Here is a 72,089-nt window from a genome sequence, read left to right on the forward strand (position 1 = left end):
AGGCTGTGAAACCCCCAGAATTCAAAGGTGAAGTAGATCATATTGCTTCCGGGATCTGGTTGAAGGAAATGGAGAAGGCTTTTGCACTCACCAAGGTGAGTGAGGATTTAAAGACATACTATGTTCGTTTCTTTCTGAAAAATGATTTAAACTATTGGTGGGAGTCTACGCGAGCCTTGGAAGGAGAAGGTCTTATTCCTCGGGCCCGATTCACAGTATTGTTCTTGGAAAAATATTTTCCGGATTGTCTCCAGAACCGGATGGAGATGGAATATTTAGAGTTGAAGCAGGGAGATAGAAGTGTCACAGAGTATGAATCCAAGTTCATAGAATTGGCTCGTATAGCACCGGAGTATGTAAGTTTAGAGGCTCAGAGAGCGAAGCAGTTTCAATAAGGATTGAAGCCAGAGGTTAGGAGTGGAGTTGTAGCTTTACAACTCAAGACATATACTTTGGTAGTTCAGGTTTCCTTATTGATAGAAAGTGATCAGAGGTTGGCTGCTAAAGAAAGAAGTGAGAAGAAAAGGAAGTTTGAAGGTGGGCCTGCAAATTCAGAACAAGAAGGAGTAAGTAAGAAGTTTCAGCGATGGTTTGGAAGGAACAAAGACAGAAAATTCAGGAGGCAGAATTTCCCAAAAGGTAGGCCCATTACTACTTCAGTCATTTCTACTCCAACGAACTCCAGCAAGCTGGTGATCGACTGCAATACATGTGGGAAGAAGCACAGTGATCAGTGCAGAGAGAACGTCAATTGTTTTAAGTGTGGCCAGAAGGGTCATTATTCCACTGAATGTAAATCTGAGAACCAAAGAGTTACCTGTTTCAACTGTGGTAAAGTGGGACACATTGCTAGGAACTGTAAATCAGCTAGCCAGGGCAGGACAGGAGGAATTGCATCTCAAGGGCCAGCAACAAGTACAGCGAGAGCCAGAACTTTCAAAATGACTAAGAAATCCAAGACTCAGGATTTTGATGTAGTTGCAGGTACCCTTTCTCTTAATTCCGTGCATGTTAACGTTCTATTTGATTCAGGAGCGTCTAAATCTTTCATATCACTGCACTGTGTGAATAAAATGCAGTTAATGTTGGAAGACTTAGATGAACCCTTGACCAGAGAAGTGGTCAATCGAGATAAGATATCTGTAAGCCAATTATGCCCTAAGTGCTCCATAGAGATTTCAGGTCATTCTTTTCCCGCTGAACTAATACCTTTTGAGTTAGGAGAATTCAATGTTATTCTAGGCATGGATTGGTGGTCTCTATATAAGGCAATTATTGACTACAAGAAGAAGAGAATTGTTTTGTATACAACAAATAATGTAAGGATAATCTCTCAAGGACAGAAGCAGGACAAGAAGTTTCTCTCAGTATTGCAGGCAAAGAAATTGTTAAGGAAAGGATGCGAGGCGTATTTGGCTCATGTGATGGACACCAAGAAAGAGACACCTAATCTAGATGAGATTCCGATAGTAAGAGAATATCCTGACGTCTTACCGGAAGAATTGCCAGGATTACCACCTGATCGAGAAATAGAATTCTCTATTGATTTGATACCAGGAGCAGAGCCAGTTTCCAAAGCTCCATACCGAATGGCTCCAGTGAAAATGAAGGAATTGGCCAAGCAACTTCAAGAACTGTTAGACAAAGGAGTCATCTGACCAAGTGTTTCTCCGTGGGGTGCTCCGGTGTTATTTGTGAAGAAGAAGAAGGATGGAAGTATGAGGCAATGCATTCACTATAGGGAACTGAACAAGTTGACAATCAAGAATAAGTATCCATTACCAAGGATTGATGATTTATTCGACCAGCTCAAAGGAGCATGCTGTTTTCAAAGATCGACCTAAGATCTGGCTACCACCAACTAAAGATCGAGCCTAAAGATATACCCAAAACTGCATTTAGAACCAGGTATTACCATTATGAATTCTAAGTGATGTCATTCGGATTGACCAATGCACCGGCGGCTTTTATGGATTTAATGAACCGGATGTATAAGGAGTACTTGAATAAGTTTGTTACTGTATTTATTGATGACATCCTCATTTACTCAAAGCAAGAAGATCAAGCAACACACCTAAGGATTTCCCTCCAAAGGTTGAGAGAAAAACAACTGTACGCGAAGTTTTCCAAGTGTGAATTTTGGTCGACAGAAGTACAGTTCCTTGGACATGTGGTAAGCAAGGAAGGTATCAAGGTAGACCCTGTAAAGATTGAAGTCATATCCAAGTGGGAGCAACCAAAGACTCCGACAGAAGTGAGAAGTTTTCTGGGGCTAGAAGGATATTATCGAAGATTTGTAAAGGATTTTTCTAAGATCGCAGCTCCGTTAACCAAGCTAACTAGGAAGTGATAACTCCTGGTGGCGGGGCTGCTCCTTCGACGCCATCTTGGATCCTTCGTTGCTGTAGTGGTGTAGTTGTGGTTGGGTTCCTACAAAATAACACCGGAAGGGGGGTTGGAGTCCCGTGGCGCCTCTGGCGTGAAAGTAAGAACTAGCTTTTTGGGAAGATGAAGATGAATATGAATACAGGGTGGCTGTGTGTATATATGAGTGTGTAAGAATGATTCACCCCAAAGCCTTACCTTCTTTGGCTATTTATAGCCCAATGATAGGGTTTTGGGTTTGGTACCTTCGAATCGTAGCCATTGGTTCTGGGAGCGGAGGACACCTGACGGGAGTGGATGCTTTACACGTGTCAGGAGCTATATGAAGTTAGGAGCTTAGGAGTTGAAGGCCTAGGAGTAGTCCTCCCATGAGCTATATGGAGTTAGGAGCTTAAGCGTAGTCCTCCCAGGAGCTGTATGGAGTTGAAGGCCTAGGAGTAGTCCTCCCAGGAGCTATATGGAGTTAGGAGCTTAGGAGTAGTCCTCCCAGGAGCTGTGTAGAGTTGAAGGCCTAGGAGTGGCCCTCCCAGGAGCTATATGTACTATCATGTGCCCCCACTCCCTTATGCAGATTTTCTGGATGGGGGAGTGAATTTGGGTATGTTTGTGAAATATGAGCTTTTGATTGTTTTGTTGAAAGAACTTGAGCTTTTCTTGCCCCCCAGTCCGGATTGCGTTGAGTTCGGCGGATCAGGACTAAGGTGGTTGTCCTTAGCAGGAGTTGAGTTTTTCTTGCCCCCCCAGTCCGGATTGCGCTAAGTTCTGCGAGTCAGGACTAAGGTGGTTATCCTTAGCAGGAGTTTAGTTTTTCTTCCTCCCAGTCCGGATTGCGCTGAGTTCGGCGAGTCCGGACTAAGGTGGTTGTCCTTAGCAGGAGTTGAGCTTTTCTTGCCCCCCAGTCCGGATTGCGCTGAGTCCGGGGAATCAGGACTAGGGTGGTTGTCCTTAGCAGGAGTTGAGTTTCTCTTGCCCCCCAGTCCGGATTAGGCTGAGTTCGGTGAATCAGGACTAGGGTGGTTGTCCTTAGCAGGAGTTGAGTTTTTCTTGCCCCCCAGTCCGGATTGCGCTGAGTTCGGCGAATCAGGACTAAGGTGGTTGTCCTTAGCAGAAGTTGAGCTTTTCTTGCCCCCAGTCCGGATTGCGCTGAGTTCGGCGAGTCCGGACTAAGGTGCTTGTCCTTAGCAGGAGTTGAGCTTTTCTTGCCCCCGAGTCCGGATTGCGCTGAGTTCGGTGAATCAGGACTAAGGTGGTTGTCCTTAGCAGGAGTTGAGCTTTTCTTGCTCCCCAGTCCGGATTGTGCTGAGTGCGGGGAATTCGGACTAGGGTGGTTGTCATTGTCCGGAGTTGAGCTTTTCTTGCCCTCCAGTCCGGATTGCGCTGAGTACGGGGAATCCGGACTAGGGTGGTTGTCATTGTCCGGAGTTAAGCTTTTCTTGGCCCCAGTACGGATTAAATTGAGTTGTGTAGTCCGGACTTGGAAGTTGTAACGGTTTTGGGTAATTTCCCCCCAATTATTTGAATTGTTACAGTTGTCTTTTTTCAAAAGACGTGCTGTAATAATGACTCTCCAATAATGACCGCTCGTGATGGGCGGCTGGGATCGTGCCACGTGGCGTGGCTGTTTAGTTTTTAACCCCCCTATAAAAGGAGGTGTTGTCTTCTTTGTTTTTCTTTTTATTGCTTCTCCAATTCTTCTATTTTTCTCTCTTTCTCTGGAAGTTTCCTTTGCTGTTCTTGCCGTCGCCGCCTGTCGCTGTTGCTTGGGCAGTGGTTGCTTCTTGGTCGTCCCCAGTCACTCCGTTTTTCTCAATCTTGTAAGTGTTGCTCTTTTTTTTGTTTCTGTCTTTAATCTGATTCTTTCTTGATTTTCATTATTTTATTGTACTGTTTCTGTGTTATTATATTTTGTTTTGGTTGTTTTGCTGTATGTATGTGTATATATATGTGTTTTTGTCTATATTTTGGTGTTTGATTCTGTATTGATATTGTTTCTGGTATTATGGTTTTCTGCTAGGGTCCGGACTTGGATACGTAGTCCGGACTAATTGGCTAGGTTTTGGAACTTGCAATTGGTTTGCGTTTATGTGTTTCTGTGTTGTTTGAGTTCGGAGTCATAGGGTGGTTTTGGTTATTTGGATTCGGGGTTTTTGCAGTCCGGAGTGCCTGCTTAGTGAATTATTCTTTGTTGGGTCTCCGGACTGTCTCTTTTAACTTGTGATAAAAATGAATAATAGGGTAGTCCGGACCATGTAGCTTGAAAGATAAATAAATTGTAGGAGTTTTAGACTAACCTTTGTCACTTGTTTTAGGTTTATGGTCCGGACTAAAGCTCTTGCCAAGGCTTTCATAACTTGCTATCCGGGGCCATCTAGTTCGGATTCTGAGTATTCTGGTAATTCTGAGCGGATTGAAATGGGTAAGAAAGCTTCTACTTCGGACTCCGAGGCCATAACGAAGCTTTCGGTTGCTAAGATCTCCTCCAGGAAGGTACCGTGTAGTCCGAAGGGGCTCTGGGTTGAGAACCTCGGGTATTTCGTGACTAAGAGTAAGGAAATTGAGGATAGCTTTTACTATAGGAGCATTAGGTCCGGATACGCTAGGCAGCAGAATGCGGCTCTGGGGCCTTACAATCAGGAAGAGTTGGATAGGAAATTTGCTGGCAGCATAGTGGCTAAGGAGCCCTACGAGTTGAAGGAGGAATACGCTGCCTTGGACCATGGGGCGCAGGATTCGTCAGTCCGGGCTGCCTTTCAACTAGATCGATGGATTGAGTGGAGGTGGCCGACTCCGGATGAAAGGATTTATCATAGGCCGTCTGATGGGTTTGTTCCAGTATGGCTGGAGCATCTCCGGTCCGGATGGAATCCGTACTGGCACTTGTTTCTCAACCACTTGTGCAAGTATGTATATAAGGTTTCTCCGATGCAGATTACGCCCAACGGTATAAAATGGATGACTTGGTTTATTGCCACCTGCAATAAGTTTAAAGTTCAGCCCACTTTTAAACTATGGCATCACTTATTTCATTTGGTCTGGTCCGGTCAGACTCCTCTTTATGAGCTTCGGTTCCGGGCTGCTGAGTGCGGTTATGGGGGTTCTTATAGGCCAGTGATTCAGCAGTCTTCTTTGAAGCATTGGAATGGAGAGCTTATCATGCTGAGGGGCTTGGATTTGTTTTATCTTCCCTATATAGCTGCTGAAGGAGTCCGGACTAGGTTCCGAAGGGATGTTCCCCGGGGAGATGCGCTCCGGTTGATTTTTGCATTTTGTGAATGTTTGGGTTTTCAAATGACCCGGGATACCTTTATGATGTATAGGACTATTGTTAGGTCCCAATGTGTTTGTAGAAGGGGGGGTTGAATACAAACAGTACCGAATAATCGAATTAAATGCGGAATAAAAAATGTGAAACAAAATTCAAGTTAAATAAAAATATTATTAAACTTGAAAGGTGTTACAACAACTGTATCGATTACAAGGAATTAATCTCAAATTAATTATCACAAATCTAGAATAAATTCGACATGAACTTTTTCTATTTTTGTAATAAAAAGATTCAAATGCTAAACGCAATTTGAGATTAAGTTCTAGGGATTTTGATCCGCTAGATTGTTACACAAGAACAAGATAAAGATTTCTAGTTGATTGGATTTAACTTTACAATCTAGAAATTGATCTTGAATTAAACAGATGAAAAATGTAATATTTCAAGGCGGCTGCTTTTCTTGTTCTTTGTTCTTCTGTTTGAATGATAGATTGATATGCTGCTTCTCTGCTTCTATTTAAATCAACAAAACCAATAGAATTGACTTGGCATGACAATCCTATAGCTGGCAAGACTTTCGGTAGGACAATTGAATGAACTAGCAAGACAATCTGAATGAACTAGCAAGACAATCTGAATGAACTAGCAAGACAATCAGAATGAACTAGCATGACAATCAGAATGAACTAGCAAGACAATCATCCTCCTAGAGTAACTTTCGGTATGACAATGGAAAATGGCCTAGCATGACAATCGGTATGACAATCCTGATTGTCACGCTAGTTCATTTTCAATTGTCTTGCTGATTTAATGCTTGAATTTAATCCAATTAAGCTTCTGAAAATTCCTAAAATTCCTAGAATTAATTCAGAATTAATTAATCAATTAATTCAATTAATAAATAAATTATTCTTCGCAGATATAATTTATTTTCTTAATTAAATTAGATGACTTAATTAATTAATAGAGAATTAATTCTAGTCTTGAGCAGCAACCATTCTTCTGCAAATCTTCTGAAAATCACTGAAAATTATGAATCAATTCCATCACTTCAACGTTGACACTCGATGTACTGTCTGGTTCATGAGTGACTAACTTCCGTGACGTTTCTTCATGTCTTGACTTTGACACTTTGATTTTCTTCAGATTAAATCCTTGTAATTAATTGATACTCTGACGAGATCTCTGTCACTTGATTAAATCCATGATCTTGACTTATATCACTGAGGCATGATCAATTTCTTGAACTTCTTCCAGTGAATTAATTCCTCAAGTCTGTAGATGAACCTTGTCTCTGAATCCTTTGACAGATATTACTTTGCGAGATCTCTCTGACGGTAGATCTACTATTTACTTATTACATTCTTATTTGAGTTGAGTTGAATCCTCGAATATACAAATAGGCTATGACATATGACTTACAATCTCCCCCTATTTGTTTGTTAGACAATAACACACAAATACCTAGAGGATAACTCAACTAACAAATAAGAAAAAGATATAAACATACATGCAAAGTAAATAGTAGAAAAGTTCTGGATGAGATTTAACATTTTCCAGATTCCAAGTAGATGTTCCTCTAGACTGAACATATCTTCAAGTAGTTCCATCTTCATTTGTACAACCACATTTCCTGTTGAGAAGCCCATATCTCTTGCTTCTCCCCCTATGAGAATCAACTGATTAAAGAAGATCACCTTCGTTTTACCACCTCTCCCGTACAATAGGATCCGCAGATAAAAACCAATGGTACTCCTCTAACAGCTTCTTCCCTTATCAGAAAATCACCTTGTGTTTACCACCTCTCCCGTACAATAGGATCCGTAGTTACAAACAACAATGGTGTGGTGTAGTGTACATGTAGGATCTTTTTCTTACTCCCTGCTATTTCTCCCCCTTAGTTGAGGAATCCTCCAAACTATTACTTAAGCTTTTATCTCCCCCTTAAAGAAGGAATGTATGCCGTCGTCTGAAGGAGTTCTCATATTTCACTTGGTTGGAAAAGAAATAACAAGTAGTTTCTTTTTCTTCCTCACTGTGAGTGTGTGATTGTGTTTTAGTGTACCTCACATGTGTTTCACTCTTCTCTCCACTCGTGTTTACACTCATTCTCACAAGTGTATCACTCTTCTCTCATAGCTCCATAATCCAGCTATACCTGCAAGGAAAATCACCTTAGCCATCCTTAAGGAGGTCACAGGTGGTGCAATGGGAGTTCACAAATCCCCATCCTTGTTAAACTCGTCAGATGAATCTGAGTCATAATCTACAAGTTGCTAGTTTCCCTTTTAGGATTCCAGATTTGAATTCTGGGAAGGTAAACAATGATCCAACGAATTTAGCATAAAGATCAAAGTTCCCTTCTAATGTCTGTGAAGACATTTCCTTGTGACTTATCAGGTAATATCTGAATCATTGTCAACAAGTTGCTGATCTGCACCTATGTCAGATCCACTATCCGCAGATGCATCCAGGGGATTTAAGCCTGGGGAGGTAGATACTGACCACTGACATATGGCTTTTGGATCAGTATCCTCTCCTAACACCTGTAAAGGCAATTGGTCCACTAACGAACCTTGAACAATCGAATCTGACCTTAAAATGGTCGAAACTCTTGTTTCCGTCAACTCATCCTTTGTGTGTGTAACCTCTCCTTGTGCATCAAGAATTGATTATGTTTGAAGTGGTGACACTACATCGGATACCTTGGCCGACAGGCAAAATTCAATAGACTCACCCTGTTGAGAGAATGAATCTAGTAACTATTTTTGTGCCTTTTCAGCCATTACATCTTTTTGAGAAGATGTATGGGGGCTAGCAGTTGTCTCGGTTTAAATACTACTCATCTATGTATGAGACAGAGCCACTGGGTTGACTACAGAACCTTCCTTATGTGGTGCACTAGGCACTATCTCCCTCACGCTCATTCATACTATATTTAGTGGTAAGAGAGTGTTGGTTGGTTCTGTTTTTTTTTTTGTTTGTCTTTACAGTCTGGGATAGACGTTGTGGGTTTTCAACCTCATGACTGTCAATGAAAGAAAGTCAATGGAGACTGAACCTGTATCATAGAACATATGGTAATAGAGAGAAAATGATTTACAATAGTGATTTCAAAAGATTTTACATGAAATAAGAAATCACTAATGTAGAAAGAAGTTTAATTTTGTTTTTCAATATGAATGAGTTTTTGATAAAACATTGATCACTTAGGGTAAAGTCTAAGTAATTCTCATTCATGTCAAAAGCTTACAAATATCTGCAACATAATGTTAACAAGATATCATTGACCGATACTTGTCAAGTACTTTAGATACTAATTGTTACGTTGCATAATCAATATACCACTGCACATATAAAACAATATGATTGTGCTTAGTGATAAGATAGTTATTAATATGACGACTCTACTTATTCATATAAAATTATAACTTCTGTTAGAGTGTCATACCATGTCCTTGACGATTGCTTGAGCAGTATACTAGTTCATACCAACCTGGAGTGAGATTGTGAAGAAGAAATTTCATAGTCCAATAGATCTACAGCTGCAAAGTCCATGAACTGTGGTGCATTGACTTCCTCTTTTGACTTACCAACCAGGAGTACACTTGTACACATCTTACTAGAGTACAATTCCAAGTGTAATGTGCAGCAGGTGTCTGATATGTCGTAATATTCTCAAGTCTCGTCACTGGTGCTATATGTTAGATACTGCTTCCTGATAATAACCTAGCACAATATACAAAATTACAATGATAACATTCCCAGCTTGCAAACAGCCATATCCCTCAGATAAACCTTTGCTGTTATCTCCAAAGGTAACCATGGGGCCAGCTTTCTCAACCACATTTGATAGCAGGGCTCCATCTCCGGTCATATGTCTTGATGATCCACTGTCAAGAATCCACACTACCGGTTATACTTGTTTAATGCCCTGCACTACAAATGGATTAGACCTTCTTCGGAACCCAAACTTGGTTGGGCCCGGCATACTTGTAGAACTGTCCTTTGTCAGGCAAAACAACATTTTTAATTTTAATTGCCTCAACTTTCTCAATGACTGAACATTTGACCTTGTAAACAGCGTTAACAAATTTCTGTTTAAGTTTAGGCACAAATGTCTCCTTTCTAGCCTTAGAAGGACTAGCAGTCTTAGACCTATCATGCTTCTTGTTATTCACATGCTGACGAGGAGTAGTCTTGTCATTAGACACATGCTTACCATTAAAATAAGCATACATCATATTAAAAGCACAAGACATACAATTAGCAACACCACATGCTTTATGAGAGTGATTAACAGCAGGCAATTTATGCATGGTAGACATGGCATTATTGTTATCCAACTTATGTGTGTCTGAGTTAGTCTCAGTTGCTTTCACAACTTTGACTGGAACTTTCGACTCACTTGACTTGGAAACAATCTTCTCATTAGCATGATCCTCAGCACGTATTTCCTCTTGAATAACAGAAGAGGTCGCATCAAATGGTTCAGCAATTGATGCTTTATAGAGGGGTTCATCAACACCCTTAAGCACATGTGGTACTTCCCTCCCTTTAGCACAGACATGAGGAGGGGAGTTTATGCCTAATTCTCCAATAGCAGCATTGTAATCATAACCTATTCCAGATGTTTGATTAACAGCTTGCTTACTGTAGAACTCTTTAGCCTTCGAACAAGAATTGAAGTAGGCTCTAACCTTAGTCTCAAGACCGGTGATCTTGTCTTTGAGAATAATTTCGAGTTTTCTATAACAGTCAACTCTATTCTCTAGAAAAGATACCTGTTCTTTTAATTTGTCTTGATTAATGTGCACAAGTCTTAATTCATTGACCTCTTTCTCAAGGTCTGTGATCTGTAAACTTAACAGTTCATTATCACGACGTGCACAATCTAAGTTACCTCTTAGATGATAAACCATTTCAGCATCAGAAAGTTTTACCTCTATTCTTGACGATGAAGCTTTTCCATCAATAGCCATAAGAGCAAGATTTCCTTCATCTTCATCTTCACTGTCAGTATCATCCCAGCTTCTTCCCTTTGCCAGATAAGCCCTTTCAGAGTTCTTTCTTACTTGCTTTGGCTTCCTACATTCTGTGGCAAAGTGTCCCAACTCATTGCAGTTATAGCATCTGATGGTGCTCCGATCAACCATCCCTGTTTTGTATCCACCACTGCTGGTGTTAAAGGATGAAGATCCACCTTTCTGGAATTTGTTGTAGTTGGACATGTACTTAAGCTTGGGATTCCTCTTGAATCTGACATGGGAGAATCTCTTGACAATTTGGGCCATTGACTCGTCTTCCAATTGCTCCAGCTCTTCCAAGGAATAAAAATCATCATTTGATTGATTTGTAGTAGGAGGATCATATTCTGCTACTAACATATTTTCCTCAGCCTTGGAATACTGTACCATTCTCTCCAATTGTTGAGATTGCTGTTGTTGTTGACCTTCAGCTACAAGTGCAGTAGATGTGCTAACCATTCTATCCTTCCCGTAGACTTCCTTCTGTTGAATCTGCTCCAACTCATAGGTTTTTAACACTCCATAGAGCCTGTCCAAAGAAATCTCATTCAGATCTCTAGCTTCTCTAATGGCAGTGATTCTATGTTCAAGATGAGCTGGCAGTGTTAAAAGGAACTTTTTGTTGACCTCCCTGATTGAATAATACTTTCCATTGATGTTCAGGTTGTTGATCAACGCATTGTACCTCTCAAACACTTCAGTAATTCCTTCTCCTGGATTTGATTTGAAATGTTCATATTCAGAGGTTAGGATTTCCAACTTGTTCTCCCTAACTTCCTCTGTGCCTTCATTAATCACCTCAATAGTTTCCCACATGTGTTTGGAATTTTTACAGTTCATCACATGTCTGTTCATCAAGGGATCAAGGGAATCAATTAATATTAATTGAAGGATGGCATCCAAGGAGGCTTCTTCCTTCTCAGCAGGAGTAAAATCTTCAGGCTCTTTTGGATAGGTTCTAGCTTCAGTAGTCACCACACCATCTATTATTACCTCCGGTTCAATAACCATCGGAGTTTTTATACCCTTCTTTAACAAGTTTGAATATTTGGGATTTGCAACTTGTAAAAATAATAGCATCTTCTTCTTCCACATGATATAATTCTCTTTATCAAATTGTGGAATTTTAACGGTTCCAACTTTATGTGAAGTCATTATGAATTTTTGAATAAATAAAAATTCAAGGAGTTGAAAAATCACAAAAGTCTACGATCTTGATTTGTTCGTTAATCAGAAGGCTCTGATACCAATTGTTAGGTCCCAATGTGTTTGTAGAAGGGGGGGTTGAATACAAACAGTACCGAATAATCGAATTAAATGCGGAATAAAAAATGTGAAACAAAATTCAAGTTAAATAAAAATATTATTAAACTTGAAAGGTGTTACAACAACTGTATCGATTACAAGGAATTAATCTCAAATTAATTATCACAAATCTAGAATAAATTCGACATGAACTTTTTCTATTTTTGTAATAAAAAGATTCAAATGCTAAACGCAATTTGAGATTAAGTTCTAGGGATTTTGATCCGCTAGATTGTTACACAAGAACAAGATAAAGATTTCTAGTTGATTGGATTTAACTTTACAATCTAGAAATTGATCTTGAATTAAACAGATAAAAAATGTAATATTTCAAGGCGGCTGCTTTTCTTGTTCTTTGTTCTTCTGTTTGAATGATAGATTGATATGCTGCTTCTCTGCTTCTATTTAAATCAACAAAACCAATAGAATTGACTTGGCATGACAATCCTATAGCTGGCAAGACTTTCGGTAGGACAATTGAATGAACTAGCAAGACAATCTGAATGAACTAGCAAGACAATCTGAATGAACTAGCAAGACAATCAGAATGAACTAGCATGACAATCAGAATGAACTAGCAAGACAATCATCCTCCTAGAGTAACTTTCGGTATGACAATGGAAAATGGCCTAGCATGACAATCGGTATGACAATCCTGATTGTCACGCTAGTTCATTTTCAATTGTCTTGCTGATTTAATGCTTGAATTTAATCCAATTAAGCTTCTGAAAATTCCTAAAATTCCTAGAATTAATTCAGAATTAATTAATCAATTAATTCAATTAATAAATAAATTATTCTTCGCAGATATAATTTATTTTCTTAATTAAATTAGATGACTTAATTAATTAATAGAGAATTAATTCTAGTCTTGAGCAGCAACCATTCTTCTGCAAATCTTCTGAAAATCACTGAAAATTATGAATCAATTCCATCACTTCAACGTTGACACTCGATGTACTGTCTGGTTCATGAGTGACTAACTTCCGTGACGTTTCTTCATGTCTTGACTTTGACACTTTGATTTTCTTCAGATTAAATCCTTGTAATTAATTGATACTCTGACGAGATCTCTGTCACTTGATTAAATCCATGATCTTGACTTATATCACTGAGGCATGATCAATTTCTTGAACTTCTTCCAGTGAATTAATTCCTCAAGTCTGTAGATGAACCTTGTCTCTGAATCCTTTGACAGATATTACTTTGCGAGATCTCTCTGACGGTAGATCTACTATTTACTTATTACATTCTTATTTGAGTTGAGTTGAATCCTCGAATATACAAATAGGCTATGACATATGACTTACAACTATGCATAGAATAGGGTGTAAGTAGTTTCTCTTTTTGTCCGGACCTTTTGTGTGTTTCTTATATGTCTTTATTTGGCTTGATTCTGTACTAGTTTTGACTTGTGTTTTTGCTTTGCTCCTTTGCAGGTTTGCCTCATTACAATCCGGACATGTCATCTTCAGCGTACAGTGATGCATTGAAAGGTCTTGGTAAAGCTTTCAATTTGCCAAAGAAGACTGCTGGTGGTGCATCTGGATCGAATGCTTTTGTGGAGGAAGGGTCCCAGAGTAATGTGGTCCCTAATCCGGAGCCTGAAGTTCCTGTGAACCAATCTACTCCGGAGCATAATGTTGAGCTGGATATGGGGAATGAGTTTGACAATCTTGAGGATCTAGGTCCTATTGGGGAGATTCTGGGTGCTGATTCTGGGCGGAGGAGGAAGAGGCTCCGGACTCTTGGGTCGAAACCTCCCAGGGCTGAAAATTATGAAGCTGGCTCTGGGTCCGGGGCTGGCAAAGGTAAAGCAGTTGATGAAGATTGTCCGGATGAAGGTGGTCCGGAGCTGGAGGAGAAGGTGGCTCTTTTCATGGCTGGAATTCCAACTCAATCTCAGTCGAGTAAGATGAATGGGTCCGGATTCGATGCCACTATGAAGGAGTGTTCCCGGCTCTGGGGTCAGGTACTTCTTCTTTCCCTTCTTGTTTATTATGTTAGTTTGACTTAGAATATTTTTCTCAGTTTATCTGTCTTTTGCAGCTTGGTGGGTATATGGTCGGATCCGCCTCTCTTGCTTACAATGAGATCAAAGGTTTCCGGAGCGCTGTTGCTGATAAGGATGCTGAGATTAGCCGGCTCCGGGACCAAATCATTGCGAAGGATAATTCTTTGTCCGGGTTGAATAAGCATCTGGATGAAGTGACTATCCGGGATGATAATGCGGAGAAGGAGGTTTCTGACCTAAAATCCGAGTTGGCTGAGCTCCGGAGGCAAATGTCTGCTGTTCGACCAGAGGCTGAGGTTATTGATGAATTTAAAAGATCTGAGGAGTACGATAGGGCTCTTGCCAATGCTGGTGCTCCGGAGATAGCTCGATGCTGGTTGGTTGCTGAGCGACACATCAAGACTAATCCGGAGGCCGATTGGAATAGCTTCGTCTCCGAGTTCATCAAGGCGAAAGAAGACATTGAGCTTGGGTTGGGAGAACCGGAGCCATTTGACGGCCCCTGTCCCAGTTTCATTCCTCCTAACGCTCCGGACTCTTAACTTTATTCTTGTGAACTTGATATTTGTCGAAAGATTTGATACATTTGATTCTTGTAATTTTTGTACTTTGTTCCGGGGTCGTTTAGTCCAGTGAATTTGTAATAAATGCTTTCCTTGATGCTATTTTACTTTGTTTCTGTAGTTTGTTTTTGCCTTAGAATATTTTTCCAAGTAAGATTTGTTGGTCAGTCTTGACTAATCTTCTTGTCCGGACTAGTGGCTGCTTTTAGTTAGAAAATTAATTCTAAGTAAAAATTGGTTGCTCTAGTCCTGATTAATAGCTTGTCCGGACTATTGGCTGCTTTTAGTTAGAAAATTAATTCTAAGTAAAAATTGGTTTCTCTAGTCCTGACTAATAGCTTGTCCGGACTAGTGGCTGCTTTTAGTTAGAAAATTAATTCTAAGTAAAAGTTGGTTGCTCTAGTCCTGACTAATAGCTTGCCCGGACCAGTGGCTGCTTTTAGTTAGAAAATTAATTCTAAGTAAAAGTTGGTTGCTCTAGTCCTGACTAATAGCTTGTCCGGACTAGTGGCTGCTTTTAGTTAGAAAATTAATTCTAAGTAAAAGTTGGTTGCTCTAGTCCTGACTAATAGCTTGTCCGGACTAGTGGCTGCTTTTAGTTAGAAAATTAATTCTAAGTAAAAGTTGGTTGCTCTAGTCCTGACTAATAGGTTGTCCGGACTAGTGGCTGCTTTTAGTTAGAAAATTAATTCCAAGTAAAAATTGGTTGCTCTAGTCCTGACTAATAGCTTGTCCGGACTAGTGGCTACTTTTAGTTAGAAAATTAATTCTAAGTAATAGTTGGTTGCTCTAGTCCTGACTAATAGGTTGTCCGGACTACTGGCTGCTTTTAGTTAGAAAATTAATTCTTAGTAAAAGTTGGTTGCTCTAGTCCTGACTAATAGCTTGTCCGGACTAGTGGCTGCTTTTAGTTAGAAAATTAATTCTAAGTAAAAGTTGGTTGCTCTAGTCCTGACTAATAGGTTGTCCGGACTAGTGGCTGCTTTTAGTTAGACAATTAATTCCAAGTAAAAATTGGTTGCTCTAGTCCTGACTAATAGGTTGTCCGGACTAGTGGCTGCTTTTAGTTAGAAAATTAATTCTAAGTAAAAATTGATTGCTCTAGTCCTGAATAATAGGTTGTCCAGACTAGTGATGCTTTTTGAAAAATATGCAAGTTAAAAAGAAAGCTTTTCATTGATCATTCATACAATGTAGAAGGAAAAATATTTTGGTTGCTTGCCATATTGGCTACAAGTTTTTTGGTTGCTTTGTTTGCTTTACTACGGGTAGAATTTCCTTAGCCTTAGTCCTTGCCAAGTGTTTGGGACTTCTGAGTCATCCATGTTCAAGAGCTTGTAGGTTCCTGGCCTGAGAACTTCTTTGATCTTGTATGGTCCTTCCCATTTGGGCATTAACTTTCCGGTGTTTGTGGGATCTGATGCCTCAGTGTCTCGAAGGACTAAGTCTCCAACTTGGAAGTTTTTGACTCTTGACTTATTACTGAAGTGCTCTCTTGTTTTCTCCTTGTATTTTTCCATCCTTTGTACAGCTTGGTCCCGGACCTCATCAATTAGTTCCATGTTTGTTTTGAGTCCTTCTTCGTTTGCTTCTTCTTCAAAGTTTATTGCTCTGTGTGAAGGAGAGCCCACTTCAATAGGCAGCATTGCTTCTATTCCATAAGCTAGTTTGAATGGAGTTTCTCATGTGCTTGTCCTTGGGCTTGTCCTGTAGGACCAAAGTACACTTGGTAGTTCTTCTGGCCACTTACTTTTGCTTTCTTTGAGTCTTTTCTCGATACCTCGGAGCAGGATTCTATTCGTTACTTCTACTTGGCCATTTCCTTGGGGATATGCCACTGATGATTTTTTGTGCTTGATCCCACGCTCCTGGAGGTAGGACTCGAACTCTGATCCAATGAATTGAGGTCCATTGTCTGATACTAAGACTCGTGGTATCCCGAACTTCATCAAAATGTTGTCCATAAACTTTGTGCAGTCTTGCTGATTGATTGTCCTCATTGCTTTTTCTTCAACCCATTTTGTCATGTAGTCAATATAGACTAGTAGGTACCTGAGGTCTCCTTTTGCTCGAGGGAAGGGTCCCATGATATCAATACCCCAAACAGCGAAGGGGATAGGTGACAGGACTGAGGATGGTAGGACTGGGCTTATCCGGGACACATTGCTGAAGAGCTCGCACTCCTTGCACTTCTTGACGAATTGTATTGCATCCTGATGAATTGTTGGCCAGTAGTAGCCTTGTCTTATGATCTTATGAGCTAGGGCTTTTGCAGACATGTGGTCTCCGCATATTCCTTCATGCACTTCTGCCAAGCAGTACTTTGCTTCTTCTGGGCTAATGCACTTCAGGATAGGAGATGAGAAGGTCCTGCGGTAGAGTACTCCTTCTTCGAGGAAGAACTTGGCTGCTTTTGCTTTCAATCTTTGAGCTTTTCCTTTGTCTTCTGGGAGCTCCCCTTTGTCCAAGTAGTTTACGAAGGGAGTCATCTAATTTTGAGTGCTTTCTATTTCCAAGACCTCTACGGATTCAAAGGATGGTTTGTGGAGTTCTTCGAAGTAGACTGAGCAGTCCAGATCTGATAAATTCCGGACTAATTTGGATAGGATATCCGCTTCTTCATTTTCTTCTCGGCATATCTGAAGGACTTGGTGGCTTGGGATTGAGGCTAAGTAGCTCTGAACCAGTGCTTGGTACTTCGCCAGAGTAGGGTCCTTTGCTATATATTCTCCGTTTGTTTGCTTGACCACTATCTGGGAGTCGCTATAGATTTTTAAGTCCTGGACCTTAGAGTCCGGGAGAGTTTTAGTCCTGCGATCAATGCCTCATATTCTGCTTGATTGTTTGTTGCTTGGAAGCTGAAGGATATATCTGTCTGGATCTTGAATCCTTCTGGACTTCTGAGTATGAGTCCGGCTCCTGACCTCTCGCTTGTTGAAGAACCATCTACCTTTAAGGTCCAGGCTCCCGGACTAATTTTCTTTTTTGGCTCCTGATCCATGTCCATTGGTTCTTGATCTTCTTCTGGGAAGTTGCATTCGATTATGAAATCTGCAAGAGCTTGAGCTTTGATTGCAGTCTGGGGAATGAAGCTTAGGTTGAATTGGCTCAATTCCACAGCCCAATTGACAAGTCTTCCCGAGATATCTGGCTTGTGGATTATTTTTCTTAGTGGTTGATTTGTCACTACTCCGATTTCCTTCCCTTGGAAGTAGTGCCTGAGTTTCCTTAAGGTTGTAACCAAAGAGAAGGCAAACTTCTCCAATCTTGGGTATCTTGTTTCTGCATCTTTTAAGACCTGGCTTACATAGTAGACTGGTTGCTGTGTTCCATTCTCTTCCCTGATAAGGGCAGCTCCTACGGCTTGTGCTCCTGCTGACAAGTATAAGTAGAGAGGCTCTCCTGGCTTAGCTTTAGTTAGGACTGGTGGCTAAGAGAGGTAGTTCTTGATTTCCTCGAATGCTTTCTGGCACTCCAGATTCCAGTTTACCTCTTTCTTGTTGGTTGCTCCTTTGAGTAAATCAAAGAAAGGTAGGCACCTCTCTACTAGTTTTGAGACAAATCTCTTGAGTGCTGCTAGTGATCATGTTAGCTTCTGCACATCTTTTTGGGTCTTGGGAGCTTTCATCTCCTGGATTGCTTTTATTTTCTCCGGATTGGCTTCTATGCCTCTGTTGCTGATCATGAATCCTAGGAACTTTCCTGCTCCTACTCCGAAGATGCATTTCTCCGGGTTTAGCTTGAGTTGGTTCTTTCTTAGATTTTCAAAGCATTCCTTCAGATCTTCCACGTGCCCTGGTATAGTTGTTGATTTGGAAATCATGTCATCGACATAGCACTCTAAATTTCTCCCAATCTGGGACTTGAATATCTTGTTCATGGTTCTTTGGTAAGTGGATCCTGCGCTGGTAAGGCCGAAGGGTAGCATCACATAAGCGTAGACTGCTCTGTGAGTTATGAATGTTGTCTTAGGGATGTCCTTCGGGTTCATCTTTATCTGGTTGTATCCAGAGAAGGCATCCATGAAACTTAGCATTACATGTCCTGAGGTGGCATCTATCAGTTGATCAATGTTTGGAAGAGGATACGGGTCCTTCGGGCATGCATCATTTAGGTCAGTATAGTCCACACACATTCTCCATTTGCCGTTGGACTTCTTAACCATGACCACATTAGCTAGCCACTCCGGATACTTGATTTCTTTGATGATTCCTGCCTTGAGTAGTTTTTCTACTTCTTCGTCAGTGGCTCTTTGCCTCTCCGGAGCAAAGTTTCTTCTCTTCTATTTTACTGGCTTCCTGTTGGGGTTGACATCCAAGCTGTGCATTGCTATGGACTCATGTAGTCCTGGCATGTCCCTTGGACTCCAGGCAAAAACATCTTTATACTCCCGGAGCAGGGATACTACTCTCTCTTTGAAGGACTCCTCGAGTCCTGACCCAATCTTCACTTTTTTGCTTGAATTGCTTTCATCTACTTCGACTTCTTCTATTTCGACTGCGGCCTCGATCTTTGCTTTTTCTTTGTTTGAAACCATTTGATGAATTCGGGCCTCAGAGTTCTTCTTCAGATAGATGTTTGCTTGTTCAGGTTCTTTGGTTGCTTGCATGGTAGGACAAGGTTGTTCTAGGACTCGACTTGTCTTGTCCAGTACCTAACTTGGTTGCTTGCCAGTTCCTCTGGACTTGTTTTGTTTGCTTCTTCCCATATCCGGGGTCGGTGCTTCTTCATGCTTTGTTGCTTGCGAAGGACCGTAGCCTTCCTTTTGTTATCTTGGTGGGTTTCTGCCATAACTAACCCCTGGTTGTAGCATATTTCAGCAACTCCATAATCTCCTTTAATTTCCCCGACTCCCGTCGGGGTTGGGAACTTAATCTTGAGATGGGAAATTGAAGTTATTGCTTGCATCATGGTTAGAGCTGATCTGCCAATGATTCCGTTGTATGAAGAAGGAGCATTGATCACATAAAATTTGATGACATGAGTCATTTGGTTAGGAGCAGATCCAAAGATGACTGGCAGATACAAAGTTCCTTGGATTGGGACTAAGTTGTGGCCGAAGCCATAGAGTGGGTCTTCTCGACATTCATTTGAGCAGACGTTCCCTAACTGCATTCTATCCACTGTGTGCTCGAAGAGGATATTTACTGAGGAGCCATTGTCTTTGAGCATTCTTCTTACTTCATTATCGAAAATGTCTAGAGTGACAACCAAAGTTGCATTGTGATGAGGGTTGACTCCTTCGTAGTCCTTGCTGCTGAAGGATATCACCAGGTCTGGGAGTGATTGGATTGAAAGTACTTCTTCGCCGAAGTCCGGGTTCCGGGGTGGGGAGTAGGATCCGCCTAGGACCACATTGACTACATTCTTTCCTTTCTTCTGCGCTTCCCCTCTGCTGTTGTGCCGAACTAAGTACTTGTTCATATTCCCCTTTTTCACTTGGTCCTCAATGAAGTACTTGAGTGATAAACAATTCTCGGTCTTGTGGCCATGGGTCTCGTGATAATCACACTGCCTATTGTAGGGGCTGCTCTCCGGAGGAGTTTGCATTGGCTTCGGAGGATAATAGAAAGGCTTGTCTTTGACTTCTTTCAAGATTTCCTCCCGGGTTATGTTGAGAGGAGTCCAATCCGGCTCCTGCTTCGGCTCCCGAGCTTGCTTCACGGGTCCTGGGTCGCTGTTCGACTCCTGCTTAGGACCAAGTCTTTGGAAAATCGGGTTTGCTTGTCTTTCTTGGCTTTGGTTGCTTTGCTTGAATTTCTTGTCCTGATGGTAACCCCCTTTCGGTCGGTCATCGGTGTTTTTACTCCTAGACCCACCATTCCGGGTCATTCTCATTGCCTGGAGCACATCAGTTTCCTTAATGAATCTGGCAGCCATGGAATAAGCTGCTGCCAGACTTTGCGGCTCCTTATTGATCAGCTCCACAATATACCTTTCGTTGTGCTCCGGGTCCAGGTTTCTTCTAAAAATGCTTAAAGCATCCCTCTCATCCAGATTTGAAACTTTATTGATTGCTTCCGGGAACCGGCGCATGTATGCAGAGAGGGACTCATTGTCGTGCTGCCAGGATCGTCTCCAGGTGACACATGTGCATTTCGTGCGTTTTGTTCGCCCGAAATCTCCTAAGGAAAGAGGCTCGAAATTCCTTCCAGGAGTGGATGCTGCGGGAGGGGATTCTGCTGAACCACCTCTGGGCCCCTCCCTTAAGGGTTGAAGCGAAGAACCTTAATTTCGTCAAGTCATTGTAGTAGTATATCTGCGCTATCTGCTCAAAGTAGTTCAAGTGCTCCTCCGAGTCTCCTAGATCATCAAAGGAGTCAAAGTTGTAATGTTTCAAGTTCCGCTGCCGGGGGATAGCTTCTAAGGAGTGGCTGAAAGAAGTGAGTGTTTCTCCAATCTCCACTCCTGAGTCTCTGTCCATCTTCCTCTGCAATTCATAGATCATGTCTTTTAGATCCTTCTGCTTCTCTTCTTCTTCATCATCAGAAATCAGCCCCGGAGTAGGGTCTCTCTGGGTTCTTTTGCTCCTAGACTTGGTCAACAGCTTCTCTTCTTCTAATTGCATTCTCTTTTGGATCTTTAGCTCGAGCTTTGCTTCTTCTTCTTTCCTGATTTGCTCCCGGACTTCTTCCAACTTTCTCTGTTTAGCAGTTTCTGCTTCTTTCTTGCCTTGGTCTTCTTTGCTTTTCTTTCCTTTGGCTCCAATGCGGTCGAATACAGACCTCTTTGATTGTTGGGAGTCTCCGGATTCCTCCGGCTCCTCCTCTAGTTCTGCCTCTTCTTGGAGCCGGGTCTGCTCCTGTCTGTACAGTCTGATTGCTTCTGCTAGTTCATCGCTTGTAAGGTTGGCCATGTGCTCCTCGGCTACCGGGACATTGGTGTACTTGTACTGATTGAGCTCTATGAGGGTCCTGGCATCCCTGGTGTTTACAATTCTCTCCACTACGGGAGTGTGTAGTGGTTGCTCCTGGAACGTTTCTCTCTCGGCTCCTGGGTCAAGGGCCTGGGAGTGGTCCGGCTCCTGGACCTGAGCACTAGCAGATGGTCTTCCAGAGGTATTCTTTCCTGGCCTTGCCATTTCTCAACAATACCAATAACAAATAACAGCAATATGCCACAGAGAATATCGGTCTATGGTTGCTTTATGAAATCTGTAAAAACTACCCAGAATAACAAGAAAAACTAACAAATAGCTTCCTGGGAGCAGCTCAAACAATCTTATGTCACTATTCAACGATGAAGTACAACGCAAATGCCGTATTCAAACTAGAGCAATAACGATTAAAACTAACGATAGCTCACTCAAACGTGGCTTGAATCAACAAAACGGGCTCACACAAATGTGGCCTAAAATAACAAGCGCACACAAACATGGCCGAAATAAACAATATTCATGCTTATGTAAAAGGTGGGTTGCTTGGATTCTTACAAGTTTGAATGAATGGAATCTTTGAAGAGTTTGTTGATGACGACGAATCCAGGGGCACCGAGACTCAAGGATGGAGGGCCCCTCCTTCTAGCGCCAAATGATAACTCCTGGTGGCGGGGCTGCTCCTTCGACGCCGTCCTGGATCCTTCACCGCTGTAGAGGTGTAGCTGTGGTTGGGTTCCTACAAAACAACACCGGAAGGGGGGTTGGAGTCCCGCGGCGCCTCCGACGTGAAAGTAAGAACTAGCTTTTTGGGAAGATGAAGATGAATATGAATGCAGGGTGGCTGTGTGTGTATATGAGTGTGTAAGAATGATTCACCCCAAAGCCTTACCTTCTTTGGCTATTTATAGCCCAAGGATAGGGTTTTGGGTTTGGTACCTTCGAATCGTAGCCATTGGTTCTGGGAGCGGAGGACACCTAGCGGGAGTGGATGCTTTACACGTGTCAGCGCGGGACTGGTCGAGGAATGTTCTGAGGATCCTCTGACACGTGCCCTGATTATTCCTATGATTGATGTGTGACAGTTGTCCCCGTCACGTGCTTGGGCCAACGTCTCACGTGCTGGGGTTTATCAGGGTTCTGCTTGCGGGACTGAGCTAGTTGGGAGTGGTGCTGCGCGGGACTACTCCTCCCAGGAGTCGCGTGGAGTTAGGGGCTTAGGAGTAGTCCTCCCAGGAGCTGTGCGGAGTTGAAGGCCTAAGAGTAGTCCTCCCAAGAGCTATATGGAGTTAGGAGCTTAGGAGTAGTCCTCTTAGGAGCTGTATGGAGTTGAAGGCCTAGGAGTAGTCCTCCCAGGAGCTATATGGAGTTAGGAGCTTGGGAGTAGTCCTCCCAGGAGCTGTGTGGAGTTCAAGGCCTAGGAGTGGCCCTCCCAGGAGCTATATGTACTATCAGGAAGAACGAGAAATTTATTTAGACGGAGAAGTATGAAGGAAGTTTCCAAGAACTGAAGAAGAGACTAGTGTCAGCTCCAGTATTAGCATTACCAGATGAGACAAGGAACTTTGTGATATATAGTGACGCTTCTTTGAAAGGTTTAGGTTGTGTACTAATGCAACACAATAAAATCATCGCTTATGCCTCCACACAACTAAAGCCTCATGAGCAAAAGTATCCAGTTCATGATCTTGAGCTGGCAGCTATAGTTTTTGCATTGAAATTGTGGAGTCATTACCTGAATGGAGAAAAGTGTGATATTTACACGGATCATAAAAGCTTAAAATATATTTTCACTCAAAAGGACTTGAACATGAGACAAAGAAGATGGTTGGAGTTAATCAAAGACTACGATTTTTCCATCAACTATCACCCAGGTAAGGCTAATGTGGTGGAAGATAACTTGAGTAAAAAAGAGAGGCTGAATATGGTTCAAATTGCAGAAGAGTTAGCATGAGACTTGGAAAAGATGGAGATTGAAGTTCGAGAACCAAAGAAAGATAAGGAGCAATTATAAGCCAATTATGCCCTAAGTGCTCCATAGAGATTTCAGGTCATTCTTTTCCCGCAGACCTAATACCTTTTGAGTCAGGAGAATTCGATGTTATTCTAGGCATGGATTGGTTGTCTCTATATAAGGCAAGTATTGACTGTAAGAAGAAGAAAATTGTTTTGTATACAACAAATAATGTAAGGATAATCTCTCAAGGACAGAAGCAGGACAAAAAGTTTCTCTCAGTATTGCAGGCAAAGAAATTGTTAAGGAAAGGATGCGAGGCATATTTGGCTCATGTGGTGGATACCAAGAAAGAGACACCTAATCTAGATGAGATTCCGATAGTAAGAGAATATCCTGACATCTTACGGGAAGAATTGCCAGGATTACCACCTGATCAAGAAATAGAATTCTCTATTGATTTGATACTAGGAGCAGAGCCAGTTTCCAAAGCTCCATACCGAATGGCTCCGGTGAAAATGAAGGAATTGGCCAAGCAACTTCAAGAACTGTTAGACAAAGGAGTCATCTGACCAAGTGTTTCTCCGTGGGGTGCTCCTGTCTTATTTGTGAAGAAGAAGATGGATGGAAGTATGAGGCAACTCATTTACTATAGGGAACTGAACAAGTTGACAATCAAGAATAAGTATCCATTACCAAGGATTGATGATTTATTCGACCAGCTCAAAGGAGCATGCTGTTTTCAAAGATCGACCTAAGATCTGGCTACCACCAACTAAAGATCGAGCCTAAAGATATACCCAAAACTGCATTTAGAACCAGGTATTACCATTATGAATTCTCATTGATGTCATTCGGATTGACCAATGCACCGACGACTTTTATGGATTTAATGAACCGGATGTATAAGGAGTACTTTGATAAGTTTGTTACTGTATTTATTGATGACATCCTCATTTACTCAAAGCAAGAAGATCAAGGAACACACCTAAGGATTTCCCTCCAAAGGTTGAGAGAAAAACAACTGTATGCGAAGTTTTCCAAGTGTGAATTTTGGTCGACAGAAGTACAGTTCCTTGGACATGTGGTAAGCAAGGAAGGTATCAAGGTAGACCCTGTAAAGATTGAAGCCGTATCCAAGTGGGAGCAACCAAAGACTCCGACAGAAGTGAGAAGTTTTCTGGGGCTAGAAGGATATTATCAAAGATTTGTAAAGGATTTTTCTAAGATCGCAGCTCCGTTAACCAAGCTAACTAGGAAGAACGAGAAATTTATTTAGACGGAGAAGTATGAAGGAAGTTTCCAAGAACTGAAGAAGAGACTAGTGTCAGCTCCAGTATTAGCATTACCAGATGAGACAGGGAACTTTGTGATATATAGTGACGCTTCTTTGAAAGGTTTAGGTTGTGTACTAATGCAACACAATAAAATCATCGCTTATGCCTCCACACAACTAAAGCCTCATGAGCAAAAGTATCCAGTTCATGATCTTGAGCTGGCAGCTATAGTTTTTGCATTGAAATTGTGGAGATATTACCTGAATGGAGAAAAGTGTGATATTTACACCGATCATAAAAGCTTAAAATATATTTTCACTCAGAAGGACATGAACATGAGACAAAGAAGATGATTGGAGTTAATCAAAGACTACGATTTTTCCATCAACTATCACCCAGGTAAGGCTAATGTGGTGGAAGATACCTTGAGAAAAAAAGAGAGGCTGAATATGGTTCAAATTGCAGAAGAGTTAGCATGAGACTTGGAAAAGATGGAGATGGAAGTTCGAGAACCAAAGAAAGATAAGGAGCAATTATAAGCCAATTATGCCCTAAGTGCTCCATAGAGATTTCAGGTCATTTTTTTCCGGCCAACCTAATACCTTTTGAGTTAGGAGAATTCGATGTTATTCTAGGCATGGATTGGTTGTGTCTATATAAGGCAAGTATTGACTGTAAGAAGAAGAGAATTGTTTTGTATAAAACAAATAATGTAAGGATAATCTCTCAAGGACAGAAGCAGGACAAAAAGTTTCTCTCAGTATTGCAGGCAAAGAAATTGTTAAGGAAAGGATGCGTGACGTATTTGGCTCATGTGGTGGACACCAAGAAAGAGACACCTAATCTAGATGAGATTCCGATAGTAAGAGAATATCCTGACGTCTTACGGGAAGAATTTCCAGGATTACCACCTGATCGAGAAATATAATTCTCTATTGATTAGATACCAGGAGCAGAGCCAGTTTCCAAAGCACCATACCGAATGGCTCCAGTGAAAATGAAGGAATTGACCAAGCAACTTCAAGAACTGTTAGACAAAGGAGTCATCTGACCAAGTGTTTCTCCGTGGGGTGCTCCGGTGTTATTTGTGAAGAAGAAGAAGGATGGAAGTATGAGGCAACGCATTCACTATAGGGAACTGAACAAGTTGACAATCAAGAATAAGTATCCATTACCAAGGATTGATGATTTATTCGACCAGCTCAAAGGAGCATGCTGTTTTCAAAGATCGTCCTAAGATCTGGCTACCACCAACTAAAGATCGAGCCTAAAGATATACCCAAAACTGCATTTAGAACCAGGTATTACCATTATGAATTCTCAGTGATGTCATTCGGATTGACCAATGCACCGACGGCTTTTATGGATTTAATGAACCGGATGTATAAGGAGTACTTGGATAAGTTTGTTACTGTATTTATTGATGACATCCTCATTTACTCAAAGCAAGAAGATCAAGCAACACACCTAAGGATTTCCCTCCAAAGGTTGAGAGAAAAACAACTGTACGCGAAGTTTTCCAAGTGTGAATTTTGGTCGACAGAAGTACAGTTCCTTGGACATGTGGTAAGCAAGGAAGGTATCAAGGTAGACCCTGTAAAGATTGAAGCCGTATCCAAGTGGGAGCAACCAAAGACTCCGACAGAAGTGAGAAGTTTTCTGGGGCTAGAAGGATATTATCGAAGATTTGTAAAGGATTTTTCTAAGATCGCAGCTCCGTTAACCAAGCTAACTAGGAAGAACGAGAAATTTATTTAGACGGCGAAGTATGAAGGAAGTTTCCAAGAACTGAAGAAGAGACTAGTGTCAGCTCCAGTATTAGCATTACCAGATGAGACAGGGAACTTTGTGATATATAGTGACGCTTCTTTGAAAGGTTTAGGTTGTGTACTAATGCAACACAATAAAATCATCGCTTATGCCTCCACACAACTAAAGCCTCATGAGCAAAAGTATCCAGTTCATGATCTTGAGCTGGCAGCTATAGTTTTTCCATTGAAATTATGGAGACATTACCTGAATGGAGAAAAGTGTGATATTTACACGGATCATAAAAGCTTAAAATATATTTTCACTCAGAAGGACTTGAACATGAGACAAAGAAGATGGTTGGAGTTAATCAAAGACTACGATTTTTCCATCAACTATCACCCAGGTAAGGCTAATGTGGTGGAAGATACCTTGAGAAAAAAAAAGAGGCTGAATATGGTTCAAATTGCAGAAGAGTTAGCATGAGACTTGGAAAAGATGGAGATTGAAGTTAGAGAACCAAAGAAAGATAAGGAGCAATCATAAGCCAATTATGCCCTAAGTGCTCCATAGAGATTTCAGGTCATTCTTTCCGGCCGACCTAATACCTTTTGAGTTAGGAGAATTCGATGTTATTCTAGGCATGGATTGGTTGTCTCTATATAAGGCAAGTATTGACTGTAAGAAGAAGAGAATTGTTTTGTATACAACAAATAATGTAAGGATAATCTCTCAAGGACAGAAGCAGGACAAAAAGTTTCTCTCAGTATTGCAGGCAAAGAAATTGTTAAGGAAAGGATGCGAGGCGTATTTTGCTCATGTGGTGGACACCAAGAAAGAGACACCTAATCTAGATGAGATTCCGATAGTAAGAGAATATCCTGACGTCTTACGGGAAGAATTGCCAGGATTACCACCTGATCGAGAAATAGAATTCTCTATTGATTTGATACCAGGAGCAGAGCCAGTTTCCAAAGCTCCATACCGAATGGCTCCAGTGAAAATGAAGGAATTGGCCAAGCAACTTCAAGAACTGTTAGACAAAGGAGTCATCTAACCAAGTGTTTCTCCGTGGGGTGCTCCGGTGTTATTTAAGAAGAAAAAGAAGGATGGAAGTATGAGGCAACACATTCACTATAGGGAACTGAACAAGTTGACAATCAAGAATAAGTATCCATTACCAAGGATTGATGATTTATTCGACCAGCTCAAAGGAGCATGCTGTTTTCAAAGATCGACCTAAGATCTGGCTACCACCAACTAAAGATCGAGCCTAAAGATATACCCAAAACTGCATTTAGAACCAGGTATTACCATTATGAATTCTCAGTGTTGTCATTCAGATTGACCAATGCACCGACGGCTTTTATGGATTTAATGAACCGGATGTATAAGGAGTACTTGGATAAGTTTGTTACTGTATTTATTGATGACATCCTCATTTACACAAAGCAAGAAGATCAAGCAACACATTTAAGGATTTCCCTCCAAAGGTTGAGAGAAAAACAACTGTACGCGAAGTTTTCTAAGTGTGAATTTTGGTTGACAGAAGTACAGTTCCTTGGACATGTGGTAAGCAAGGAAGGTATCAAGGTAGACCCTGTAAAGATTGAAGCCGTATCCAAGTGGGAGCAACCAAAGACTCCGACAGAAGTGAGAAGTTTTCTGGGGCTTGAAGGATATTATCGAAGATTTGAAAAGGATTTTTCTAAGATCGCAGCTCCGTTAACCAAGCTAACTAGGAAGAACGAGAAATTTATTTAGACGGAGAAGTATGAAGGAAGTTTCCAAGAACTGAAGAAGAGACTAGTGTCAGCTCCAGTATTAGCATTACCAGATGAGACAAGGAACTTTGTGATATATAGTGACGCTTCTTTGAAAGGTTTAGGTTGTGTACTAATGCAACACAATAAAATCATCGCTTATGCCTCCACACAACTAAAGCCTCATGAGCAAAAGTATCCAGTTCATGATCTTGAGCTGGCAGCTATAGTTTTTGCATTCAAATTGTGGAGACATTACTTGAATGGAGAAAAGTGTGATATTTCCACGGATCATAAAAGCTTAAAATATATTTTCACTCAGAAGGACTTGAACATGAGACAAAGAAGATGGTTGGAGTTAATCAAAGACTACGATTTTTCCATCAACTATCACCCAGGTAAGGCTAATGTGGTGGAAGATACCTTGAGCAAAAAAGAGAGGCTGAATATGGTTCAAATTGCAGAAGAGTTAGCATGAGACTTGGAAAAGATGGAGATTGAAGTTCGAGAACCAAAGAAAGAGAAGGAGCAATTATAAGCCAATTATGCCCTAAGTGCTCCATAGAGATTTCAGGTCATTCTTTTCCGGCCGACCTAATACCTTTTGAGTTAGGAGAATTCGATGTTATTCTAGGCATTGATTGGTTGTCTCTATATAAGGCAAGTATTGACTATTAGAAGAAGAGAATTGTTTTGTATACAACAAATAATGTAAGGATAATCTCTCAAGGACAGAAGCAGGACAAAAAGTTTCTCTCAGTATTGCAGGCAAAGAAATTGTTAAGGAAAGGATGCGAGGCGTATTTGGCTCATGTGGTGGACACCAAGAAAGAGACACCTAATCTAGATGAGATTCCGATAGTAAGAGAATATCCTGACGTCTTACGGGAATAATTGCCAGGATTACCACCTGATCGAGAAATAGAATTCTCTATTGACTTGATACCAGGAGCAGAGCCAGTTTCCAAAGCTCCATACCGAATGGCTCCAGTGAAAATGAAGGAATTGGCCAAGCAACTTCAAGAACTGTTAGACAAAGGAGTCATCTGACCAAGTGTTTCTCCGTGGGGTGCTCCGGTGTTATTTGTCAAAAAGAAGAAGGATGGAAGTATGAGGCAACGCATTCACTATAGGGAACTGAACAAGTTGACAATCAAGAATAAGTATCCATTACCAAGGATTGATGATTTATTCGACCAGCTTAAAGGAGCATGATGTTTTCAAAGATCGACCTAAGATCTGGCTACCACCAACTAAAGATCGAGCCTAAAGATATACCTAAAACTGCATTTAGAACCAGGTATTACCATTATGAATTCTCAGTGATGTCATTCGGATTGACCAATGCACCGACGGCTTTTATGGATTTAATGAACCAGATGTATAAGGAGTACTTGGATAAGTTTGTTACTGTATTTATTGATGATATCCTCATTTACTCAAAGCAAGAAGATCAAGCAACACACCTAAGGATTTCCCTCCAAAGGTTGAGAGAAAAACAACTGTACGCGAAGTTTTCCAAGTGTGAATTTTGGTCGACAGAAGTACAGTTCCTTGGACATGTGGTAAGCAAGGAAGGTATCAAGGTAGACCCTGTAAAGATTGAAGCGTATCCAAGTGGGAGCAACCAAAGACTCCGACAGAAGTGAGAAGTTTTCTGGGGCAAGAAGCATATTATCGAAGATTTGTAAAGGATTTTTCTAAGATCGCAGCTCCGTTAACCAAGCTAACTAGGAAGAACGAGAAATTTATTTAGACGGAGAAGTATGAAGGAAGTTTCCAAGAACTGAAGAAGAGACTAGTGTCAGCTCCAGTATTAGCATTACCAGATGAGACAGGGAACTTTGTGATATATAGTGACGCTTCTTTGAAAGGTTTAGGTTGTGTACTAATGCAACATAATAAAATCATCGCTTATGCCTCCACACAACTAAAGCCTCATGAGCAAAAGTATCCAGTTCATGATCTTGAGCTGGCAGCTATAGTTTTTGCATTAAAATTGTGGAGACATTACCTGAATGGAGAAAAGTGTGATATTTACACGGATCATAAAAGCTTAAAATATATTTTCACTCAGAAGGACTTGAACATGAGACAAAGAAGATGTTTGGAGTTAATCAAAGACTACGATTTTTCCATCAACTATCACCCAGGTAAGGCTAATGTGGTGGAAGATACCTTGAGCAAAAAAGAGAGGCTGAATATGGTTCAAATTGCAAAAGAGTTAGCAAGAGACTTGGAAAAGATGGAGATTGAAGTTCGAGAACCAAAGAAAGATAAGGAGCAATTATAAGCCAATTATGCCCTAAGTGCTCCATAGAGATTTCAGGTCATTCTTTTCCCACCGACCTAATACCTTTTGAGTTAGGAGAATTCGATGTTATTCTAGGCATGGATTGGTTGTCTCTATATAAGGCAAGTATTGACTGAAAGAAGAAGAGAATTGTTTTGTATACAACAAATAATGTAAGGATAATCTCTCAAGGACAAAAGCAGGACAAAAAGTTTCTCTCAGTATTGCAGGCAAAGAAATTGTTAAGGAAAGGATGTGAGGCGTATTTGGCTCATGTGGTGGACACCAAGAAAGAGACACCTAATCTAGATGAGATTCCGATAGTAAGAGAATATCCTGACGTCTTACGGGAAGAATTGCCAGGATTACCACCTGATCGAGAAATAGAATTCTCTATTGATTTGATACCAGGAGCAGAGCCAGTTTCCAAAGCTCCATACCGAATGGCTCAAGTGAAAATGAAGGAATTGGCCAAGCAACTTCAAGACTTGTTAGACAAAGGAGTCATCTGACCAAGTGTTTCTCCGTGGGGTGCTCCGGTGTTATTTGTGAAGAAGAAGAAGGATGGAAGTATGAGGCAACATATTCACTATAGGGAACTGAACAAGTTGACAATCAAGAATAAGTATCCATTACCAAGGATTGATGATTTATTCGACCAGCTCAAAGGAGCATGCTGTTTTCAAAGATCGACCTAAGATCTGGCTACCACCAACTAAAGATCGAGCCTAAAGATATACCCAAAACTGCATTTAGAACCAGGTATTACCATTATGAATTCTCAGTGATGTCATTCGGATTGACCAATACACCGACGACTTTTATGGATTTAATGAACCGGATGTATAAGGAGTACTTGGATAAGTTTGTTACTGTATTTATTGATGACATCCTCATTTACTCAAAGCAAGAAGATCAAGCAACACACTTAAGGATTTCCCTCCAAAGGTTGAGAGAAAAACAACTGTACGCGAAGTTTTCCAAGTGTGAATTTTGGTTGACAGAAGTACAGTTCCTTGGACATGTGGTAAGCAAGGAAGGTATCAAGGTAGACCCTGTAAAGATTGAAGCGTATCCAAGTGGGAGCAACCAAAGACTCCGACAGAAGTGAGAAGTTTTCTGGGGCAAGAAGCATATTATCGAAGATTTGTAAAGGATTTTTCTAAGATCGCAGCTCTGTTAACCAAGCTAACTAGGAAGAACGAGAAATTTATTTAGACGGAGAAGTATGAAGGAAGTTTCCAAGAACTGAAGAAGAGATTAGTGTCAGCTCCAGTATTAGAATTACCAGATGAGACAAGGAACTTTGTGATATATAGTGACGCTTCTTTGAAAGGTTTCGGTTGTGTACTAATGCAACACAATAAAATCATCGCTAATGCCTCCACACAACTAAAGCCTCATGAGCAAAAGTATCCAGTTCATGATCTTGAGCTGGCAGCTATAGTTTTTGCATTCAAATTGTGGAGACATTACCTGAATGGAGAAAAGTGTGATATTTACACGGATCATAAAAGCTTAAAATATATTTTCACTCAGAAGGACTAGAACATGAGACAAAGAAGATGGTTGGAGTTAATCAAAGACTACGATTTTTCCATCAACTATCACCCAGGTAAGGCTAATGTGGTGGAAGATACCTTGAGCAAAAAAGAGAGGCTGAATATGGTTCAAATTACAGAAGAGTTAGCATGAGACTTGGAAAAGATGGAGATTGAAGTTCGAGAACCAAAGAAAGATAAGGAGCAATTATAAGCCAATTATGCCCTAAATGCTCCATAGAGATTTCAGGTCATTCTTTTCCGGCCGACCTAATACCTTTTGAGTTAGGAGAATTTGATGTTATTCTAGGCATGGATTGGTTGTCTCTATATAAGGCAAGTATTGACTGTAAGAAGAAGAGAATTGTTTTGTATATAACAAATAATGTAAGGATAATCTCTCAAGGACAGAAGCGGGACAAAAAGTTTCTCTCAGTATTGCAGGCAAAGAAATTGTTAAGGAAATGATGCGAGGCGTATTTGGCTCATGTTGTGGACACCAAGAAAAAGACACCTAATCTAGATGAGATTCCGATAGTAAGAGAATATCCTGACGTCTTACGGGAAGAATTTCCAGGATTACCACCTGATCGAGAAATAGAATTCTCTATTGATTTGATACCAGGAGTAGAGCCAGTTTCCAAAGCTCCATACCAAATGGCTCCAGTGAAAATGAAGGAATTAGCCAAGCAACTTCAAGAACTGTTAGACAAAGGAGTCATCTGACCAAGTGTTTCTCCGTGGGGTGCTCCGGTGTTATTTGTGAAGAAGAAGAAGGATGGAAGTATGAGGCAACGCATTCACTATAGGGACCTGAACAAGTTGACAATCAAGAATAAATATCCATTACCAAGGATTGATGATTTATTCGACCAGCTCAAAGAAGCATGATGTTTTCGAAGATCGACCTAAGATCTGGCTACCACCAACTGAAGATCGAGCCTAAAGATATACCAAAAACTGCATTTAGAACCAGGTATTACCATTATGAATTCTCAGTGATGTCATTCGGATTGACCAATGCACCGACGGCTTTTATGGATTTAATGAACCGGATGTATAAGGAGTACTTGGATAAGTTTGTTACTGTATTTATTGATGACATCCTCATTTACTCAAAGCAAGAAGATCAAGCAACACACCTAAGAATTTCCCTCCAAAGGTTGAGAGAAAAACAACTGTACGCGAAGTTTTCCAAGTGTGAATTTTGGTCGACAGAAGTACAGTTCCTTGGACATATGGTAAGCAAGGAAGGTATCAAGGTAGACCCTGTAAAGATTGAAGCCGTATCCAAGTGGGAGCAACCAAAGACTCCGACAGAATTGAGAAGTTTTCCGGGGCTAGAAGGATATTATCGAAGATTTGTAACAGATATTTTCTAAGATCGCAGCTCCGTTAACCAAGCTAACTAGGAAGAACGAGAAATTTATTTAGACGGAGAAGTATCAAGGAAGTTTCCAAGAACTGAAGAAGAGACTAGTGTCAGCTCCAGTATTAGCATTACCAGATGAGACAGGGAACTTTGTGATATATAATGACGCTTCTTTGAAAGGTTTAGGTTGTGTACTAATACAACACAATAAAATCATCACTTATGCCTCCACACAACTAAAGCCTCATTAGCAAAAGTATCCAGTTCATGATCTTGAGCTATCAGCTATAGTTTTTGCATTGAAACTGTGGAGACATTACCTGTATGGAGAAAAGTGTGATATTTACACGGATCATAAAAGCTTAAAATATATTTTCACTCAGAAGGACTTGAACATGAGACAAAGAAGATGGTTGGAGTTAATCAAAGACTACAATTTTTCCATCAACTATCACCCAGGTAAGGCTAATATGGTGGAAGATACCTTGAGCAAAAAAGAGAGGCTGAATATCGTTCAAATTGCAGAAGAGTTAGCATGAGACTTGGAAAAGATGGAGATTGAAGTTCGAGAACCAAAGAAAGATAAGGAGCAATTATAAGCCAATTACGCCCTAAGTGCTCCATAGAGATTTCAGGTCATTCTTTTCCCGCCGACCTAATACCTTTTGAGTTAGGAGAATTCGATGTTATTCTAGGCATGGATTGGTTGTCTCTATATAAGGCAAGTATTGACTGTAAGAAGAAGAGAATTGTTTTGTATACAACAAATAATGTAAGGATAATCTCTCAAGGACAGAAGCAGGACAAAAAGTTTCTCTCAGTATTGCAGGCAAAGAAATTGTTAAGGAAAGGATGCGAGGCGTATTTGGCTCATGTGGTGGACACCAAGAAAGAGACACCTAATCTAGATGAGATTCCGATAGTAAGAGAATATCCTGACATCTTACGGGAAGAATTGCCAGGATTACCACCTGATCGAGAAATAGAATTCTCTATTGATTTGATACCAGGAGCAGAACCAGTTTCCAAAGCTCCATACCGAATGGCTCCAGTGAAAATGAAGGAATTGGCCAAGCAACTTTAAGAACTGTTAGACAAAGGAGTCATCTGACCAAGTGTTTCTCCGTGGGGTGCTCCGGTGTTATTTGTGAAGAAGAAGAAGGATGGAAGTATGAGGCAACGCATTCACTATAGGGAACTGAACAAGTTGACAATCAAGAATAAGTATCCATTACCAAGGATTGATGATTTATTCGACCAGCTCAAAGGAGCATGCTGTTTTCAAAGATCGACCTAAGATCTGGCTACCACCAACTAAAGATAGAGCCTAAACATATACCCAAAACTGCATTTAGAACCAGGTATTACCATTATGAATTCTCAGTGATGTCATTCGGATTGACCAATGCACCGACGGCTTTTATGGATTTAATGAACCGGATGTATAAGGAGTACTTGGATAAGTTTGTTACTGTATTTATTGATGACATCCTCATTTACTCAAAGCAAGAAGATCAAGCAACACACCTAAGGATTTCCCTCCAAAGGTTGAGAGAAAAACAACTGTACGCGAAGTTTTCCAAGTGTGAATTTTGGTCGACAGAAGTACAGTTCCTTGGACATGTGGTAAGCAAGGAAGGTATCAAGGTAGACCCTGTAAAGATGGAAACCGTATCCAAGTGGGAGCAACCAAAGACTCCGACAGAAGTGAGAAGTTTTTTGGGGCTAGAAGGATATTATCGAAGATTTGTAAAGGGTTTTTCTAAGATCGCATCTCCGTTAACCAAGCTAACTAGGAAGAACGAGAAATTTATTTAGACGGAGAACTATGAAGGAAGTTTCCAAGAACTGAAGAAGAGACTAGTGTCAGCTCCAGTATTAGCATTACCAGATGAGACAGGGAAATTTGTGATATATAGTGACGCTTCTTTGAAAGGTTTAGGTTGTGTACTAATGCAACACAATAAAATCATCACTTATACCTCCACATAACTAAAGCCTCATGAGCAAAAGTATCTAGTTCATGATCTTGAGCTATCAGCTATAGTTTTTGCATTGAAACTGTGGAGACATTACCTGTATGGAGAAAAGTGTGATATTTACACGGATCATAAGAGCTTAAAATATATTTTCACTCAGAAGGACTTGAACATGAGACAAAGAAGATGGTTGGAGTTAATCGAAGACTATGATTGTTCCATTAACTATCACCCAGGTAAGGCTAATGTGGTGAAAGATACCTTGAGCAAAAACGAGAGGGTGAATATGGTTCAAATTGTAGAAGAGTTAGCATGAGACTTGGAAAAGATGGAGATTGAAGTTCGAGAACCAAAGAAAGATAAGGAGCAATTATATGAGATTACGTTTCAACCATCATTAATGGATAAGATCAAAAGATGTCAAGAAGGAGTTATGGAGCAAAAATTGAATAATCTGACAAGGGAAGAACTTTGTACTCAAAAGGATAACCAAGTTATGTGTAGATTTTCTTCCAGAATTTGGATTCCCAATGTAGCGGAATTGAAGAATGAAGTTTTACTCGAAGTACACCACTCTCAGTTTTCTATCCACCCTGGGAGCACTAAAATGTATCAAGATTTAAAGAAGAACTTCTGGTGGCCAAGAATGAAGAAAGAAATTGCAAATTGGGTTAGAAAATGTCACATGTGCCAGACGGTAAAAGAAGAACATCAAAGGCCAAGTGGATTGTTATAATACTTGGAGATTCCCCAATGGAAATGGGAAGAGATTGTAATGGATTTCGTAGTAGGATTGCCAAGGACTAGAGAAAATCACGACGCTATCTGGGTAATCATCGACAGATTGACAAAGTCAGCACATTTCCTCCCTATCAACGAGAGATATTCTTTGGAAAAGCTAGTTAAGTTATATTTGGATGAAATAGTAACCAAATATGGAGTCCCTGTTTCCATTGTATCAGATCGAGACCTAAGATTCAATTCAAGGGTTTGGACTAAGTTTCAAAAATGTCTAAGAACCAAGCTGAATATGAGTACCACATATCATCCCAGACAGACGGTCAGAGTGAGAGAACCATCCAGATAATAGAAGATATGTTAAGAGTTTGTGCTTTGGATTTTAAGGGAAACTGGGATAAACACTTACCTTTAATTGAATTCTCATACAACAATAGTTACCATGCCAGCATTGGAATGTCGCCTTATAAAGCCCTGTATGGACGCAAGTGTAGATCACCATTGTATTGGGATGAAGTGGGAGAAAATAAAGTGCTAGGACCTGAGCTAGTTTAGCAGACCAAAGATGCAGTGGCATTGATTCAGAAAAGGTTAGAAGTAGCTCAAGATAGATAGAGAAAGAATGTTGATTTACATCGAAAGGATATGAACTTTAAAGTAGGGTGTCACTAGTATTGTTGAAAGTATAACCTTGGAAAGGATTAGTTTGATTTGGTCAGAATGGTAAGCTCAGCCCAAGATATATAGGACCATTTACAGTTTTGAAGAAAATAGGAAAGGTTGCTTACGAGATAGCGTTGTCGTCGCAGTTGCAACATATTCATAATGTGTACCACGTATCCATGTTGAAGCCATACATTCTTGATTTGAATCAAGTTATAGAATACGAACCAATCGTGCTTCAGCTAGATTTGTCCTATGTGGAACAACCAATCTAGATTTTAAATCATAAAGAGTGAGTCCTTAGTGAAAGTACTTTGGAGAAATCCTTGAGTAGAAGAGTCTACTTGGGAATTAGAGTCAGACATGCTTGATAAATATCATCATTTGTTTAGTTAAGTCAGATTCTGGGGATATAATCTTTTCAAGGAGGGAAGGATATAACGACTCGTATATTTTTGTATAATTTAAAAGTGTAATTGTAGAATATTTAAATAAATTGTTGTGCAAGACATGCCTGTACTTTAACAAGACTAAGTCAAATTGACAACCCTAAGTAAGTTGTATTGTAATCTTAATTTACATTTGTACTTGTAACTTCTAAAGTCTGTAAAAATGAAATATGAGCAGTCTGGAGTCTTTCTGTTTAAACACTATCAATCCTAAGGATTCTATCTGGAAGAAGATCAAGAAGATCATGCCTTAGAAGAATTTTGAAGAAGCTTGGAGTTGAATAAATCTGTTTGGATAAAAATATTCTAAGTCAAAGACCTCTACAAGTCACATATTTAGTGTTATAGAGAAGTCACTCGAGAACTCCAAATGACTTATCGAGAAGTCAGGAAAGCTACTAGAGAACTCACAGAGATATTGACAAGACAAATTGAAGATATAAAGATTGGAGATATCGATAAGTCATTTCTTCACTAGAGAACTCAGAGTTATCGATAAGTAAATATTCATTATAGAACTCTGAGTTATCGATAAGTCAAATTCCACTAGAGAACTCAGAGATATCGATAAGCCAAAATTCACTAGAGAACTCTGAGTTATCGACAAGTCAAATATGACTAGAGAACTCTGAGTTATCGATAAGCCAATAAACCACTAGAGAACTTAAAGATATTGATAAGTCAAAGTGAAGATATGAAGATTAGAGATCTCGACAAGCCAAATTCTCTTATAGAGAACTCAGAGACCTCTACAAGTCAAACTAACTATGGAGTATTAGAGATCTCGATAAGCCAATATATTTATCGAGATGTCAAGTTCTCTATAGATTAAATAGAGTTCTCGAGGTAAAATCTCAAAGTACAAATTTTCAGACCAGTTCAATATCCAAGATTTACAATCAACAAACAATCTAAACAGTTGGATTGATAAGTCTACAAAAAGCAGCTTGAAGGATGTGGAAGATCAATGGTGAATATTAACTGACAAAGGAAGATCAAAGTAAACACAGGATGCTAAGATATTCTAAGCCAGAAATGGAAGATACACTTTTTCTAAAATGGAAATGACAAGTGATAGTTTACTAAAGTTAATAGTATGTCTTATTGTACACTGTGTAAACCTGTAGTTAACTGAATTATAAAGTTAACACTGGTCCTTTAGTTAGTTGTAATAATTTAGATAGAAAATCTTATAACACTCTCAAGAAGAAGCTAAGCGCTTTATCAACAAAGAGCCTAGAAATTTTGTAGCAAAGCATTCTTAATTTAAATATAAAATTAAGTGAGTTTTGAAAAGATCTGTGTTCTTTATTATTGCATGTTTAATTTCTGCAGTAACACATTTCACTACAAGATTTAATTTACTTTGTTCAACCATAAAAAGCTCAAGAAAAGCATAAAAACAGTAAAACACATTCACCCCCCCTGCGTGTCATTCATTTCCTAACAGGTGGTATCAGAGAAAAATCTGAAAGTAAACAGATTCAAGATCTTGGAAGAATGAATACACAGAAAATTAGTAGCATCAAAATTCTTACCTTTGACAAAGCTAACTACACTCTTTAGAAAAAGAAAATGTTGCTATTTATCAGGATGACCAATCCACTATATATTCAGATTCTCAAAAATGGGCCCTTTACTCCTATGGTTAGACTTGAAGAATCAACAGATGGTGATATGGTCATTCCAGCTCATTATACTCCAAAAGACCCCTTCTGAATATACTGAGCCTGAAAAAGAGAAAGTTTCCCTGGATAGTGGCTAGCAATTAATATTGATAGAGTCTATTGACAATGTGATGTACAACAACATTGTCAACTGTAACACTGCCAAGAAAATCTGGGAAAAGATTGAAATACTCTGTTAAGGAACTGAGGAAGTTAGATCTAACCAAAGAAGGATACTGATTTCACAATACGAGGGTTTCATGGCCAAGCCAAAAGAAAGTATAACTGTTAGGTCTCAATATGTTTGTAGAAGGGGGGTTGAATACAAACAATACTGTTTAATCGAATAAAATGCGGAATAAAAAAGTGAAACAAAATTCAAATTAAATAAAACTATTATTAAACTTGAAAGGTGTTACAACAACGGTATCGTTTACAAGGGATTAATCTCAAATCAATTATTACAAATCTAGAATAAATTCGACATGAACTTTTTCTATTTTTGCAATAAAAAGATCAAATGCTAAAAGCGATTTGAGATTAAGTTCTAGGGATTTCGATCCGCTAGATAGTTACACAAGAACAAGAAAGGTATTTCTAGTGGATTGGATTTAACAGTAAATACTAGAAATAAATGATCTGTGAATTTGCAATAAGTTCTCTGCAGGTTTCTTTTATTCTGTGTTCTGCTAAATTTGATATTCAATGCTTGCTTTTTTAAAATGATCTGCTTTTGTTGGTTTTGTAAACAAATCACTTTAATTGAATCAGTAAGACTTTCGGCAAGACAATCCATTTGGATCAGCATGACAATCCTTTTAACTGGTAAGACTTTCGGCAAGACAATCTAAATGTACTAGCATGATTTTCGGTATGACTATTGATTGTCATACCGATTGTCTTGCTAATACAAAAGATAGTCTTGCTGGATTAAAACAGATTTTAATCAAATAATAATTTTGAAATAATTAATCAATTAATTTAATCAATCAATAAATTAATCTTTGCAGATTTAATTTATTCTTTTAATTAATTTATATGACTTAATTAATTAATAGAGAATTAATACTAATCTTGAGCAGCAACCATTCTTCTGAAAATATTCTGTAAATCACTGTCAAATATGAATCAATTCCACCACTTCAATGTTGACACTCGATGTACTGTCTGGTTCATGAGTGACTAACTTCCGTGACGTTTCTTCATGCCTTGACCTTGATACTCTTGATTTTTTTCAGACTAAATCCTTGTAATTAATTGATACCCTGACGGAATCTCTGTCACTTGATTAAATCCACAATCTTGATTTATATCATTGAGGCTTGATCAATTTCTTGAGCTTCTTCCAGTGAATTAAGTCATCAAGTCTGTAGAAGAATAATGTTACTTAATCCTTTGACATATGTTACTCTGAGAGATCTCTCGGACGATAAGACCACTATTTACTTGTTACATCCTTATTTGAGTTGAGTTAAATCCTCGAATAAACAAATAGGCTATGACATATGCCTTTCAATCTCCCCCTATTTGTTTGTTAGACAATAACAATAAATACCTAGAGGATAACTCAACTAACAAATAAGAAAAAATATAAACAGTAATGCAAAGTAAATAGCAGAAAAGTTCTGGATTATATTTACCATTTTCCAGATTCCAAAAGAAATTTACAAGTGAATACAAGATAGATGTTCCTTTAGCCTGAACATATAACTACATTAGTCTATCTTGATTCATAAAGCTCTAATCATATTACATTGAGTTTTGAGCTAATTGAATTCAGTTGTCTTCTCTTCCGACTTCACCTTCTTCCAAATCTTGAAGCAACTCCTTGTCAAAGACACGATCCTTTTTTGAAGTGAAGCTGTCTGGTCTAACTGGTTGAACTCCAACTGAATTTAGCTTATTCTTTAACTGATTATACCTTTTGATATTCTTTTCACAATAAGCTTGAATCAAATCAGCTGCTTGAGTTTTCAACATGGATGAATATCCAACAGTTCTTAGGTGATGTTCCATCCAGACCAGATGCTTAGCTGAGTAGTCTTTAAGAGATTGTGAATCGAGCTGGCAGATTTGAAGACAGTCAGACTTAAAGAATCTTACCTGATGAGGATTGTTGACCACTTGAGGACTAGCCCTGCTGGCAAACTCTTTTAGCCTTTCTCGAAGAACTTCATTCAATTCTGAGCTTCTTTTGACTTTGTTGAGAAGAACCCAAATCTCTGACAAAGAACGATTCTCAAACAAATGAAGTGACACCTTGAAAGATCCTTCGCTCTGACAGTATACAAATATGCTCATCTCATTTAGGGATCTGTCAAAGGCAGCTGTGATCCTTGAGACTTCAGTCTTTATAGCATTCATGTACATGTCATTGTTTGGATTAGAGATCTCCAGCTTGTCCAGAAGATGTAGAAACTGCCTATCATTGTTTGTGCTCAGCTGAGGCATATCAAGTACTCTCCTAGCTTCATCCCATTTTTCACCAATCTTCAGTCTGACATCTCTTCTCCTTTCTTGAGCTTTAATGTCATGAAGACGTTGCTTTTGAAGAGCTTCTGTTCTTTGGATGTCTTTCCTCAGGTCAATGATCTGGGATACCTTTTTGAGTTCAGCTTCTTTTCTTTTCAATTCTGACTACTGTTGCTGAAACTCTTTCTCAAATAGAGGATCCACTGGAGCTTCCTCTTCCCATTCTCCAAAATCACTTTCCTCCTCAGCTTCAAAAACACCATCTTTATCTTCCAAGACTGGTTCAGTGGGAATGTCACAAATATCAAAGTCATCCTGTTCTCCACTATAGTAGATATCATCAGGCTTCCATGTGCCTTCAGCAGACGAATCTTTTTCTTTTCCCTTTTCACTTCTCCCTTTCTTCTCCCACTTAGTTGAGGAATCCTCTACAGACTTTCCCTTAGATCCTCCATGACCTCCATCACCTCCAGAGCCTGAGCCTCCACCAGACGGCCCTTCGAAGAAAGTCCTTTATTCTTCATTAGGGCAGTGATAATTTTTTGATCATGTAGTACAGGTGTTTCATTGCTTCATTCAGATGTTCCATGCCCGTCTCTATCTTCAGAAATCTGGAAGAATCTAGTGAATGATTCATTTCAACCAAGTCTTCAAGAGAAGTCATTCTTGTATGTAGAGAGCAGAAGTTTGAAATGTCGTCAGCTGATAACGTTGGAGATGCCTGGATTGAGTTAAACTTTGGTACAACAGATGTCTTCAAATCTGATATTTCAGTCCTGATGAGAGCCAGCTGATTAATGACAGGGGTGGAAGAAGAAGACCGTTCAACCACTTGTGCTTTGAATGATTGAGCTTCAGCCTGAATTTTTGCAAGTTGTTCCTTGAGATCAGCAATTTGAGCTAATAGATTTTCAGTGTTTGTGTCTGTGTGTGCACTCACCGGAATATCTCTCCTGTTTAATTCACTCAACTCACGTGCTTGTGTATCTCTCAATACAATTGCTCGTGAGGAGTCTTCCTGATGCTGATCTTCTATACCTGCATTTAAAATCACCCTAGCCTCTTCAAGAGAGGTCAGTGGTGGTGCAATGGGAATTCGCGAGTCCCGATCCTCAGTCAAACCTATCTTTTCATGTGAAATAGATGTCTGAATTGCTTCAGGGATAGATTGACCGAGTTGCCCTCCACTTTCTCCAGATAAATCTGTGAGTGGAGAATCCCGTGAGGGAGCCAGAGGTGTTGGATCCGGGATGGGAGAAAATGACTCTATTAAAGGTGGCTGAGAGTCAGATTTTCCCTCAGAAGCATGTGATTGCTCTTCTGCCGTAACTATGGCAGGCACTGTAACCGACTCAATGTGCACTCCTCGCTCGGTGTCCTGAGTATCATCTACAGGTTTGTATGCTTCCATTATGAGTAATGGAATTGTGCTTGACTCAGTACAGGATGCCATGGCCCTATGGCGAATTTCAATAGATTCATCCTGTTGAGAGAATGTTTCTAGTAACTGTTCAGTGGCCATTTTAAAGTCCATGTCCTGTTGGGAGGACAAGGATGGGCTTTCAGATGCCTCAGTAAATATTCTTCTTTTCTTGGGTGGAGGCAGAGCTGAGGGTTCATTCACATCCACTAACATACTACTTCCTACTAACCTTTTAGGCAACATTTTAGACAGTGGGGGAGAGGTTGAGATAGGTTGTGACTCTGTGTTTGGCTCTATGACCTGGGATTGAAGCTATGGTTCTACAACTTCATGGTCAGTCCTATCAACCACTGGGGGTCTTTCAACAGAAGTAGGAATAGGTTGAGTTTGAGGAATTATTACCTGTAGAGGAAGAGCATCTGATGTTTGAGCCTGGGTGGTTTGAACCACTGGAGGTTGAGCTTGCTGTTCATGACCGGGAAGATTGAAGATAGGTAAAGAAATGTAAGTGGCCATGAAAGCAGATACAAGTACTGGAACTTGCATGAATTTGAAAGTTGTGTCTTGGCGGGTGTAAATCTTTTTGCTTACTGGAGGGGGTTCGGTTACTGAGGAGTTAGCAAAAAGGGCTTTATGCTCAGGTGAGAGAATATGTTTTGCTATGAGCATGAGAAAATGAGCATAGTAGCACGAGACCCTACAATTTGTAGAATGATCACGTAAAGCAGTAGTGAGACGTCTCAAAAGAATGGGTAAACGTAGTTTGCCAAAATTCATCATTTGATTGAAAACAACCGCAAGACCAATATACTGCAGAGTGGAAGTGATGTTGTGAAAGTTGGATTTAGTGCAGTTGGCAAACACTTTAGAAAGTGTATCGAAGAAAATATCCCATTCAGAAACTAAATTGGATTTAGACAACTTGGTTAAATTAATCACCCCCTGATAGTGAATAGCATGGAAAAAGTTTGAAATATCATTTTCAGAGGGCAAATTACAAAAATTGTCCATAGAAAAATTTAACGCTCGATTGACGACTGTTTCATCAACTACATACTGTGTGTTTGCCACGGTGAATGAAAAAGATTTAAACTCATCGGCCACAGTAGAGGTTGTGCAAATCAGTCTGAGTAGATCAACATTTAAAATCATATTTGATTTAATAGCAGAGCTAACAATCGAATGGTCATTTAAAAATCTAATCCAAGGCTTAAATTTTTCTACATCACATTTATCTGGATTAAAATAACCAACAAGATTATGCGAAACAATTTGAAAATTGAGAGCCATTTAAAAATAATAATAAGACACACACTTTCAGAATTTTAAGAGTAATATTAAGAAAATTCGAATTAATTAAATTAATTTAATAATTCGAATTAAATCAATTATATTCGAAAAATTTAGAAAGAAATGTATCTCGTTAAAGTTCTTAACTCACAAAAGCAGATATGCAAAGTCACAAGACACAAAACCTAATTGAAATACACAAAATAAACTGATTTTAGGGAAAAATCGAATTAAAATATAAAAACAATAAAATGGGCAGCACTTCTGTATGTATATACGTGTATGTATATAACAGGAGTGATGTTTTGAGAAGCTGAGTAAAAACTCGAGCAAGGAAGACAATGAGAACAATGGCAGTTTTGATCTGTTCGAAATGAGAGAGAGAGAGAGAGAGAGAGAGAGAAAAATAAGAGAGAAAAAGAAGACTGTTGGAATTTTGAACAAAAACTGAACTGAATGATTTAATCAAGACAAAGAGACGTTAAATAGACAGCTGGTATGACAATTCGGGATAGTCTTACCGATTATCATACCGATAGTCATACCAATATAACTGGTATGACAATCTGATAGTCATACTGATTGTCATACCAGTACAAAATAAAACAAAAAATATCTGATATTAATTTTATTACTGGCATGACAATCAATAGTCATACCGATTGTCTTTCCAGTTATAAAATTAAACTGAATTATTAAAATAAAAACTGTTAAACTGGAATGACTTTCAACAAGATAATTGTAATAGCCTTGCCGATTGTCATTTCAGTTAAAAACACATAAAAACACAGAATATAGAAAATATTACAATTATAGAAAACTGAAATGAATTATGGAGAAAATATTTACATAAATAAAATATTTCAGAGATAATTATATTTTCAGTCCAAAAATAGATTTCTTTTGAATTTTAGCAAATAAAATTCATAGAAAAATATTTTTAGAGAAAATAAAATATTCTGAGACATTAAAATTAACAAGTTGAGTAAATAAATAAGATAAGATAATAAAAATTACATAGAAATAAGCAAGAAATTATGGAAAATGATAAAATAAATTTGCAAATGAATTTTTTATTTATGAAAAATTCATTTGTAAATTCACTCAAGAACAGATTTCAGATATTCACAAGTTTAATCACTAAAGCTATTCAACATACCCAATTTACCAACTAATTTCGTAAATGTGGATTCATCAAGAGGTTTAGTGAAAATATCTGCTATTTGTTCTTCTGTTGGAACAAAAAATAGTTCAACAGTACCATTCATGACGTGCTCTCTAATAAAATGATACCTGATGTCAATGTGCTTGGTCCTTGTATGCTGCACAGGGTTGTTGGTGATGGCTATTACACTTGTATTGTCACATAGAATAGGTATTTTGTTCAATACAGAGCCATAGTCTCGTAGCTGATTCCTAATCCACAAGATCTGAGCACAGCAGCTTCCAGCAGCAATATATTCAGCCTCGGCCGTTGAATTTGAAACTGTTTGTTATTTCTTGCTGTACCATGAGACTAGTCTGCTACCTAGGAATTGACAACTCCCTGAGGTGCTTTTCCTATCAACCACACTTCCTGCGTAATCTGAATCTGTATATCCAACAAGGTTAAAACCAGATTCTTTAGGGTACCAAATACCTAGATTTGGTGTTCCCTTAAGATATCTTAAGATTCGTTTAACAACAACGAGATGCATATCTCTAGGATCCGCTTGGAACCTTACACATAAGCATGTAGCATACATAATATCTGGTCTACTTGCAGTAAGATAGAGTAACGAGCCAATCATACCTCTGTAGCTTGTGACATCTACCTTAATGGAGTTTTCATATGGTCCAATGTAATAACCCCAATTTTTGGAAATTTTTGAAACCCTTATGAATAGTGTTTTTTCTGAATGAGAAAACTTTTCATGCCACACTATGTAGGGGTTCTGTTATGGATATTCTGAGATTTTATTAGTACTCTATATGGTATATAAGTGTATGTAAAGATCGTCAGAATCCAATTCCGAACACTTTGATTTTTCCCGAAAATCCACTAGATACGGAAAGAATTGAGTATAAGGTAACATGATTAAAAGGATTTAAATTCAAGGATTATAAGAGAGGATCATAAAAGGAATATAATGTATTGAGAAAGGTTAAGGGAACCCAAGTAATAAGATCCCGGGTATGATCCCTCAAACGATAAACGAGAACGAAAGTTAAGTGAACCGTATAACAGATCAGCGGTCATTAGCCAAGTAATTAAGAGCTAATCAAAGAGGTTAGTGATGATGATGTCACCACACCAACAAGAAGATGACAAGTGTGGGAAGATGACATAGGAGGATGACATAAGCATGACCAAAGGGAAGGTATTGTTGGTTGATTTCAAGCCACACAAATTTTACCATGGTTAAAAGGTAATTAACAAAACAAAAGGATATCAACCAAGCTTTTTATGCACAAAGATCAAGAAAACAAAGCAAGCTTCTCTCTCCCCCCTTTTCATCTTCTTCATTTCGAATTTTTCACCAAAATGGTGAATTAGAAATTCAAAACACAAGCTATACTCCATGGAAAATTATAAGGTTTGTTTCTTTGGATCCTATATTTCATAACTAAGAAGAGCAAGTAGTTTGAGTGCTTGAATCAAAGGTTTTCTATCTCAAACAAATCATTTTAGTTTAGGGTGAATAGTAACTTTCAAGAACAAATTTGTGATTCTTGATTTTATTTGCAAGGTCAAGGTAGCTTAAGTATATATTAAGGCTTCCATGGACATTCCAAGGATCTTTCATGGATTAAAAGCTTCAAGGAAGGTATAATCTCTTAACCAAGATTTGTTATTGAATGTTAAGAGCATAATATGAGTAATATAGTTCATGAGAGGCTTGATGGTTGTGTATGTAGAGATTAGTTGGTTTTGGGTTGTTTTTGGAGTTGTAAATCTTGGTTGTTGATTAATGAACTTAAGTGTAGTTTAAATTCATGATAAAGAATAGTATAAATTGTTAATGTTGAGTTGTTGGGGCTGTTATGATAAAGTATGGATGGAGTTTTGATTGGGTTGTGAATTGGGATTGATTGGTGGTTGAATTGGTTGGTAAAATTTTGGGAAATCGCGTAAACATAGCCGTCGTAATGTCCGATTTTCTTTGGACTGTTTTTGTGCATAACATTAGGACCCGAGAACCCACTGCTAGATTATGACCACTGCCATGTTTAGATAGCTCATGTTACGAGCTTCGTTTTGATATGTAGTTCGTTCGATTCCGATGCACGGTTTAGGAGAAACGACCGTTTCAAGTAACGGCGTTTCGCGAACGAAACTTTTTCCCTCGCCTTACTTTGAAACATAGGTTAAAGACCAAAAAGGACTAATTGAAGTATGAAACATTTTTGGTAAGTGTGTTAGGCAGTTGGTAAGACACTCGCGAAGGAATCGCCTTAAAACACGTAAAGGTTAAATTATTAAAAATGGTGGAGCCGAGGGTACCCGAGTGACTTAAGCGAATCAGTAAGCGCAAAACGAGCGTTAGAGTCTGAGTTGGTTAGAGTATAGATTTACAAGTGACTTTGGTTTAATTCCAACTTACTTGTTGTTTATAGGTTACCAGACTCGTCCCGAGCCATTCGTAACCCCCAGTCGCTCAGGCAAGTTTTCTACCCGATATACTGTTGTTGTGATGTAAATATATGTATATGCATTATCTTGTGATAGTGCATGATTGTTATTAGCAAATTTTGCGATATATTGGAGCATGCTGATATGGTATATATGCATGCCTGTTTCGCATTCTTTCCATATATATATCTGTTGATTCAGTTGATAATACCTATGCTAGAGGATAGCGGTAATTTGCATATACCCTTAGTACAGGGACCCAAAGGTGAAAATATTTCTAAAACCGGGAGTCGAGGATCCCGAGTAGATTTTGTATATATGGATATAAATATATATATATATATTTATACTTATATATATATATGGTCATAGTTTTCAAAACTATTAATCGAATAAGGTTTATTCGATAACTTTAACTTTATTTTATTATTGAATATTATTTTGAATATTCGTCCGAGGACTTATGACTCATTTATTTTATTATTGAATATTATTTCGAATATTCATTCGAGGACTTATGACTCCTTTTATTTTATATTAAATGAATATTATTTTGAATATTCATCCGAGGACTTATGACTCCTTATTTTATTATTGAATATTATTTCGAATATTCATTCGAGGACTTATGACTCCTTTTATTTTATATTAAATGAATATTATTTTGAATATTCATCCGAGGACTTATGACTCCTTATTTTATTATTGAATATTATTTCGAATATTCATTCGAGGACTTATGACTCCTTTTATTTTATATTAAATGAATATTATTTTGAATATTCATTCGAGGGCTTATGACTCAGTTTATATTGTTTAATGAATATTTTTGAATATTCATTTGAGGATCTATGACTCCGATTATTTGCTGAGATTTGTTCTTTATTTTATTAAAGAATAAGGTGTAAATAATCAAACTTATTTTCGATTATTCAAATAAAGATATTACTTTCGTATAAGTATATCTTTGATTATTTGCTATTCATTTCAAGTATAAGTTTTAATACTTCTACTTCAATTATTTTATAAAGATTATTCTTTATGGGAATATTATTTAAATAATAATATTCAGACATTTTCTAAATATTCTGGGGACTGATTTACTTCATTAAATCAGCTTCACTCCAAACATTCTTAAAAATGTTTTGCGAGTCTTCAAAATGATTTTTTTAAAAGTTAGAGCGGATCCCAAAACTCATTTTTTTAAGATCCTCCTTTCGAAGGGGATTTAAATACTCGCTCAAAACCTGAGGGATCCGGCTCTGTGGTGTGTTTTATATTCGCAACAAGGTTGTTGTTTTGATAAATGAATTGATTACTTACCCAACACTCGGGAAGTAAAATTCTTGGAACAAGTTAATCCATTAACAGGCATCGCCTGGGAAATATCGGTGAGTTCTCCTTTCCAAATAGATACGACTTCTTGGTGGAGCCGTATCAACAAGTTTCTACTTGGGGAAAGTGGGGACAAGCTTTACGTTTCAGAGTCATGGATTTCATCTGAACTAGGAGTGGCGTAAGTGGCCGAGTAGCGCCGGCCCAGCCTTATTATATTGGCCCAAATGGCCTGGAAGTTCCGCTAAGGCGGTCCATTCCTTAGGAGTTCAGTGTTCGGTTGACAAGTAAATCCGACAGGTTCTCCTCTACATGTAGAAAATGGTGGGGTTGTACTACTACGACTGATCATCGTAAGTGGTCTTCCTGGCGCGGCAAACTCCCGTAATGAGTTCATCATCCAATTGGATAATTTCTGCAACACTACCCAGAGCACTTCGATAGAAAGGCTACGGTTGGGCGATTGTTGAGTGTTGGCAGGGTCAAGTTTTCAAAATGATGTTTACATCAAATGAAGTATCTCGTAACTTCATTTTATTTTGATAATATTTTAAAGATTTAATCTATTCAAATCTTGCCTTATAGTCTCATCTATGTGATGAACTTTTGAAGCTAATTATAACTTGAACGGTGGTAGTTCAAGTAGTATTTGGGAAAGATATAAGTATATTGGGGTATCTTGTAACTTCATCTTTTAAACTTATATCTAATTAATAATTGTCTTATGAATGACAAAGATTTTCAGAAAAATGTTGAGACAAGGTTAGATATATGAGATCACCTTGCAACGATATTTTTTTTATACAGTTATACACTGGGACTTTGTGTATATTGTGCATGGAAGAGGACTTCCAATATTTTGAAAAGTATATATGTATATATATATATACTGAATATTTTGCGACTTCATCGCATTAAGATATCAACTTGGTTCATTTCTTTTGACCAAGACTTTCATGAGTACTATAAGAAGGCTCATATATTGTTAATCATTATACATATTATTTTGGTGGGCTTGTTGCTCACCCTTGCTTTCTTCTTTCATCACACAACATCAGATAGACAAGATGAACCGGACCAAGCTCCTGATTCGCAAGAGGTTAGGAGACGTTCCGTAGTTTTCTAGAAGCACTGATGCCGCCATAGCTGAGGTAGGAACTACCAATAGGCTAGGCTTTCAACTTTTGATGTATCAGATTATGTATATTTATGAATTGTAATAATGGCAAAGAAATGTAAATTTATTCAGAAACCTGTTTAAGGTGTATTGGCATATAATTGTGGAATAAAACGACTTGTGATTATTTTTGGATATCCATCTCTGAGACTATAACTTGTGGTGTGTTTGTTTATTGTGGGGTCACAGTACAGAGTAGTTGATTATTTATTAAGATTGGGTGTTGTTAAGGGAAATGGAACTCGTGACAACCCGGATCCCCGACCCCGGATTTGGGGGTGTTACAAAAATGGTATCAGAGCTAAGCGTTATAAACCTCAGAGATGATGGGACGTTAAGATAATAAGTTCACTAAGATAATAAGAACTCTTGCCAAGTTCATAGTCGGACTACCTAACGTAGTGCTGACAGTTAAAACCCTTATGGGAACCCTTATAAATGTAGAGATAGAAGCGTAGTTCGTTATCGTATATGGTAGCGGGACTCTGAACCCTGAAGTTGAGGAACATCAACGCGATGATGTTTTATTACTAATTGGAGATCAGATTGTGGATCCAATAGAGCGTCCTAACGCAGGACCGGATGATGTTGATATTGAGGATGTAGCGGTTGAGGATGTTGTCCTAGAAGGGATAGTTGCTGAGGAGGATCCCATGGAGGATCCTGACGAGATTGGATAAAGGACCACTGATGAATTGATGACCCTGGTTGGGTCGACTACCAGAGGTAGGATTGGCCAGTCACTACCAGAGGTTCGTTCAAGTTTGTAAAGATAGTAGCCCCTTTAACGCGGCTTACGCGTAAGACTGAGAAGTTCGAATGGACAGAGAAATGCGAGAACAACTTTTAAGAACCGAAGCAAAGGTTGGTGACGTTCTCTATGTTGGCGTTGCCGGATGGAAAATGAGATTTTGTGATTTGTAAGTGACGCTTCGCATAAGGAATTAGGGTGCTTCTTATATAGCACAGCAAGATAATCGCGTCTGCGTCAAGACAATTAAGGGAATTTAAAATTCGATATCCCCACCCATGAGCTTGGGCTCGTGGCAATAGTTTTGCCCTAAAGATTTGAGGCACTACTTGTATGGAGAGAAGTGTGAGATTCACAAACCATAGGAGCTCTAGTACATTCTTACGTAGAAAGAGCTCAACATACGCCAGAGGAGGCGGTTAGAGCTAATCAAGAATTATGATTGGGAGATTCTTTATCATTCGGGGAAAGCCAATATGGTGGCTGATGCCCTTAGTAAAAAGGAGAGACTCAAGATGATAATGTCTTTTGGAGAGTTTATAAGAGATTTTGAGAAAATGGAAATAGTAGTGAAGGTAACCGGAGCCGGTACCGAAAAGCTGTTTGAGATAGCAATACAGCCCGAAGTATTGGAAAAGAACATATTGTGCCAGTAAAAGTGATGAATGAAGGCAGAGAGCCAACAAATAGGTATGAGATTAATACCGAGAGAGATGATAAGGGAATAATGAGGTATTCCTATAGAATTTGGGTTCCAAAGGTTTAAGAGCTTAAAGATGAAATCTTAGATGAAAGCTAGTTTGAGGAATAAGAGTTAGAGCAAACCCTGAACGCGATAGTCAGGGAGGTCGCCATCAAGATAGAAGGAACCCATGACATAATGGAGTGGAAAATGAGGATTTTAAATTAAAAGATGACCCCAATTATGGGGAGTAGGATGAAACATTTCATAATAAGGAAACAGAAAGTCGAGTAAGGAAAGGAGACCCGAGACGGTACTCCTATACGGCAATTCATGGACCTGTCTAGACAGAACTTAGACTATTATCCCCAACCACCACTCTGAGGAGACAGTGCGGTGGGAAATTCTTTCATGACCTTTAAGTCGCTAAGCTCTCAGAGTTCCAAGGAACAAGCTGACCCAGTCGAGGCAAGAGCCTGGCTAAAGGAAATAGATGAATCATTTGAGATTCTAAATGATTGACGAACCACAAAAGACTGTTTTGTCACTTACCCTCCCAAGAGAGAGACCACCCGCTGGTGAAAGGCCAAGGAAGGCACGGAGCAAGAGATTATAATAAACTGATTAAAGTTCAGCCAATTGTTTTCGGGATCATAATTCCCAAGGTTATGGAGATAGTGTAAAAGCTTAAGAGCCAGAACAAAGGCAGACGAGTATGATGAATTATGAATCTAAGTTGTAAAAGTTATCAAGATTCGTTCTGAAGACACGAATCCAGAATGACGGGATGTTTGAAATCAATGCTTATGTTGTGTTGGTTCATGAAATAACGATAAGAGAAAGGAATATAAAGGCAAGAGAGTTTGAGGAATGATAAGGGAGTTGGGTATGAGGAAACCCTAAAGACTCGTAGAAATAGAAATAGAAAAGTAGGTAATCGTCCGGATGAGAGTGATTCACCATGAGTTAAATTGATGGTTGAAGGTATAAGAGATACATATATTTTATCCCCTGTAAGTTGGGAAGATTCGAGGAAACCTTGAGATAATTCGAAGGATAAATAATGAGACGCGGATAGACTGAGGAGACAAGAAAGTAAGAAATTAAGAAAATTGGGTGAAGGAAGTGACCTTCAAGAAGGTAAAGTGTAAGACCGGTGGCATGATACCCAGAAAGGGAGACGCCAGATATGAAAGATATCCCAACATTGAGATGACTGTTGAGATAAACAACAAAAGTAAATAAGGAATTATTAAGAAGAAGTTCACGTTGAACATGACCAATATCTTCCAGAACATCCATGTTATCATTACCAAATCAAGAAAGAAAAGTGGATGACCATTGTTATCTTTTGGAGGCCATATGGATTGACCTCAATTTGAATAAGGATGCTATTATGAAGTTAGGTATAGACTATCGAGGTGGGAATGATTGAATAAGACACCCTTATCAGGGATATATGACTTGATTTATCCATGGAAGGATGCAGGTACCTTTTAAAGGTGGAATTAAGGATAGAACATCGGTAACTTAAAATGAATCCTAGGGGAATGCATAAAGGTTGGAATTTCACCCTTAATAGGGACAGTATGAGTTTTGACAGTATGATTTGGAAAGGGTTAATGTAGCAACAACCTTTAAAAATCAGTGGAGAAATTTTTCAGAAGTATATAGACAATGGTTCTAGTAATAGTAAATGGTATTTTAATATGCCCTGTATCTAGGGAATACAGGAGGAACGATTGAAGGATAACCTTAGAGGTTTTATAAGGAAAAAGGTAATATTCAAAATTCTCAAGAATAGAAATGTGGATAAAGGAAATATGACGTAATTATAATGATGCCAAATGGGGCACGTGTTAAACCACGAGAAAGTATGGATCGAACCAGTAATGGTCGAAATTGTTCAGGGCAATTAGGACTTAAGATAAAAGATGTTCTAATTATGATTGAGAGTCAGTCATGACAGTGATTAACCTCTAAAGACTGAGGGGATAACTTATGGAAAAATGGAAATTTTTTTTTTACTCATCAGATATTAAAGAAAAGTATTTTCACATAAGCTGTGATTGAAATAAGGTAGAAAATTTATTTGGAGGTGGTTAAAATGACATTGACTGTAAGGAACTATTACTATCAGGAAAGGCCAAAGAGATGGCCGACACTTTAACGGTAAAAGGAAAAATTATAGGCGCGTGTGCCAAAAGAATACAGTGATGATGGTTAAAAATGTGAAGGTTGAATTATGGTTTGAAAGATTGACATTCCTTCTGATGACTGTGCAATACCCAACCGTAATAGTAGTTGGTAAAGGTTTAAATTGTGTAATCGCCATGAACGGGCTATCTATCTTAGAAGGTCCTATCTTGAGATAAGCCAGGACCATGTTTCAAAAAGGACCAAACAAACCTTTGAGTTAAGTCTTCTATTGAAGGCATATGATTAAGAATGGTATTAACCTGTTATCGGTGCTTTGATTGAAACTCTTCTGCAATTTTATATGCTTCATGTCATGTATGTATGTCAGGATCAGGAGTGTTCTTCATGAATCAGGAATGGTGATTATGTTACCTCCTTAGAAGGATTTGATACGACATGGATAGACTCCGTATGGTTAGCTATTAAGACTTCATGGAAAATGAATGACTACAGTGGGTCAGTGGTGGACCATAGTAAGGCAGCAATGATTCTGCGAGTAATGAGCTGATTACAACCGTGAGAGTTGTATTGGAATGGGTGTTGAGATTGAGTACCACTAATCGGGTCGTGGTAGTGTATAAGTTATCATTGATAGACTAATTAAGTAGAGTATCTACCTAGTGAATAATTATTCTTTCTTATCAATAGAGAGTCGTATTATTATACGAGGAAGGATGCGGTGCAAGCATAGAATTCTAGTAACGATGATGTATAGAATGAGATCCCAGATTCGATTTTCGATGTCGAGGGAGTTTCAAAGGTGATTATGTATAAGCTCGAGGAAGAGTGTGGGTCCATAGAATGATGGACGGGATAGCGAAAATATTTAAGCATGCAAAATGCGAGGCTATAATGCTCGATGCTGATATAAATACGTATATGTTTTGTTCTCCTATGACAAACCTCTATAGTTCAGAGGTAGATTCCAAGCCAGATATTTTGTGGCAGTATATTTTTTTATATATACAATTCTCTTCAGTTCGTTCTTTTCTCTTCTTTTCATTTCATGTAAGTTGAGAAGAACAACCCTTCCAGAAGGGGAGGTATTGCCGAATGACTGTCTATCTGTGTGATAGAAGCCTAGTAGGATACCAACTATTGTTTAATTGCTTGTCAAGTACTAAAGGCTGGCCACCTTCTGTACTAACTATGCGAGATAACAAGTGTTCATGATCATAGTGATCTCTCAATAAATTCTTTTACTTCTATATGAAGGATTAAGCTTTCAAAATAGAAACAGCTGAAAAATGAGTAGTAAAGTTATGGTGGTATTCAGAATGGGAACACATTCGTAATACTAAGGTTGACGTGGTTATTAAAAGGTTATAGAACGCTAACGAGCAAAAGTATAACCAGTATAATATTAGGAACGGAAGGTAGTAGCGATTACGAACTCGAAAAGAATGGGTATTGAGAAGCAAAAGCTCTAATGCTAAACGCTATAATGAGAGTCTGTGCAATAGACTTGAAAAAATTTGGAATGATCACTTAACGCGGATTTAGTTATATCACGACAATAGATCATATGTCATTATCGAGGTGTCACCTTATGAGATCCTTGAGGGAAGATAATATCGATCTCCCTTATGTTAGGATGAAGTTGTAGAGCGCAAGATGCTCGGACCCGCAGTAGTCCAAAGGACCAGGGATATAATAGATCTAATCAGAGGACGGTTGGTAGTAACCCAAGATGGACATAAGAGGTATGCTGATTTGACTCAAAAAGGACAAAGAGTATGAAATAGGGGGCCTAGTAATGTTATAGGTATCCCCTTGGAAACCCTTGAAAAAGGATTGATGAGGTTCGGAAAGAAAGGAAAGCTAAGTCTACAATTTGTTGGACCCTTGGATATATTAAGACGTTTGGGAAGTTAGCATATGAGCTAGCCCTACCCCCGAACCTGTAGCAAGTTCATAACGTGTTCCACGTATCAATGTTAAGGAAGTGTAATTCGGATGCCAGACAAATAGGGGCATATGAGCGCATAGACATGCAACCAGACGTAACCTATATGGAGCAACCAGGAAGGGTATAGAGTAAAAAGGAACGAGTGCTTAGGAGAAGGATTATCAAACTAGGCAGAGTTTGGTGGTAGAACAACAATGTGGGAAAATTGACTCGAGAGTTAGAAAGTGTAATGCTAAGAAAGTATCCCCATTCGTTTTCTATCTGATTCCGGGACGGAATCCTTTTAAGGAGGGGAGACTGTAATAACCCCAATTTTTGGAAATTTTTGAAACCCTTATGAATAGTGTTTTTTCTGAATGAGAAAACTTTTCATGCCACACTATGTAGGGGTTCTGTTATGGATATTCTGAGATTTTATTAGTACTCTATATGGTATATAAGTGTATGTAAAGATCGTCAGAATCCAATTCCGAACACTTTGATTTTTCCCGAAAATCCACTAGATACGGAAAGAATTGAGTATAAGGTAACATGATTAAAAGGATTTAAATTCAAGGATTATAAGAGAGGATCATAAAAGGAATATAATGTATTGAGAAAGGTTAAGGGAACCCAAGTAATAAGATCCCGGGTATGATCCCTCAAACGATAAACGAGAACGAAAGTTAAGTGAACCGTATAACAGATCAGCGGTCATTAGCCAAGTAATTAAGAGCTAATCAAAGAGGTTAGTGATGATGATGTCACCACACCAACAAGAAGATGACAAGTGTGGGAAGATGACATAGGAGGATGACATAAGCATGACCAAAGGGAAGGTATTGTTGGTTGATTTCAAGCCACACAAATTTTACCATGGTTAAAAGGTAATTAACAAAACAAAAGGATATCAACCAAGCTTTTTATGCACAAAGATCAAGAAAACAAAGCAAGCTTCTCTCTCCCCCCTTTTCATCTTCTTCATTTCGAATTTTTCACCAAAATGGTGAATTAGAAATTCAAAACACAAGCTATACTCCATGGAAAATTATAAGGTTTGTTTCTTTGGATCCTATATTTCATAACTAAGAAGAGCAAGTAGTTTGAGTGCTTGAATCAAAGGTTTTCTATCTCAAACAAATCATTTTAGTTTAGGGTGAATAGTAACTTTCAAGAACAAATTTGTGATTCTTGATTTTATTTGCAAGGTCAAGGTAGCTTAAGCATATATTAAGGCTTCCATGGACATTCCAAGGATCTTTCATGGATTAAAAGCTTCAAGGAAGGTATAATCTCTTAACCAAGATTTGTTATTGAATGTTAAGAGCATAATATGAGTAATATAGTTCATGAGAGGCTTGATGGTTGTGTATGTAGAGATTAGTTGGTTTTGGGTTGTTTTTGGAGTTGTAAATCTTGGTTGTTGATTAATGAACTTAAGTGTAGTTTAAATTCATGATAAAGAATAGTATAAATTGTTAATGTTGAGTTGTTGGGGCTGTTATGATAAAGTATGGATGGAGTTTTGATTGGGTTGTGAATTGGGATTGATTGGTGGTTGAATTGGTTGGTAAAATTTTGGGAAATCGCGTAAACATAGCCGTCGTAATGTCCGATTTTCTTTGGACTGTTTTTGTGCATAACATTAGGACCCGAGAACCCACTGCTAGATTATGACCACTGCCATGTTTAGATAGCTCATGTTACGAGCTTCGTTTTGATATGTAGTTCGTTCGATTCCGATGCACGGTTTAGGAGAAACGACCGTTTCAAGTAACGGCGTTTCGCGAACGAAACTTTTTCCCTCGCCTTACTTTGAAACATAGGTTAAAGACCAAAAAGGACTAATTGAAGTATGAAACATTTTTGGTAAGTGTGTTAGGCAGTTGGTAAGACACTCGCGAAGGAATCGCCTTAAAACACGTAAAGGTTAAATTATTAAAAATGGTGGAGCCGAGGGTACCCGAGTGACTTAAGCGAATCAGTAAGCGCAAAACGAGCGTTAGAGTCTGAGTTGGTTAGAGTATAGATTTACAAGTGACTTTGGTTTAATTCCAACTTACTTGTTGTTTATAGGTTACCAGACTCGTCCCGAGCCATTCGTAACCCCCAGTCGCTCAGGCAAGTTTTCTACCCGATATACTGTTGTTGTGATGTAAATATATGTATATGCATTATCTTGTGATAGTGCATGATTGTTATTAGCAAATTTTGCGATATATTGGAGCATGCTGATATGGTATATATGCATGCCTGTTTCGCATTCTTTCCATATATATATCTGTTGATTCAGTTGATAATACCTATGCTAGAGGATAGCGGTAATTTGCATATACCCTTAGTACAGGGACCCAAAGGTGAAAATATTTCTAAAACCGGGAGTCGAGGATCCCGAGTAGATTTTGTATATATGGATATAAATATATATATATATATATATTTATACTTATATATATATATGGTCATAGTTTTCAAAACTATTAATCGAATAAGGTTTATTCGATAACTTTAACTTTATTTTATTATTGAATATTATTTTGAATATTCGTCCGAGGACTTATGACTCATTTATTTTATTATTGAATATTATTTCGAATATTCATTCGAGGACTTATGACTCCTTTTATTTTATATTAAATGAATATTATTTTGAATATTCATCCGAGGACTTATGACTCCTTATTTTATTATTGAATATTATTTCGAATATTCATTCGAGGACTTATGACTCCTTTTATTTTATATTAAATGAATATTATTTTGAATATTCATCCGAGGACTTATGACTCCTTATTTTATTATTGAATATTATTTCGAATATTCATTCGAGGACTTATGACTCCTTTTATTTTATATTAAATGAATATTATTTTGAATATTCATTCGAGGGCTTATGACTCAGTTTATATTGTTTAATAAATATTTTTGAATATTCATTTGAGGATCTATGACTCCGATTATTTGCTGAGATTTGTTCTTTATTTTATTAAAGAATAAGGTGTAAATAATCAAACTTATTTTCGATTATTCAAATAAAGATATTACTTTCGTATAAGTATATCTTTGATTATTTGCTATTCATTTCAAGTATAAGTTTTAATACTTCTACTTCAATTATTTTATAAAGATTATTCTTTATGGGAATATTATTTAAATAATAATATTCAGACATTTTCTAAATATTCTGGGGACTGATTTACTTCATTAAATCAGCTTCACTCCAAACATTCTTAAAAATGTTTTGCGAGTCTTCAAAATGATTTTTTTAAAAGTTAGAGCGGATCCCAAAACTCATTTTTTTAAGATCCTCCTTTCGAAGGGGATTTAAATACTCGCTCAAAACCTGAGGGATCCGGCTCTGTGGTGTGTTTTATATTCGCAACAAGGTTGTTTTTTTGATAAATGAATTGATTACTTACCCAACACTCGGGAAGTAAAATTCTTGGAACAAGTTAATCCATTAACAGGCATCGCCTGGGAAATATCGGTGAGTTCTCCTTTCCAAATAGATACGACTTCTTGGTGGAGCCGTATCAACAAGTTTCTACTTGGGGAAAGTGGGGACAAGCTTTACGTTTCAGAGTCATGGATTTCATCTGAACTAGGAGTGGCGTAAGTGGCCGAGTAGCGCCGGCCCAGCCTTATTATATTGGCCCAAATGGCCTGGAAGTTCCGCTAAGGCGGTCCATTCCTTAGGAGTTCAGTGTTCGGTTGACAAGTAAATCCGACAGGTTCTCCTCTACATGTAGAAAATGGTGGGGTTGTACTACTACGACTGATCATCGTAAGTGGTCTTCCTGGCGCGGCAAACTCCCGTAATGAGTTCATCATCCAATTGGATAATTTCTGCAACACTACCCAGAGCACTTCGATAGAAAGGCTACGGTTGGGCGATTGTTGAGTGTTGGCAGGGTCAAGTTTTCAAAATGATGTTTACATCAAATGAAGTATCTCGTAACTTCATTTTATTTTGATAATATTTTAAAGATTTAATCTATTCAAATCTTGCCTTATAGTCTCATCTATGTGATGAACTTTTGAAGCTAATTATAACTTGAACGGTGGTAGTTCAAGTAGTATTTGGGAAAGATATAAGTATATTGGGGTATCTTGTAACTTCATCTTTTAAACTTATATCTAATTAATAATTGTCTTATGAATGACAAAGATTTTCAGAAAAACGTTGAGACAAGGTTAGATATATGAGATCACCTTGCAACGATATTTTTTTTATACAGTTATACACTGGGACTTTGTGTATATTGTGCATGGAAGAGGACTTCCAATATTTTGAAAAGTATATATGTATATATATATATACTGAATATTTTGCGACTTCATCGCATTAAGATATCAACTTGGTTCATTTCTTTTGACCAAGACTTTCATGAGTACTATAAGAAGGCTCATATATTGTTAATCATTATACATATTATTTTGGTGGGCTTGTTGCTCACCCTTGCTTTCTTCTTTCATCACACAACATCAGATAGACAAGATGAACCGGACCAAGCTCCCGATTCGCAAGAGGTTAGGAGACGTTCCGTAGTTTTCTAGAAGCACTGATGCCGCCATAGCTGAGGTAGGAACTACCAATAGGCTAGGCTTTCAACTTTTGATGTATCAGATTATGTATATTTATGAATTGTAATAATGGCAAAGAAATGTAAATTTATTCAGAAACCTGTTTAAGGTGTATTGGCATATAATTGTGAAATAAAACGACTTGTGATTATTTTTGGATATTCATCTCTGAGACTATAACTTGTGGTGTGTTTGTTTATTGTGGGGTCACAGTACAGAGTAGTTGATTATTTATTAAGATTGGGTGTTGTTAAGGGAAATGGAACTCGTGACAACCCGGATCCCCGACCCCGGATTTGGGGGTGTTACATCCAAGCTTGACAGCTGTAGTTGACGGAGTCCTTGTTGATGCAGAATCCTCTAGATTATACTTTTTAAGGAGTTCTTTGAGATACTTGGATTGACAAATAAAAGTTCCATCTAACCTTTGATTTACTTGTAATCCAAGAAATAACTTCAGCTCTCCCATCATGCTCATTTCAAATTTGATGTGCATTAACTTAGCAAATCTCTTACGGAGATTATCATTAGTAGACCCAAATATTATATCATCCACATAGACTTGGACTAATATAGTATCATTCTTATGCTTTTTAGAAAAGAGAGTTTTGTCTATGACACCTCTAATAAAGCTATTTTCAATAAGAAATTCAGAGAGAGTGTCATACCATTTTCTCGGAGACTGTTTGAGTCCATAGATAGCCTTGAAAAGAAAGTAGACAAAATCCAAATGATCTGGATCTTTAAAACCAGGAGGTTGCTCTACATATACCTCTTCATCCAGCTTTCCATTCAGAAAGGCACTCTTGACATCCATTTGATAAACTTTAAAGTTAGAGAATGCTGAAAATGCCAGAAATATCCTGATGGCCTCTAGTCTAGCCACTGGAGCATAGGTTTCATCATAATCAATGCCTTCAGCTTGAGAAAACCCTTTAGCTACCAGTCTTGCTTTGTTTCTTGTAACCACACCATCTTCATCTAGTTTATTCCTGAATACCCACCGAGTACCAACAGCTTTCTTGTGTGTAGGTCTAGGTACCAGTTTCCAGACTTGTTGATGTTCAAACTGATTGAGTTCATCTTGCATAGCAATCACCCAATCTAGATCAGTCAGTGCTTCCTCAATCTTCTTAGGTTCCATCTCCGAAAGAAATCCTGAGAACAGACACTCATTTTGAGTAGCACATCTAGTTCTGACTCCAACATCTGGATCACCAATAATCAACTCAAATGGATGAGCTTTATTCCAGACAGTCTGTCTTGGAAGATTTGATCTTGATGATTCGCCTTGAAATTCATTGGGATGTTGTGTCCTACTAGTTGATCCTTCAGCATCTCCCCCTGCGTTGTTGCCATGTTGACTTGAAAATTCTCCGTCAGTAGCAGTGGTATCTCCATTGTTGCCAAAGTTTCCATCACCATTACCTTGAGTATCATCATGATTAACAGGTTCTTCACCAGCAACAACCTCAGGTTCTTGATCATGTTCTGATTCTGAATCTGACATGTCATCAATCTTCAGTTTCTCAGAAGGATCTTCAGTTTGGATACTAGGGAGTTTAGTGTCATCAAATGTAACATTGACACTTTCAGTTACTTTGTGTTGATCAATGATATACACTCTGTATGATCTTCTTCCATATCCAAAGCATCTACCACGATGATCATCTCCATCCTTGAGCACGAAGCATCTGGCACCAAATACATGAAAGTATTTGATAGAAGGTTTCTGTTCATTCAAGATCTCATAAGGACTTTTCATGAAGTCTTTGTTGATTAGAGTTCGATTCTGAGTATAACATGCAGTATTGACAGCTTCAGCCCAAAAGTACATTGGAAGACCTGATTCACTTAACATAGTTCTTGCAGCTTCAATCAATGTACGATTCTTCCTTTCTACCACTCCATTTTGCTGAGGGGTTCTAAGAGCTGAAAATTGTCTGATAATCCCTTTGTCTGTACAAAATCCATTGAGAAGTGAGTTCTTGAATTCTGTTCCATTATCTGACCTTATTGCTCTAACAGGGACATTAGAATCTAACTCGATCAACTTGATATGATCAATCACAACTTGTGGTGCTTCATCCTTAGAGTGAAGGAATAAAACCCACGTATACTTGGAATAATCATCAACTATCACAAGACAGTAACACTTCTTTGACATCGAAAGAACATTAACTGGTCCAAATAAATCCATGTGCAATAATTGCAGAACACCAATTATGAAGGATGTGTCAGTGCCTCTGTGACTTGCTTTCTTTGACTTTCCTTTCTGGAAAGCCTCACATAGTCCTTCTGGGGAGAATTCCAGCTGAGGCAGACCTCTGACCAATTCTCTTTTGACAAGAGAATTCATTGTTTTAAAATTGAGATGAGAAAGTCTCTTGTGCCATAGCCAACTCTCATCTGACGATGCCTTTGCATAGAAACAATTGACTTCAGGATTGCTTCCAGAGTTCATGTCAGCTACGAACAGATTCCCTTTCTGGATTCCCATCAAGGAGGGTTTTTCATTTTTCTTGTGCAGAATCTGATACTTCAGCTTGTCGAATAAAACATTGTAGCCGTTATCACAAAACTGACTAATGCTAAGCAGATTGTGTTCAAGTCCTTGCACAACATACACATTTTCAATGATAACATTTCCAGCTAGCAAACAGCCATATCCCTCCGTTAAACCTTTGCTGTTATCTCCAAAGGTAACCACTGGGCCAGCTTTCTCAACCACATTTGATAGCAGGGCTCTATCTCCGGTCATATGTCTTGACGATCCGCTGTCAAGAATCCACACTACCGGTTGTACCTGTTTAATGCCCTGCAATACAAATGGTTTAGACCTTCTTTGGAACCCAAGCTTGGCTGGGTCCGGCATACTTGTAAAATTGGCCTTTATCAGGCAAAACAACATTCTTAATTTTAATGTTCTCAACTTTCTCAATGACTGGACATTTGACCTTGTGAACAGCCTTGACAAATTTCTATTTAGGCTTAGGCACAAATGTCTCCTTTCTAGCTTTAGGAGGACTAGCAGTCTTAGACCTATCATGCTTCCTATTATTCACATGCTGACGAGGAGTAGTCTTATCATTAGAAACATGCTTACCATTAAAATAAGCATACATCAAATTAAAAGCACAAGACATACAATCAGGAACACCACATGCTTTATGAGAGGAATTAACAATAGGCAACTTATGCATGGTAGACATGGCATTTGTGTTATCCAACTCTTGTATGTCTGAGTTAGTCTCAGTTGCTTTCACAACTTTGACTGGAACCTTTGACACACTTGACTTGGAAACAGCTTTCTCATTAGCATGATCTTCAACACGGATTTCTTCTTAAATAATAAATGAGGTCTCATCAAATGGTTCAGTAATTGATTCTTTATAGAGGGGTTCATCAACACCCTTAAGCACATGTGGTACTTCCCTGCCTTTAGCACAGACATGAGGAGGGGAGTTTATGCCTAATTTTCCAATAGCAACATTGTAATCATAACCTATTCCAGATGTTTGATTAACAGCTTGCTTATTGTAAAACTCTTTGGACTTCGAACAAGAATTAAAGTAAGCTTTAACCTTAGCCTCAAGACCGGTGATCTTGTCTTTGAGAATAGTTTCGAGTTGTCTATAACAGTCAACTCTATTCTCTAGAAAAGATACTTGTTCTTTTAATTTATCTTGATTAATGTGCACAAGTCTTAATTCATTGACCTCTTTCTCAAGGTCTTTGATTTGTTGATTTAACATTTCATTATCACGACGAGCACAATCTAAGGAACCTCCTAGATGATAAACTAATTCAGCATCAGTAAATTTTACCTCTTTTCTTGACGATCAGGTGTTTGCATCACTAGCCATGAGAGCAAGATTCCCAACTTCTTCATCTTCACTGTTAGTATCATCACAGCTTCTTCCCTTTGCCAGGTAAGCCTTTCAGATTTACTCTTCTGATTAGAATCGTAAGAGTTCTTCCTAACTTGTTTTGGCTTCCTGCATTCTGTGGTAAAGTGTCCCAACTCATTACAGTTAAAGCATCGAATGGTGCTTCGATCAACCATCCTTGTTTTGTACCCACCATTGCTGGTGTTAGAGGATGAAGATCCACCTTTCTGGAATCTGTTGTAGTTGGACTTGTACTTGAATTTGGGATTCCTTTTGAATCTGACATTTGAGAATCTCTTGACAATCAGGGCCATTGACTCATCCTCCAATTGCTCCAGTTCTTCCAAGGAATAAAAATCATCTCCTGATTGATTTGTAGTAGGAGGATCAAATTCTGCTACTATCACATTTTCTTCAACCTTGGAAGACTGTACCATTATTTCTGACTGTTGAGATTGTTGTTGATATTGTGGTTGTTGTTGTTGTTCATCAGCTACTAGAGCAGTAGACGTGCTGACCACTCTTCCTTTCCCGTAAACTTCCTTCTGCTGAATCTGCTCCAACTCATAAGTCTTTAACACACCATAGAGCCTTTCCAAAGAAATCTCACTCAGATCTCTTGCTTCTCTTATGGGAGTGATTCTATATTCGAGATGAGTTGGCAGTGTTAAAAGGAACTTTTTGTTGACCTCCCTGATGGAATAGTATTTACCATTAATGTTCAGGTTGTTGATCAATGCATTGTACCTCTCAAACACTTCAGTGATTCCTTCTCCTGGATTGGATTTAAAGTATTCATACTCAGAGGTTAGGATTTCTAACTTGTTCTCCCTAACTTCCTCTATGCCTTCATTAATAACCTCAATAGTTTCCCATATGTGTTTGGAATCTTTACAGTTCATCACATGTCTATTCATCAAGAGATCAAGGGAATCTACTAAAATTAATTGAAGGCTAGCATTCAGGGAGGCTTCTTCTTTTTCAGCAGGAGAAAAATCCTTAGGATCTTTCACATAAGTTCTTGCTTTGGTAATCACCACATCATTTTCTATTATCTCTGGTTCAATAACCATCGGAATTTTTGGACCCTTCTTTAACACTTCCAGATATTTGGAATTTGCAACTTGTAAAAACAATAGCATCTTCTTCTTCCACATAACATAATTTTCTTTATCGAATAGTGGAATTTTAACGGTTCCAACTTTCTGTGTAGTCATTATGAATTTTTGAGTAAATAAAAAATTCAAGGAGTGAAAGAATCACAAAATTCTAGGATCTTGATTTGTTCGTTAATCAGAAGGCTCTGATACCAATTGTTAGGTCTCAATATGTTTGTAGAAGGGGGTTGAATACGAACAATACCGTTTAATCGAATAAAATGTGGAATAAAAAAGTGAAACAAAATTCAAGTTAAATAAAACTATTATTAAACTTGAAAGGTGTTACAACAACGTATCGTTTACAAGGGATTAATCTCAAATCAATTATTACAAATCTAGAATAAATTTGACATGAACTTTTTCTATTTTTGCAATAAAAAGATCAAATGCTAAAAGCGATTTGAGATTAAGTTCTAGGGATTTCGATCCGCTAGATAGTTACACAAGAACAAGAAAGGTATTTCTAGTGGATTGTATTTAACAATAAATACTAGAAATAAATGATCTGTGAATTTGCAATAAGTTCTCTGCAGGTTTCTTTTGTTCTGTGTTCTGCTAAATTTGATATTCAATGCTTGCTTTTTTAAAATGATCTGCTTCTGTTGGTTTTGTAAACAAATCACTTCAACTGAATCAGTAAGACTTTCGGCAAGACAATCCATTTGGCTCATCATGACAATCCTTTTAACTGGTAAGACTTTCGGTAAGACAATCTAAATGTACTAGCATGACTTTCGGTATGACTATTAATTGTGATTGTCTTGCTAATACAAAAGATAGTCTTGCTGGATTAAAACATATTTTAATCAAATAATAATTCTGAATTAATTAATCAATTAATTTAATTAATCAATAAATTAATCTTTGCAGATTTAATTTATTCTCTTAATTAATTTATATGACTTAATTAATTAATAGAGAATTAATACTAATCTTGAGCAGCAACCATTCTTCTGAAAATCTTCTATAAATCACTGTCAAATATGAATCAATTCCACCACTTCAATGTTGACACTCGATGTACTGTCTGGTTCATGAGTGACTAACTTCCGTGACGTTTCTTCATGCCTTGACCTTGTTACTCTTGATTTTCTTCAGACTAAATCCTTGTAATTAATTGATACCCTGACGAGATCTCTGTCACCTGATTAAATCCATAATCTTGATTTATATCACTGAGGCTTGATCAATTTCTTGAGCTTCTTCCAGTGAATTAAGTCATCAAGTCTGTAGAAGAACAATGTTACTTAATCCTTTGACATATGTTACTCTGAGAGATCTCTCGGACGATAGGACCACTATTTACTTGTTATATCCTTATTTGAGTTGAGTTAAATCCTCGAATAAACAAATAGGCTATGACATATGTCTTTCAATAACTGATGTCTTTGAAAGATTTAATAAGCTGATAAATGACTTGCAGCTCCATACAAATACTATGAAGCTGAAGAAGTGAACTTAAAGTTCTTGCTTACTCTCCCTGATCATTTGGAACAGAAAATCTCAGCAATCAGGGAAGGGAGAGACTTGAGCAGAATAACACTGGAAGTTCTATATGGAATTCTTAAAACATATGAACTAGAAATGATTCAAAGGAAATTATTGAGATATGGTCAAGGACATGTTGTAGATGGCTCAAGTGCTTTAATTGTAAATGAAATCCAAACATCTAATGATGAGCCAAGATCTCAAACTCCAGTTTCTCACCAAGTGAGCAAAGAACAAATGATTCACGGAAACAAGTCATTCTAGAATTGGAAGAAGATGAGTTCTACACTCTTGATGAACTGGATGAGCTAGACAGTCAATGGCCTATTTGGCCAGAAAATTCTCTAACATTAGAGTAAAGAAGCCAAGATACTTCAAGGGTAAATGACAGTCTTTCAACAAAGACAGCAGCTGGAAAGGAAAAGGGAAGTACACTTGTGATAGCAAGAATGGCTACAAAACTGGATCTGTTGACAGATCTAAGATAAAGTGCTTCAACTGTGATGAACTTGGCCATTTTGCTACAGAATACAGGAAACCCAAGAAAGCAAAGAAAGACAAAGCTTATCTTGAACTGGAAGCAAAGTATGAAGATTTTCTGAAGAAACAACAAAGTAAAGCTTATATTGCAAAGGGAAAAAGTTAGGATGATTCTGATAATGATGAAGATGAGGAAGTTGGAAACTATGCTTTAATGGCCTTGGAGCAAGGAGAATCATCCTCATCAAAATCACAGGTACCAACTCTCACTACCATTGATTTAAATCTGAGTCAATATTAGGAAACAATAGAAAAGATGAGCAAACAAATGTTTCACATACATACAAGTATGGTTGCTGCTAATGAAGAAGCTAGCAGACTGACAGAGATAAATGAGAAGCTCGAAAGTGAGAAACAAGAAGTCGAATTGTTGTTGCTGGAGCCTGAAACTGTAAGACAAGAAAATGCATATCTGAAGAACAAGCCTAAGTATGCAAGTGAAATTGAAGCAGTGCTAAGGGAGAAGTTGGAAAAGAATGAAGTTAAATTGAAATCCTTCAAGAATGCATCTGAGTTAATTGGACAGTACCATGAGAAAAACAAGCCATGTGCAAACATTGCTATTGGTCTTGACTATGATGCCTTGAACAGCAAAAAGAAATATACATGTGGCAAAGGAAAAGAAACAAAAAATGAAAATGTCCCAGCAATGCTGAAAAAGGTTGTCTCACCTATGTTCAAGGCATGTGAAGTTAATTTCAGTGAAGAAAAGTTGATTATCAAGCAAGAAATTGTTGATGAAGATAAAGATAAGAAAAATGCAAAAACAACCCCATCTTCCAAAGCTGAAGAGAAGCTCATGGACAAACAAAGTTCCAAAACACATATCAAAGAGACCAAGACTGAAGATACAAGAAAGAAGAAGAAAAATAAAAATCGGAAAATTGGGATAAATAAAAGCAATAATTTTTCTTATGTTGCAGATGCTCCAAGAAAGAAGTGTGAAAAATGTGGCTCTGTAAATCATCTAACTCACCTTTGTAAAATGGTTGATAGCAAGCCAGCTGAAGGAGCATGCAAGTACAATGAAGTAGATGCAAATGATCCCTACTCATTCTGTGATAAGTTTGACTATATCCCTTGCAACTTGAAAGTGATGAAGAGTTGCCACAAACTGAGAGTAGATCTTAAAAACCAAAAATTAGGTCTACATCAGATAGGGAAAATGCACAACAGTCACTAAATTCTATTTTATCTGAAACAACTCATTTTACTTCTACTAAATCAGTTAACAAGAAGAAAGTACCCAACACTGCTTGGGTTGATAAACACACTTAAAACTCATTGTGTGCAGGGAAAAATGAAGAAGGTCATATGGATCATTGATAGTGGATATTCCAGACATATAACAGGTGATAAGGCCCTGTTATCACAGTTTGAGGAGAAGGTTGGCCCGCTGGTGACCTTTGGAAACAACAACAAAGGATTCAAAATGGGATATGGAAAGATTATTTCTGAAAATATTGTCATTGATGATGTAGCACTGGTAGCTGGTCTTGAAGTGAATCTTCTCAGTGTTATCCAGTTTGCAGACAAAAGTTTTGAAGTCTTATTCAACAAAGAAGAATGCACTTTTATCACCAAGAAAACTGGTGAAGTTGCTCTGAAAGGAGCAAGGAAAGGAAGTTTGTTTGTTGCAGACTTGGACTCGATAAATAAGGATGGAATTTGTTGCTTCTAGACCAAGGCATCATAAGAACAAACCAAGCAATGGCATAAGAAGTTGTCTCACTTGAATTTCAAGGCAATTAACATATTGGTCAAAAAGAGTTAGTAAGCGACATGCCTAAACTGGAGTTTGCTCAAATTGAAGTTTGTGAAGCTTGTTAGAAAGGAAAAATAAAAAGATCAAGTCACAAATCAAAAACTGTGAATTCTATAAGTGCACCATTGCAACTTATTCACATGGACTTGTTTGGGCCAGTAAATGTCTTATCAATTTCAAGGAATAAATATGCACTTGTAATGGTGGATGATTTCTCAAGATACACTTGGGTAGAGTTCATGCACTCAAAAGATAAAACTCCACACATCATAATGGAGCACATCAAGAAGATAGAAAAACAGGCTGAAGATCACAATTGTGTAAAAAGATTGAGAAGTGATAATAGAACAGAATTCAGAAATGCAACATTTAGTGAATTCTGCAAAAGCAAGGGCATTGTTCAAGAATGCTCATCTGCTAGAACACCTCAACAAAATGGAGTAGTTGAAAGAAAGAACACAACATTAGTTGAAGCTACTAGAACAATGCTGCAAGATGCCAAGTTGCTAACAAGTTTCTGGGAAGAGACTGTTATCACTGCATGTTACACTCAAAACATATATCCCATTAACAAGGCACATGGAAAATTACCATACTCAATAATGTCTAAGAGAAAGCCTACTGTAAAGCATCTTCAGGTGTTTGGAAGTAAGTGTTACATTTTGAAAGACAACTCTGAATATGTGGGAAAATTTGACTCAAAAGTCTTTGAAGCAATTTTTTCGGGATATTCATTGGAGAGAACTGCCTACTAAGTCTATGTGATAGATCAAAAGAAGATTATGGAGAGCACATATGTGACTTTTGATGATAACAAATGTCCAGGCTTGGAATGCCTTGATGAAAATGAAGCTGAAGTCCTTGCATTTGAAAACCTCAATATTGATAGTGATTCTGATGGTGAAGATGAAGTCAATGCACAACAGATGTTGAATGAAGAGATTACTGAACAAGAAAATCATGGGAATGGAAGCTCATCTCAAACACCTGAATTTGATAGCATAAACTTAGGGCGAGAAAGAGAAGAAGGATCTAGCAGTCATACCAATAATGAAGAGAATGATGAAGGCACAAGTCAACAAACTCATACAAGGAAGTAGGATAGAAGTCATACTAGAGAAGCAATTATTGGTGATCCTACTGCTGGTGTGAGGACTAGAAGTGCAACTGCTAATGAGTTCCTATATGCATGCTTTCTATCTCAGATAGAACCCAAGAAAACTGAAGAAGCTCTAATGGATCCTGATTGGGTATCTGCTATGCAAGAGGAGCTTAATCAGTTTGAAAGGAACAAAGTTTGGAAGTTAGTTCCTGCACCAAAGAATAGAAGCATTATTGGAACAAAATGGGTGTTCAGGAACAAGATGGATGAAAATGGTATAGTTACCAGAAACAAAGCAAGGTTGGTTGCAAAAGGCTAATCACAAGAAGAAGGAATTGATTATGATGAAACTTTTGCTCCAGTTGCAACACTTGAAGCAATAAGAATTTTTCTAGCATTTGCTGCACATTGAAACTTTAAAGTGTATCAAATGGATGTCAAGGGTGCCTTCCTGAATGGTGAGCTAGAAGAAGAAGTTTATGTGCAACAGCCCTTGGCTGTGAAGATCCAGAATTTCCAAATTTTGTGTACAAGTTACTCAAGGATCTATATGGACTAAAGCAGGCACCTAGAGCTTGGGATGATACATTGTCGAAATTCCTACTGAAGCATGGTTTTACTAGAGGTACCATAGACAAGTCTCTCTTCTATAAGAAATATGGGGAAGATATGATACTAGTTCAGATCTATCTGGATGATATCATCTTTGGTTCTATAAATGAAAAGCTTTGCCAAAGATTTTCTAAGCTTATGCAGAGTGAACATGAAATGAGTATGATGGGGGAATTAAGTTACTTTCTTGGACTACAAGTAAGTCAAAGAAGTGATGAGATCATCATCAGACAAACTAAGTATATCAATGACTTATTGAAAAAGTTTGGTATGATTGATTGTTCACCTGTTTCTACACCTATATCTACAGCAACAAAGTTGGATGAAGATAGAAAAGGCAAGAGTGTAGATATTTTAAGCTATAGAGAAATGATTGGATCACTGCTTTACGTAACTGCAAGTAGACCAGTCATCATGTTTGCAACATGTCTATGTGCAAGATTTCAAGCCAATCCAAAAGAATCACATCTGATGGCTGTGAAGAGGATTTTCAGATATTTGAAGGGGACTCCGGACTTGGGATTATGGTATCCTAAGGGACCTGGTTTTAAAGTTGTTGGCTACACAGATGCAGATTTTGCTGGATGCACGGTTGACAGAAAGAGTACTAGTGGAAGTTGTCAATTTCTTGGACAAAGACTTGTATCCTGGTATAACAAGAAACAACAATTTGTTTCAACTTCTACAGCAGAGGCTGAATATATAAATACAGGAAGTTGTTGTGCTCAAGTGCTTTGGATTCGAAATAAGCTAATGGATTATGGCCAAGTGTTACACAAAATTCCTATCATGTGTGACAATACTAGTGCTATATCTATAGTGATTAATCCAGTTAATCATTCTAGAACAAAGCACATTGATGTAAGGTACCATTTTATTAGAAAACATGCTACAAATTATACCATTGAGCTCACTTTTGTTCCAACAGAAAAACAATTAGCTGACATTTTCACTAAACCTTTGGATGAAACAACTTTCACTAGACTTGTAGGTGAAATTGGAATGCTTAATTCTTCATCCTAAGGCAAGAACTCAGCTAATATTTTGCAGCAGATTAATTTCTAGTAAATCAAAATTAATTTGATTTAATCGGTAGTTAACTGAAATATAAATTATAAATATTTCAGAAATCTCTGCATATTTATTTTTCAAATCAAAATCCTTAACTTGGAATTTTTCAAATTCTAAGTAAACTACTCAGTTGTTAATTTACATTCTTAATATGTGAAATTAACACAAG

The 72,089-nt window shown here is 38.3% G+C and overlaps 2 protein-coding genes across 2 annotated transcripts; one reads left to right on the top strand and one right to left on the bottom strand.

The window, feature by feature from the left end:
• Positions 1-19,185: 19,185 nt before the first annotated feature.
• LOC141714966 (uncharacterized) lies at positions 19,186-20,595 on the bottom strand. The gene has a single exon (XM_074518458.1). The coding sequence runs from the start codon at positions 20,593-20,595 to the stop codon at positions 19,186-19,188; it is 1,410 nt and encodes a 469-aa protein (XP_074374559.1).
• Positions 20,596-23,545: 2,950 nt separating this feature from the next.
• On the top strand, positions 23,546-23,959 carry LOC141714967 (uncharacterized). Its single transcript, XM_074518459.1, has one exon. The coding sequence runs from the start codon at positions 23,546-23,548 to the stop codon at positions 23,957-23,959; it is 414 nt and encodes a 137-aa protein (XP_074374560.1).
• The last annotated feature ends 48,130 nt before the right edge of the window (positions 23,960-72,089 follow it).

The sequence above is a fragment of the Apium graveolens genome, chromosome 3 (genome assembly GCF_009905375.1).
Source record: "Apium graveolens cultivar Ventura chromosome 3, ASM990537v1, whole genome shotgun sequence".
Lineage (NCBI taxonomy): Eukaryota > Viridiplantae > Streptophyta > Magnoliopsida > Apiales > Apiaceae > Apium > Apium graveolens.

What these genes read in the sequence shown, in the direction of transcription:
- LOC141714966 (XM_074518458.1), bottom strand. Translation starts at nt 20,595, where the DNA reads ATGCGCCGGTTCCCGGAAGCAATCAATAAAGTTTCAAATCTGGATGAG.
- LOC141714967 (XM_074518459.1), top strand. Translation starts at nt 23,546, where the DNA reads ATGGATTGGTTGTCTCTATATAAGGCAAGTATTGACTGTAAGAAGAAG.